This window comes from Hevea brasiliensis, chromosome 5 (assembly GCF_030052815.1).
Source record: "Hevea brasiliensis isolate MT/VB/25A 57/8 chromosome 5, ASM3005281v1, whole genome shotgun sequence".
Taxonomy (NCBI): domain Eukaryota; kingdom Viridiplantae; phylum Streptophyta; class Magnoliopsida; order Malpighiales; family Euphorbiaceae; genus Hevea; species Hevea brasiliensis.
Window position 1 is genome coordinate 32,355,625 of NC_079497.1, and position 72,089 is coordinate 32,427,713.

Below are 72,089 nucleotides of genomic sequence, written 5' to 3' on the forward strand. Positions count from 1 at the left end.
AATGTTAAGTTTGGTGAGTATTAAAAGTGATGCTTGATGTGTATGCAAGAAATGCAATAAGGCAGTTTGAGTTTTAGGCCTATAACTTTAAGTGTGTGGCTCCAATTGGTATGAGACCAATTGGAGGTGAAACTAGGCACAAAATGTGCCAACTTTCATGAAGAAAGCTTACCAAAATTCTGCTTGCAAGGTAGCTTGAAAAATGACCAAATCCGGATTAAGTGCAAATGAGGTCTGAAAATTTACCATTTGGGCAGCAGTTAGTATTTAGGCCATAACTCACTCAAAACAGGTCCAATTGACCTGAAATTTTAACCATGAATAGTTAAGACCCATACCTACAAGTCTTATGAGGACACCAAAGCCCAGAAATGACCATAAGCAAGTCAAACAGCTTGCACAATTTCGGGTCCAAAAACTGGCCGAACCTAAAATGACCTAAAGTGACCTAAAATGACCAATTTTGGTGCAATTTGACCAGCAATAGTAAAATGACCATAACTTGGTCTACATAACTCAGAATGACCTGAAATTTTGCCCCGCGTTCCATAAGACATAGATCTACAAGTTTGTAGTTTAGACCGAAACCCGAAAACTGAGGAAACTAGGTCGTCCGGCTAGGTCAAACTAGTATCCCGGAATCCAGCAAATTGCAAGAAAATGAAGTATACACGGAAATGAACTTGGTAAGATGTACCAACCCTAAAAGACTATCGAATGTGACATATTAGTAATGTTAAAACCTAAATTACCTAAAACGCATCGAGGGTCGATATATTAAGTTGATTAAGCAAATAATAGCATTCAGTGAATTATTTATCAAACATTATCGTTAGAGACAGTTTAATTAAGTACTGAAACACTTCAAATTGTGTTTCTCAGTTAGCAAAGACTCCGGGAAAGGGAAGGAAACACTGAGTCAAGACCAAGAGACAGTTATCAGAGGTTTGTGCACAACTAGTTTTTAACTGATTTTGTTTGAATATTTCATATGATTAAATGACATACTTTTCTTATGTATTATGTTTAATAAGCATTGGATTTAATTCAATGATTATTGAAATTGTTATAATATGTATGAATTTAGCTTTGTGAAATGGTATTTCCACAAGTATTAAGCATTGTTATGGATTGAATAAATTATGTTTTAGAAAATTGTGATAGAACATGTTTTGAATTGTGATGGTAATTTTCATGGAAAAATGCAAATTTATGATTTGAATTATGATGAGCATAAAAATTATTGGATATTGGAATTGAATTTGAATCGAATTATATTGTGATTTATGCTCACTAAAAGGATTGTGATATTGTTTTATATCTCACTATAGATGCTTGACTAGGTTATTACCCGTCTCTCTCATTTGTTGAGAAGACAATGGAGTTAGTTGTGTTTTGATTACCATGGTACGTGCAGAGGCTTAGATTTTCCTCTGATTTGAGGTTAGATCTAAGTTTTTTTATCGTTATGGCCCTTGCGGAAGATTCATTATTGTGATGGTACTGTGCACGATGATTCGACCTCCCCGACCATAGGGAGTTAGAATCTGATTCGACCTCCCCGACCATAGGGAGTTAGAATCACATCGAATATAGCCCTTTCGGATTAGTCTTGCATAGTTAGTGAGATAAAGATTGATTTTTGAGATACATAATGATTTTTGAAATACATAATGGCTTTTGAATGGTAAAGAATTGTGATTTCAATTATGGTTTATGTATAATTAATTTTGTTGGAATTACTTAAATGGTTAGTCATGATTTGATAAATTGAATTTTGTGATCAAAGTCATTTATACAAATGATTTACATTATTGTCAATGAATATTTTGAGTTTTGGAATTTGATGAGTATTCAGATTTCCAAATTATTTACTGTAAATTTTGTCAATGTATATTGTACTATGTTTTAAATTATAGTTGTGCACCACTGAGTTCACCACTCAGCGATAGCTTTGTATGCTGTCGCAGGTAAAAAGAGCATAGAGCAGTGAATAAGTTTCTTTGAAGACACTTTCAGATCAGCTCCAAGTATATTATAGGTACACCCATGTACATAGGTTTTGATGTATGCATGTAATAATATGTATGTAAATTATTTGAGCAGTTGTATAAAAACTCTTGTAAAACATTTTGGTATGTAATTAAATATAAATTATTGTAAATATAAATTTGAGATTTTATTTACTTGAATAGTTTTGTAATATAAATTTTGAGTCTTATAATCAATGAAATATTTCTTCATGATGAGATTGGTTTGAAAATGAATTGATTGTTTATTGAGAATTGAATTGTGAATTGAAATAAAGTTTATTGGATTTGTATTTGAGAAAACATATTGGGAGCATTTTCTTTTGCAGGATTGAAGAACTGTTTTCTCAAAATATAGCCGGCACTTTGCCGAAATTAAAAAAAAAAAAAATTTATAACACCAGATTTTAATCTATACTTAAATTTCCCAAAAATTGTTTTAAAATCCCTTGCAGTATATTTAATGGATTATCGGTAGGAGAAGTACGGTAATTCATTAGGTATACTACGGGATCATGTTACATCTTATAGAGGAGTAGGGTGTGACACTTAAAGTCAGGGAGTTACACGGGACTCCTTGTATTTCACACGGGCCGTGTAACATATCCAGTAAAGCAACTCGGGAGACAGAAAGTTACACAGGTCCCAGAGCTCATTTACACAGGCCGTGTACTATGACAGAATTTGAAATTTTCAGGCAAAAATTTACACGGCCCTACATGTTGGGACCATTGTAATAATACACGACCCGTGTATTATGTCGCAGATGCGACTCCTGGTGTGCAAAATGCGTGAAACGAAGAGTCCTAACGGCTCTTTAAATGCACCCCTCACATTAAAACCATTCATAAAGGCAAAACCCTTCATCTCCACCCCTTCTAGCCTATAAAAACCCTCAAATCTCATCTCCCTTCACCAAACCCTACTCTTCTCCTTCCCAAAAACTCATTAATGGCTCCTGTAAAGTGATCTGCGAGAAGAATCAACTCTTTCTCGAGGCAAAGAGGAGAATCCTCATCTTCTCTACCTCAGCCGCTACGCCAACGCCCAAGAACAAGGGTAGCCTCTCCCCAACCATTTCAACCAGCCCATCCTCTATAGCAACCCCAACCATAAGCCGCTCCACAACCTGAAATCTCTATTCCTTGGGGATTCTTTGATGATGCCCACAAGGCAATGTACACCCGGCTTCACACTCGGAAAATAAGCTCCACCAAGTACATGGATTTTCCGCTGCTGGAGCAAATCGGGCTGCAAAATGAAATCAATGGGCTACTCGATAGCATCGGGTGGATAAGGTTTGCCCAACTCCAATTTCCAGCATACCAGGACACCACACTGAAGTTTTTGGGCAGTTTCAAGGCCACCTTATGGCCTATCGAAGGAGGATAGGGGCAAGATTGAATTTCGCCTCCTCGGTGTCGACCGGGTGATGAACATAAATGAGTTCAATGCCATTTTTTACTTTGACAGTGCCGGCCACTAAGAGATCCCTAGGAAACGCATGCTCTACAACAGCATCAACTTCTGGAATTCTATTGCCCCAAACACGGAGCCATATAACTCTAGCAAGTCCAAATCCATGGGCATCACAAGTCCAGCCCTGCGCCACATGCATCGGTTTGCCGCCTACACCATAATGGGCCGTGGTGATAACCTTGGCATTGTAAACGCCAATGAGCTATTCTTCTTGTGGTGTATGGTCATCGGACAGTGCTGCAGCACCAGCTTCTTTTTGTGCAACCATCTCCGCCACCTCTGTCATCAGTCTACCAGGAACATAGTGCTTAGTGGCATTGTCACAACCATTGCCCTCCACTTCGGCTTCGTTTTAGGACATCACAGGCTGCGCTCTGTCACTGGAATGTTAAGAATAGATCAAACCATTTGCATATCCATGGGGATATGTAAGAAGGTGGGCAACACCTGCTACCTACTGGATGCCAAAGGGAATGCCATCCCTTGGAGAGACGAAGCATGAGAAGGACCTGGCGAGACTTCGCAGCCTCAAGAAGAAGGCCAAGAGCGGATGTTCTAAGAGTCCCCCGTTCGAGTGCCTCCATAGATACCACCACTAATAGATCCGGTCCTTGCATACCTACAGCGCATGGAGACCACCATATACAACAGAATACGAGCAATCGAGGATAGCCTCCAGGAAGCCCACAACAAATTGGACATGCTAATGGAGAAGCTAGATGATGTGGAGGAGGAGCCAACATCGCCATCATCACCATCAGAGACCTTTTAGAGCTAGGACTATAGGATAGGATCTTTATTGTAATATCTTACATGCCTTAGTCCTAAGTTGCAATCATAGGTCTCTTTTATATGCTTAATGTCCAAACTTTTCAATACCTAATAAAGAATATGCTTCCTTATAATCTTTGTACATTTTTTTTCTGATTTTGCATATTATTTTAACATTGAGGACAATGTCTGGTTTGAGTTTGGGGGGGGGGGGGGATACAAGTGCATTGCATATCATTACATTTGCATATCATTACATGCACAACATTACATTGTTTAAATTCAGCTACATTATTCTTGTGTATCAAAATTTTTGAAAATTATTTTTGAAAAATTTTGGACTTTAACACTATAACCAATTTCTAGTAAGCTAATAATTGGACTCCACGGGATAGAGGAATAAACGTATCTAGATAGGCAAAAAGGGATTCTAACATATTGTTTGTGAAGAAACTAATCTCTTCAATGGAACTAGAGTAGTTAAACCTCTTCTAACTATTAATTTATCACATTGAACTTGTAAAATTAGGTGAACAATTTTTGAAATACAAGCAAACCTAAAAAATGCCTCACTAGCTCTAGAACATATCTCTTAGACCTATCAAGGTGAAATCCTAGCATATGTTTGATGAAAAAATGATTAAGGCATTCTTTGTTATAGCCTCACTAAGCCTTAGCCACCCCTAATTAAAATGTATATCCCTTGTAGCCAACTTGAAGCCTATATTTATCCCTTAGAATTTATTGCTTACCCATGTTATTTACCTAGCCCCTAACCTAAACACTTACCATACCCTTTTGAGGAAGCAAAATGCACAAGTAAATAGCATATTAAGTGTAAAAAAAGAAAATGAAGAGATAATGTAGAATTTAAGAAAGAATGCAAGTGTGCAATTGAAATCAAAGAAAAATTTGCTTTTCCAACCTAGGAAAAGAATGAGTTTGGGGGAAAGGACAAAAGGGACATTAAAAAAAAAAAAAAAAAAAAGAGAAGAAGTCCTAAGATAAGTATCATGGAAGCATGCTTGGCACTATAAAAAACTAAAAGCCCCTCTTTTCCATACAAAATATGTAGAAACAAACTTAGAATACTTGGTATTTTATGCATACATGCTATCCTCATATTTGCATTCCCTAAAAACCTTTCATTGGCAACCAAGTCATTATCCTCTTAGCCCCTTTACAACCCTTTTTAAAGACCTTTTGATCTTTTGAAAAGTGCATGTTATATTAGTGGATATAGAAAATTAAGATATGCCTATGGAGTTGGAATTGAGTCTCTTCATCACAATTACTCATAATAGGGGTAAATTTGAGAGAGTTAGTGTTTCTCAAATCTATCCCGATAAAACAGGTTATTTGTAGCTTATTAATGGTCTTGTATAAAGAAATAATTAGTTAAAACACCATGAAATGAGGTGAAGTTCCAAACAGGCAGCTAATAGAACCCTTATACCTTGAAAGAGGGAAATTCGTATGAAGGTTGGAGGAGTTCAATTCTATGCTTATTAAATTATTGGTTATATTCCTAAGTATCCCCTGAAATGTGTTTTAAAACAGAGTTTTGCTTTGCTTGAGGACAAGAAAAAGTTTGAGTTTGAGGGTATTTGATACACTTGAATTGTATAGATGTTTTTAAGCACATTTGTATACTATCTCATAGCATTTAGGCAAGTATTTTCATGCATAGTAGTTGATTTCATTAGTTTTTGTAATTTCTATTATCAAGCACTTAATTTCATATTTTTTGCATCATTTCAGGTGTTTGGGTGAAGCCCCACAGTATAGGAGTGCAAAAGGAAGCTTGGAGAGGTCAAGAGACTGAGTATTGCTGCTGATGCAAAGTACACGAGTCGTATAAGCCAAGCCCCAGACCCGTGTAACCTTCTGCCAGAAGAAAGCCAGATAGCCAATGGAGAAATAAAAGTACATGGGTCATGTAATTAGACCCATGTAATCTGCAGGAACCCGTGTAAGTCTCTGCCGGGCACAAGCTTGAAGAACCTTATGGGAACAAAAGTACACGACCCATGTAACTAGGCCCGTGTAGTTAGCATAGACCCGTGTAACTCTCTGTGCCAATGCAAGACTCCGCAATTCCACTCCAGCAAGTTACACAACCCTGGGCCATGTAGTGACACACAGGCCGTGTACTATGCGGCAGCTAATTTTATAACTTGAATTCCCGCTCTTGTTTTCTAATTCAAATGAGACTCCTAAAGCCTTTTGAACTCAAAATGACCTAACCCTAGAGCAACCATTATAAATAGAAGAGAAAACATCAGAAAAGGGAGGCTCTCTTTTATCTTTTGACAGCACTTTTGAGGAGTTTTGAAGGAGAGAAATCCACACTCTGCACTCTCTCCAGCCGTCTCGAGGAGAGAAACATCAGTACCAAAAGGAGTTTTCCAGCTGAAGCTCCACAAGATCAAAGCTGCAAACTCTCTTCGGTTCCTTCATTTCATCTCCTTGGATAGATTTTTATTGCTTTATTTCTTCTACATAATTTTCTTTTTACTGTTTTTACCTTTTATCATGATGTTTGCTAAACTCACCATGGGAGAGTAATGCTTGTAATTATTATTATGGATGAACTCTAAATTTTATTTATTGGATTTGAGATTCGTTCCTTGATTTAATTTCTTGTGATCTTAATGCATGCTATGTGTTGGTACTCACTTAGCCATGATTGTAGATGTTAATTGAAGGACTGAAAGGTGAAAATTAATATTAGAAAATCAAGATCTTGAACCTAGGAATTCTGACCTAGACATAAGCTGATACCTTTGTGGAACTTCAAAATTCGTCAAAGATCTTAAAGGATTTTAATTAATTTGATCACTATGAAAGTTGGGTTTGAGTTGATTAGAATACACCCTAAGTACCTTGAGAGAGGATTTAGGATAACTTAGGACTGATTTCCATCAAGGAAAACGATCCTTAATTCAGTAAATAAACGAGATAATATCCCTAGTAAGATTCAAGTGTGAAATCTTAATTCCAGAATTATTTTAAATAAATCATTTCGTTTTAAGTTTACCATTCTCGTGTTTAAGGTTAACAAACTTCATTCCTTAAGTATTCGATAGCCTAGACAGTCAAAATTACTATGTAGATTAGTACTTACTAATCAAATTTCTCGTGGGAATGATACTCTACTCATCACTTTATTACTTATTAGCAATCCGTGCACTTGTGGGGTTGTAAAACCAGCGAAACAATAAGGTCCTCATTGAGGTTTTCCACATCTCACACACCCCAACATATCTGAACCCAAACTAGATCCACTTCCTATTCTAAGGCCAAATTTGATCCTACTCCAAAACTTGTTCTTTTTCTATTTTTTAGCAAACTTTCCCCCCTTTCTCTTTCTTAGTTCCAAATGAAGATGTGGTTTTAGTTAGGTAACTGAACCTTCCTACATCTATAGCTTTAAGAATGGTAGCCTACTCAGCCTTAGTACTTTTTAAGTCCACACTCCTTTCAATGATAGCTCATGCTTCTATCTTCCTTATAACATCTATTATAAAACGGAAACTATGGGTTTTTACAGCCAAAATTAGTGAAGAGTAGTAGGAGTGCAACTTTTGAGTGTACTGTTTAGCCTTCTTTTTATCTGTGTCATACTCCTACCCCACACACTGCGAAAAGTCCACAAACTTATCTGTGTACTCATCCACACTCATATTGGTTGTCTATCATAACTGCTCAAACTCTATCACTTTTAATTCTGTAGAACTTTCTAGAAAAGCTCAATTGGTAAACTTTACAACAAACAACTGCCAGGTCATACTATCTACCCTGCTAGTAATATAGGCCTTATACCACTGCTTGGCCTTCTTACATTTTAGTGTAAACCCAACCAACTGAATGGCCTTACTGTCTCTAGCCTCCAGTTCATCTGCTATATTCTTGACTTCCTTAACATACTCAAATGGAGCATTCCCTTTTTTGTACTTGGGTGCATCTAACTTCAGATAATCTATCATCTTAGCCTTGCATTTGTTACTTGACTAGTCCTTTGTGTCTAAACTGTTGGAGTTGCAGGTAGTGGTACTTGCCCTCCTGTAACTCCCTCTATGGGATTTTGAGTTCCCATAATGGTTGGAGGGTTATGAGGGGTATTATTGGGGAGGATATATAGGGTAAGAGTTAAATGGTAGGAAGAAAGATGGGTAAGGCATGTAAGAAGGGTATTGAGGGTAGCCCATAAACCCAGTGTTTCCTGTGTTTCCTTTCTGGGGATAGTCTTGACCTTAAGGAGGTGGAGACAAAAACTCTAACTCATCCCCCTCTTTTTCATTCCTGTCTTTTCCTTCTTTACCCATGCTAGAATAACCAAGGTCTTTATGCTGCTGTTGAAATCCATGAGAACCCCTTCTTGCATCCATAGACATTCTGGGTACACTGGACATCTCTCTACTAACCTTAAAAGACCTTTTATGCCCTCTTGAGGACTCTCCTCTACCACTTATGCTTGCCCTCCCTCTAAAAGTAGGAACTATAAGTAGTGCTCTAATACCCTCATTCTAGGGTGGTGCACCGGTCAGTCTTGCAGACCCTTTTGAACCTTGCATCTTCTAAAAGCAAATAAGAAGTGTTGAGCATACATAAAGTTCACGTGAGATCACATGAACACAGAACATATCATAAAACATAGCATAAAACATAAACATATCATATACATAAAGGGACAAAATGGACATGTATTTTCCTAACTGTACTGGCAGGCATATTTTCTTTCATTCCTTACTCTAATCTTTCTTAGCATCTAGGTCCACTCATCTAACGTAGAGCTTTGATATCAACTTTGTAACGACCCAACTAGAGGGCTATTACTAGTGCTAAGGAACGGGTGTGGAACCCATAGAAAGCCTAAGTCCGGTTAAAAACATTAATTTATTTATTCATATAAACCAAAACCCAAAAAACCCCATAAGCAACTACACTTTAGCATTCCATCGTAGCATAAAACATTTCTTTTAAAACCACTCAGAATTTTGAACACTATCATAACATTTATAGAATGCAAAAGTGTAATTCATCCATTTATACATAATTATAAAAGAGTGCTTAGAGATGAAGACAATCAAATAGACTATTCTATTCTTACATATTACATATTAACAATACATTGAAGCCAAACACAATATCTAATAATTAATAATTATATGTCCACTATAAAACCTCAAATCATAAACATAGAACTTGTTAGACCTAAACTTCTTGCCATCATTTCTCATATATATCTCTACTACTGCAACACTTCACCTAAGGTTAAAGGAAAGGGGTAAGCTTTAGGAAGCTTAATAAGTAAACTAACAGATTTTCATTTATCATATTATTCAATTAATACATACATAATGCAACAGTCACATTATTTTATAGAACACAAATAATTCACATAAGATAGACTTGTTACTAATGATTTCCCAAAACCAATTTGCCCAGCTCATAAAAATGCTCCTTAGGACTTCCTCTTATAATATAACATAACCAATATGCCCAGCTCATAAAGAAACTCCTCGAGACTTCCTCTACCATAAATAGCGAGCTACCAGCTGATTAGGCCTCACCTAGTCTTACCACATCATATCATGCATGATCATAATATATCCATATCATAGGGGAAATCAGTGGGTCATCCAACATCTATTGAGCATAAATAATTAATTATACAATAATGCAACATATTTGTGTTCTAGATATATTCAACCTGATAATATCATGAAATGATGCAAGTGAATGGCCATGAGTCTCATTATAATTAAATAAAAAGTTTAGCATTTGTTAGGTTTAGTGTTACTCATCTCTTATAGCCTATCAAACACCAAAACACAAACGATTGCTATTTCTTTAGTTGTAACCTTTCGAGTTTCTCACATTTGATCCTACAAAAGATGAACCCTAATGAGTTATTCATATTTCTAAAACTCTCTATACACATCATACAATTTATTCTAGGTCCACTTGGGGTTTAAAAGCAAGTTTTGAAGCCCTGAAACAAAAAGGAAAATAAGGTAGACAAAAGCAGCTTTGATTGCCAAAGTAAGGAATTTTGGCTGTCAAAGTTCTGAACCTTAAGTGCTCTCAAGAAGCAGTAGCCACTTCGGCTTCTAAAATAATGGTTTTCGATAGCTAAATCTGGAAATTTTCAAAATTCCTAATTCGACTCAACATTTTTATACCCTGTCGAATATTTTATATTTTCAAAATTTAATATTTATTTTTTTAATTAAGTTTTATTTGAAATATTGTATTTATTAAAATATAAAAATTGAAAAAAATATTTTAAATTAAATCAAAAATTATTAAAAAATTGATTAAAATTAGAGAAAAAATCAAAATCTTTATCAATCATTCAAAAATTTCAATATAATTTTATCAATTTTTTCAAAAAACTTTTCATCCATAATCAATTTTTTTTAAACATTCTTTATTCAATTTTTAAACACTGATATCATCATTTAATTAAACATATAAACATTCATTTCATTAAATTTTAACACATTCAAAAATATTAATCACATACAAAATAACAAAAATTCACATCATCAATTAAAAATGAAAATAAAAAATCAATAAAACCACATTAAATGGCACATAGTGCATACATATACTCAAAATATCTATCACCATCACCATGCACAAACAATGAAACAAACAGAAAATAAGTATTCCAAAACAAAAACTCACAATAAATCTCGAAGCAAATCCTACAAAGAAAATATAAAATAAAATAAATATATATTGAAAAATAATACAATATAAGAAATCAAAATTAAGCAATATTAATATATATTTGTATGCTGCAATTCGCATTTTTATCATTATAATATAATAACAATTACAGCAACTTTTGTTCAAGATAATTACAATAATATGTACATTGGTACACTAGATGGTAATAAGATAATAGGTACATGGTCATCGGTACCTAGGCACCTCAGGCACACCATAGTATTATACACATAAAATATGGCTAAAAAATATAAACTAACAAGAGGCACAATATCAATCAATGGCTACAAGCAATAAAAAGACAGAAATCACAATGTAAATGAACGTAGAAATGTATGCAAGTATCCAGGGCAGCATTTGCAAATAATATAATCGCTTGCCAATACCTCCAAATTCATCTTGTTAGGTATACTATTTCATTTTTGCATTCATGTTTTTAATTATGAATTTCATGTTTTGGTGACTTTAAAAAAAATTTTATTTTTGAAAAAAATTACTATTTTTGACTTTTTATGTACATTTAATTTGTGTTGGAATGTAGTAATTGGTGTTTTGTTTTGTTGTTTAATTTGTGCATTTATTATCAACAAGCACAATTTCACATTTTTTTTTTAAAACTTATTTTTTGTTTTCCATTTTCCATTGAATGTTTTTTTTTTTGGTGTTGAAGAATTTAATGATTTTTGTTTTTCTTTTTGTTGAATTTTTTTTTTTTTTTTTTTTCTTTTTGAATTTTTTATTTCCATTTGAATGTTTTTTTTGAAAAGCCAATTCCCTGTTTTTGAAGAAATTATCAGAATTCATTTGTCAGTATTTAATTTAAGTTGATTTAGTTTTGAAACAAGTTAATTTGGTTTGATGTAGGTTCAAAAAGTTTTTTGGTTGTTTGTTTATGGTAAGTTGAATAAAAATTTTTCAATTGTTGTTACAAAAAATTTCAAGGTAAATCATTCACCAAAGTTGTGAGTCATGTTGTTCATTCTTAGTTGTTGTCATGGTTTCTATCTAATTCTTTAGTCTTTGTGTGAGTCTTTTTTTATTACCCAAAGGCAAAGTTTTTTTAATCTTTTAGGCATGGTTTATTAATAGTGCAAATGCCATTTACCAAGTAAAATATATTTAAGGCCAACCAAGTGAAACCACTTGGAGCTTTTTTTTTAGTCCATATCTTTTAAATTTCTTTGTTTATGCAAAACACCTTTTAAACCTAAAAATGCAGTGCATTGTCCATTTGCATTTCTCTAAAATTTCATTTTTGCAAAATTAATTTTTCAAAGTTTGCAAGTTCCATTTCATTTAGTTTCTTAAAAAATTTTTAGGCTTGGCCCAATTTCAAAGTCATAAAGTTTACTTAGTCACATTATTTTCTTTTTCTTCTTTCAAAAACACCATTTAATTCAAAGTAATTTTTTCAAAACACTCTTACAAATTCCACAATTTATTCCAAATAAATTCCATAGTTTCATTCACATTGTTAAACAAAGTCAAATAGTTTAATTAAAACACTTTAATTTATTTAAAAACTAAAAAAAACCCAAAATTTAAATCAATAAGTTTTCACAAAATAAACTAAAATTCTCCTTTAATACTTAGAAACACACTTCACTTTACAATTCAATTCTCAACTTTTTTTCCTTTCAAAACTACAACTTCAGGACCCAAACTTTATTTTCTAGTTGGATTTTTTGGAGGATAAGTAAAGAGTTTTATAAACTTGTAAAAAAATTTAAAAAGGAAGGAGAAGGGGAGAAGAGAAGTTTTTAGGGAGGGAAAGAGGAGTTTTTAAGGAAAATTTTTTTTTTAAAGAGGATTGCTTGGAGCTTTATTTTTATTTTTTTAATTATTTGCATAATATTTTCATATTTGGCATTTTAATTTTTAGCTTTTTTTTTATTTCTTTTTTTTTTTTAATTAATTTGATTTTGTGTTTTAATTTTTTTTCTTTTTTAATTAATTATTTTCAATTATATTTATTTTTATTTTATTTTTTTTTTATATCAATTTTTGGTCAAAAAAAAATTTCAAATTTTAACAATAAAAAAAAATTTTCTTTAATTTCTAAGTATTTGCATTAAATTGTTTCAAAAAATTATTTTTTTTTCATAAAAATTTTTTCTTATGATAATTTTTTCTTTTATTTCAACCTATTTATTGACAAAAATTTTTTTTTGTAAATTTTTTTTAATTTTGAATTGAATCTTTTAACTGCCCTTTCTTTTCGTTTTTGATTTTTTTTTTAAAATTTTTTCCTTTAATTTTATTTAATTTTTTTTTTATCTTTTTTTTTTTATTTTTTTATTAATATTTAAATTTTTTTTTAAAATTTTTTTTTAAATTTAATTTTGGTTTTTTTAGTTTAATATTTTTTTGAATTTTCTTTTTTAGTCTTTAAGTTTATTTATCTTCGGAAATTTGAATGAATTCAACTCCAGTTAATTTAAATTCCCTCTAATTTTAATTTACCTCCATGTTGTTTTACATTCTCTTACCTAACCTCACTTTTTCTCTCCTTTTCTTTCCGTCTCTTCCCATTGTTCCCTTCTTCTTTCTTTCCTTCCTTGTTTGGCTCTACTCAATAACAGTGTTTCTTTTCTTTGTTTCTTTTCTTTCCTCCCTTGAACTAATGCTATTGAATCACTGCTCTCTCTACTCTTCTTTTATCTTCTCTGGAACTATCAATCTCTTCTGACGTCATCTTACCTGGAGACCCTGAACCTCCTCTAGCAAAAATCTCCCTCATTACCTTCTATCTCTCTCACAAGCCTCCACTCTCCTTAAACAATCTCTCTCCCCTCTGCTTCTTCTACCAACTAACATATCGACACATCTTGTTGGATCTCTCTCCCACAACTAACATGGAAACTTGTTATATCTAACACCTCACTCTGTTATCAAGATATAACTACTGCCCTCCCTTCTCACTCTTACTCTCTCACTATAAACCTATTCTCTTTCCTTGCCTAAACTCCCTATTTTCCTATTTTTCCTTATCTTTCCTTTTTTCCTCTTTTTTCTCACTTTCTTTCTTTTCTCTTTAACTTTGTTCTAACTTCCCTTCTTGAAGTTTTCATACCCTTCCTCTGTCGTTGATTCCCTTCTCCCTCTCTCTTACCTTCTTCTTCTCCTCTTTCTCTCTTCATCTTCTGACTCTCTTCTCTCTTAGGATTTCCTTCTTCTTCTTTTCATTCAGTTCCTTCCACAACCTCCTTCTTCTTTCTCTCTTCTCTCTCCTTCTCTTGTCTACTCTCTTCTCTTTTCTATTTCTCTTTGGATCACTTCATTCTCATAATTTGTCTCACCATGTCATGATCACTTTCTTTTTCCCAGACTTCACAGATACCGCAATTTCACTCCATAGTGCGTTGGATTTTTTTGAGAATTCCTCTTTTTTCTGCTCAATTTTAATTATTTTGCTTTGAACCTCAGCCAATCAACCAATTTTTCTTTCAATGTAATTCTCTTTCTTCTTGCTCTTCCCATCTTTCCTTTTTTCTTCTTAGCCTTGTGTGGTTTTGGTAGGCTTTGAGTGTTTGTGTGGTGGTGGTGGCATTCCATTGGCTCTGGCAAATGAAGCCATTTCTTTGAATTGGTGGAGCAATGGGCCAAGCTGTGCTGCTTCCAGTCTCTCATTGCATTGGTGCCCTCCTCTCTCATGGCTTCCACATCCTGCATGAATCTCACTTCCCTCCTCTTCCTCTTCCTCCAGAGGTCCTAGTCCATATGCGCTGACACATCGAAGGACACATTCATGCTAGTGTCATCTAACTTACAAATGGCTGCCGTGGTATGGACTCAATCTAGGCCCGAAGCGCCTAAACCGTGGCACCTATACACACTATGTGTGACACTCTACCGTCGACACAAGCAAAGCATGCCACTATGCTATCTCAATCTTCTTTTTTCTATTTTTGCAATTATTTTTTATAAATGTTTTTTTATATTAACTTGTGAAATAATTCATTTTTATGAAAATAATAATTTAAAAAAGGTTAGAAAATTTTAAAGAAAAAGAAAAGGTAAATCAAAAATGGAAAAAAAAAAAATGAAATTGAAAGACAAAATTAACTAAATATTCATATCTTCACATCAATTCATCCAGATTTTCAAATCTCAATTTTTTCATCCATTCTTTTTTCATCATTTCATATCATATATATCATATATATAATAATATACATTTTTATTTCTTTTTATTCACACAACACAATTTACATACATAACAATTTACAAACATTAAAATATGATCAAATAAAATCAAAAAAAAAAAACAAAAACAAAAACAAAAAAACAACAAGTACCCTATGAACATAGATAACTGAATGTGAGGACACAGCACACCATATATGCTATTGTGGCTGCCTTACTTCTCATCGGGTCATCTCTCTCTCCGGCGGATCTTCTAAGCGCTGGAATGGTTAAGTGGCATAATAACAATAATAATAATATGCAATAATATAATAAAAGAAATGAAAAATAAAAGAAATATATAGTGAATGTGTTTATATAGTATGATTATATAAATTATGAATTTATTAATTTCATTATTGTTCACTTTAATTTCATTTTCATTCATTTGATTGCATATAAACAGTAAGACTCATATTTAGGTACCGGCAGGGTATAGTGATAACACCATTACACACACCACATGCACATCCATATCTCATAAATATCTAAATAATGTAAATAAATATCAATCAATATCCAAAGTCTCAATACAAAAAAAAAAAATTAAAATGGCTAAAATCATAAAATAATCATATGCCATATGCCATCGCTCATCTAAAAGCCATGCATATTCCAAACAAAAAAATAATAAAAACCAATCTTATATCCACTCTAATCTTGAAACTTTTTCTTTACTTTTTTTCAATTTTTTTTATTCTTGTTTTCATTATTCATCAAAATTAAACAACAAAAAAAAAACTTTTTTATGAAAGAAAATACATTGATTGACTGACTTCACATTGTAAATTTTTTTTTTGTGTTTATAAAATTAATACCATTTGTAAGTAAAACCCAAAGTGTAAACCCACACAGTGTTAATTTTATTTAACAGAGTCAACTTCAAACTTTTCAATGAATTTTTTGATTTGATTTGATTGAATGTGAAAAGTTGACTTTTTGTTTTTTGAATTTTTTTTTTTTTTTTGAATTTTTTGTTGTTTTTTAATCATCTTGAGAATTATTTGAAACAAATTTTCAGTCCATTTCTTTCCAGATTCCCATTAATAAAATAAAATGACAACAACTTGATAAACCATTTTACTTACCATCTAAGGGGGGGGTTCTATTAATTCCTTCGGGGTTATTGTTTGGGTTTGGTTTGTCTCATCTTGTTACTTTTTTGTTTCTAATTGGTCAATTGTCAATTGACCATATCTGAGAAGAGTTATGGCCAAATGATCAATTTTGTCATTTCATCAACATTATTTCAATTAGGTATCGATTGGGTGCCATTTTTTTGTCCTTTTGCTTCTTTTGCTTTTTTTTTCTTCTTTTGGCAAAATCTTTTATAAGCATTATAAGCCCAATTAAATGTCCATTTGCTTTAAATTAATGCAACAAATAACAATCAATTAATGCACACCAATTAAAATGAATTTGAATTCTTCTTGTAGCAAGGCGACTGCTTGCTCACTGCAGCAACTTTTTTTTTAGTCCATTTTTTTTTTCTCATTAATTGTTAAAATCATCACTAAAAATTAATTAAAATTTACCATTACATAAAAATTAAATCATTCATTTTACAATTACTAGTTCTTTAAGTCATCTTTTCTAAAAACTAGTTTTTATTTTCTTTTTACTTAGTTATATTTAATTTTTATTATTTCATTTCAAAATTCTTTTTAATTCATTCAAAACACTTAATTCACTTTCAACTTTAGGGCCTTCTATTCCTTACAAGCAAACACACAACAATATCATTCTCATTTACACAACAACACTCACTCCAAAAGTTTCAAACCATGAAACCAAAAAAGTAAAAAAATAAATAATCAAGTTAAACTCATATAAAAATAACTAGTTCTTGTAGATTCTCCCACTAACTTCACTTCTTTTCTTCACTTTTCTTTTTGCTTCTTTTTTCCCTGCAAACACTTCCAAGTTTTTAGTGAAGGGACTTAGGACTTAGTGAAGGGAAAAGGGATTAAAAAAATAAAAATAATGATGAAAATGGAAGAATGGAGGGAGGAGGGGGGAGGAGGAGGGAAAAAAGAGAAGAAAGGGAGAAGTTTTGCTTTTTTTTTTTTTTTTTTTTTTCCTTTTTTGGTTCTTTTTTTTTTATTTATTAATTAAATTTGATGGATTTTTTGGATTTTGAATTAAATTATAATATATCACATATTGATGTTTTATTTTTTTTTTTTTTTTTTTTTTTTAATTTTTTTTTTTTCAATTTCATATCATTTTATTTATGTCATAATTATTATTTTAACTGGACAAAACAAAAAAAAAATCGTCTCCAAACATGACCAAAATCCTCTGCCGCTTGGCGCTCCGGTCAAAAAGTCATCTAATTTTAAAAATTTTGAAATTTTTTTTTTTTTCTTATTAATTCATTCCAATGCCATACCTCAACCTCTCAATCTCTCCGAATAATTATTTTTTTTTTTTTTTTTTTTTTTTTTGGTTCAGCAGGAAGAAAGCGAACTTCCTCTCCCTCCTCCATCGCTCGCACACTTTGGCTTTAACTTGGTTGTATTTATTTTTTTTTTTTTTTGATTTTCTTTTTTTTTTTTTATTATAATTTAATTATGGACTTTGACTTTAGTTTTTTTATTTTTTTTCGTTGTCGTAGTAGTTGACCGACCGATCACACAATAATAGTAGAATGTACGAAGTTACTACGGGGAGGGTGTTACACAACAATTATCCAAACTTGCCAAAACCCATAAAAACAATATTCTCTTGCTCCAAAACATCATTCAACCATACCAAACCATATCTAACTCATCAAATAACTAAAAAGCAATCAAAGATGCTACATGCATCCAAAACTCAAACAATCCGAAGATTGCTCAAAATTTTCATCCAACTTACAACAAAAAGAAAAATCAAATTTCAACTTATACAACTTTAATCCATCACATAAGAACCATTAATACTAACTCATGGACTCTCCCTATACATGCATGTACCAAATCAAAATTCATAAACGTCTAACTAATCATGCACTTATAACATTTCTTTAAAACAAGCTTCTCAAACTAAGACTAACAAATCAAGGAAAAAAAGAAAAAAAAAATTGAATGGAGAAGAGAATCCTACCTCTCAAGTTTGAATCTCCAACCAAGGTTACAAACTTAACCTTTCCCCCAATCACTCAATTACCTTTCATATAGGGATCTTGCCTCAATACTTCATGTTTGCTTGCATGCAAGAGAAGAAAAACAATCCAAAAGATCCTTTAAGTTAGAACCCCAATTTGAAAAGAAGGAAGAAAAAGACAAGAAAAACAAAGGTAAAAGAGTACTTATTTAGGTAAGAATTTGAAGTTTCTCTTCAAATTTTTTCCTATTAAGGGTTTTATACCCTTAGCTTGTTGAAGGACTTTTTGGCTACTGAAGTTCATATCACTCGAAAAGAAACCTTATACTTAACTTGCAATTTCAAACATTTAACACTCTTTAACATTACACTTAAAACACAGTCAGACACTTATTGCTATTTCCATCGTCCGTGAAACCCTAAGTTTCATTATAAATTCCTATCAACAACAAAAAATCCGACATCGAGAAAAGGTGGATGTTATAAGTTTGTTTAATAGAATAATTTGTAATAAAATCAAAAGAACCCATTTTTATAAATATAATTATATTTTGCTTCAGGACGGATTAATTATGTAATTGATCTTCTATTTGAGCAATATTAGATTCTTGAATATCAAACTGTTCTTCACTTAGACTAGAAAGAGAGGTAGAATATGAAAATCTCTTAAACTAAGATTTTTAAATACAAAATCCATAACAGTTTACTGAGTTTTGTAGATGGAGTTTGTTATGGGACCACCTGCGAGACCACTTACCTCTTAAGGGTTTTATGACTGACCAACACTCAAGACTAGACTGACCAACATAAAAAATACTCCCAAACATAGGTATTTATAGTGGAAACTAGGCTCTAATACCAATTTAGGAGATAAGGATCGAACGAAAAAAAAAAATTTCAAATTTAAAGGTTTTTGGTTCATAGAATCCTCAATTGAGGTAAGTGAAAAGCATATACCTTTAAAATTTTTTAAAATATACACCTTACAACATGTTCGTAAAATAGTATAATTAATGTAAATTAATATTTCAATTAAATTATATTATTTCAAAATTAATATTTTCATAAAAGATTTAAACAATATTCAAATATAAACCTTATATACACTAATATAATTATATATTCAATATAAGAAACAATAAATATATACAAATAAATTATTTATTGTTCTCATTTTATGAAGATCTATGGATTTATTATTACTATATATTCACGTTTTGATAATAGAATTAATTGATGTATTAAAAATGATAAAACACAAACGTAATGTGCATGTTAAAAAATTAATTAATTTGTAAATTCAAATAAAATCTCAAGCATAAATTGCGTATTAATCCAGTTAAAATCTATGATAAGATGAAACTAAAATGAAAGTGTTGTCCCATTTAAAAAAAAAATGCATTTAACCTAAAAAATAGAAGTACATAAAAAATTACAAGTGTTGAAGTGGATGACTTCATGTTGTGATTTTTTTTAATAAAATATGTGGCCAAGTGAATGAACATAACTATTAGGCAAAAAATATATTTAAGCCCGTGAACTTTATTTTATATTTACGTTAATCTTCTATACTTTGTATTCTGTATTTTAAACCCTCAAACTTTTAAATTTATTGATATTATAGCTTTTTTTTAACTAATTGGAGATAGAAATCTATCTTAGCAAACGGTATCCTTTTCTCTTAAACAAATAGACAAGTGTCAAAAGAAGTCAGAAAAGGAAAAACAAAATAAATTAGCATTTAATTTTTTTTAGCTTATATTTGTTTATCAAACCTAAAAAATTATTTCTTCATTCTACAAAATTAGACCTTTCCACCTCCTTCTCCTACAAAGCATAATCGTGCATTGCTTGCACATAGGCATGGCTCTATTGCCCTTGAATCCTTCATCACATCTGTGGAGTTCTTTATTATTGCCTGTTAATTTCAACATCATTTAGAGTGGCATAAGAATAATGTCCAAAATATATAAGGTGATAGAAAAAGCCAAAAAAATGGAAAGAAAAAAAGGTCACCATCTTAAAGTTTGAAAAAAAAGTAAATAGATGTGCAAAATTAACAAATAATTTTAACTTCATTTCACTTGAAAGAAACTTCAATATGCTACCTTTTATATACAATTTTAAAATGACTAATATAACATTTAACACTAGCTCATCTACAATCTTCTATAATTAATCTAGACCTCTGCTCTGATAGCATGAAAACAGAGGTAAACAAAAGTGCAAAATAAACTAAGAATTGTAATTTTATTCATGTGAAAGAAACTTTAGCATGCTTAAAAGCATATGATGTCACTGGCGGAGTGGGTTTAGAAATGACAATAGAAGCTAGAAGAGGATTAGAGGGACCACTAAAATGAATAAGGTCATTATTATTATACTTGTTAGCAAAGGTTTGCCACTCGTAGGTCTCGTTAATGAATGGGCTTCCAAGATAAGGCCGCATTCGAAGCATATGGTGTCACTGGCAGAGAGGTCAAAGATGACCTCTGTGGACGCTTACAGTTTGGATAGTAGGTGTTAACCATAGGAGATGATGAGTAGAGTTTTGATCTTAGTCATTTTTTTAAACACTATTATAGCATTGTCTTTTAGATATACATACCTTGAGATAAATAAAATATTTATTACTAATAACTATTATTTGAGCAAAATTTTATTAGGCCCCAAATATTTTATTATTTGTTTCTAATGACTTACTTTTTGAGATAAAAACTTATTAGTTTCTAAATGTTATATTATTTGTTTCTAATAATTAATTTTTTGAGGAAAAAAATTATTAGTCTCTAAATATATAATTGTTTGTTTCTAATAATTAATTTTTTGAGACAAAACTTATTAGCCTCTAAATTTTATATTATTTGTTTTCTAATAATAAATATTTTGAGATAAAACTTATTGGTCTCTAAATATTATATTATTTGTTTCTAATTCATTTATATTAACTCTATTTATTTAAGAAGTTTTAAAGTTTTTTTTTTAATTTGTCATTAAAAAAATTCCCTTTTTCCATATTAAAAAAATTTTAATGACTAATTAAACTATATATATTAAACAAATAAATACATGCATATATATACTTACATTGTATTATGTTTATATATATTAAAATAAAAAAAGTATATTTTTCTTTTACTCTATATAATTAAAGTTTTTAATCAACATATTGTTATTAATTATTGATCTAACAAGTGTTATTAATTTCTTAAGAAAAAAACTCAAAAAATTGATAAAAACACTTTTAGCATTAAACTACAAATATTTTGATGATTTGAATTTATTAATTATACATATATTAATGTGTGTGTGTGTATATATATATATATATAATTAAATGTGCTCTTAAAAATATATAAGTACTATAATAAATATAATAAAATTTGATTATATAGTATAATATACTATTAAATCTTTATTATAGTAAGGTATTTAGATAATGAATTGACAATTTAAATTCTAAATTTTAAGTTAAAAAAATAATAATTTGTAAAAAAAAAGAGATGTCTCACATATTTTTCCAAGGACTTGTGAGGTGATGATTTTTTTATAAAAGATAGTTCTCTTCTCTTGATATTTTAAGTAAAAAGGAGGTCCAAATACGGGTCCGCTAGTTATAATTTATTTTTAAAAAATTTAAATTATAAATTATATTTATTTATTTTAAATAATATTTATTATTTTTGATAATTTAAATAAATTTATATTTATATTAATAATTAATGATATAAAAAAATTAATATACAATGACAAGATAATTTATTTTTAGAAAATATTATTGAAGATAAATTTATTTGATTATAAAAATAAAATTAAAAATTTTAGTATAAATAATTAAAGTTAATTTAATTTATCTTTAAAAATAGATTTAAGGGCAAATAATATAATTTGTTAAAATAAAAAAGGAGGTAATTTTTTTTTCTATAAATTATTAATATAGAAAAATATATTTATCTCTCTAGTGTCAAATAAATATTTATTTTTATAGAAACAGTAGTAAATGAAATAAATGATTATTTATTTCTAAAAATATATATAGACAAAAAAATAATTTTTTAAGTCAAAATTTTTAATCTTAATATAATAATTTTAATATAGTGAAATGGTTAGAGTTTTAGAATTTTTTATTTTCTCTCTCTTATACGATATCTCTCTTAATCATATATTTTTTACTTTCAACTCGCTGCACAATGTGAATTAACCACACGCACAAATAGATAATTAATAAAAGTATGATGTCTGTTTAGCATTGAGTTTTAGAGACTAAAATATTTTTTTGAATAAAAGTATCATTTTAAATATTATTAAAAAATAATTTAAAAAATAATTTATTATTTTAATATTCTTATAATAAAAATTTATTAAATTTAATTTTAATTATTTTTTAATATTATCTGACTAGCATATTTAAAAAAATAATTTTTTTAATAACAGTATTTCAATAGTAATACCAATCCGCCCATGATATTAACAAATTTGAAAGTTTAAAGCTTAAAAAGTAGAACATAAAATATAAGAACATAATATAGATATGAAATAAAATTCAGAAGCTTAAATATGCATTTTGCCTAACTACTAAGAGTTTTAGATCCCAGCTGTTGATCACACCACTTACAAGATTAACATGAGCAGGTCCACACGAAACAAGAGCCCAGTACATTTTGGGTTAATAAAAGCGCAAATGGCGTAAGATGACAGTCCTTGGCGACGGCTCTGAAAGGAAGAAAACACACAAAGAAGAAGAAAGAGAAATTTTCGATCATTTACCTTGCCAAATTCTCTCTCTTCTTCTTCTGCCACTTAAAGAACAAGAGAAGAAAACTAGGTTAGGGTTTTTCTGGCTTGGCTTTGATCCCATGCTCTCTCCCCCACTGTAGCGGCGGGATTCCACCGTCAAATGTCTCTACTCCAATCCTCCACCGTTGATTGCCCCTCTCAACGCTCATCCACCACTGCCGCGCCCGTCGTCACCGGGCACGATCACCGCGTCTCGTCCAAGCGCAAATTGGACGATTACGCGCCGACTTTGGAAGACGATGACGACTTGTATTTCTCGGACCTAGTCTCCGTCAGGATGCGAAAAGACCAGTCCCTAGCCGTGGATTCTTCCTTCACCGGTAAGAATCAATCATTGTCGCCCTCTTCTTCAAGCCACTTCGATACTCGCGTTTCCGATGCGAAATCTGCTCATTGCTCATGCTCGTCCTCTCCTCCGGGGAGCACTCGGTCGGCTTACAGGCTTCAATTTTTTATAAGAATGATTTCCGATGGCAACCACATTGTTATACATGCCAATTCGGACGACACGGTGAAATCGCTTCACGAGCGGATTCAGGCAATCACGGGAATTCCGGTTATCGAGCAGAGGCTAATTTATAAGGGGAAACAACTGCAATGGGAGCAGTCACTGGCGGAGTGTTCAATTCAGAACGACGCTGGGCTTCATTTGGTGGGGCGGATGAGAAGTACCAAGCACCCCCAGACTTGTCAGCTTATCGATGACATTGTATCGTTTATTTCTCGGCTTTGTAAAACAGGATTGCCTTGCCATCTTAACGCGTCAAAACATATCAAAAGTTTGATAAATGAATTCTTTACTCTAACGCCCAAAGATGACAACGAGACAGCAATTGGGCATCTTCAGATTTTTATGTCATCCTCAACTCCTGCTGCTTTGGTAATGCTTTATGTTTCAACCATTAAAGGCAATAAGGAGTGTGCGGAGAGTTCAATTAAGTATTTTTTGAATTCATGTAGGAGTTCATTGCCAAAGCCTTTGCATACACAGTGTGCACCTATAGTATTAGAGTTTTGTAAGTTGCTTAGGAAGGTGGCTTATGATGACCCTTTGTATCTCTCTTGCCGAAGTACCCTTGGGTCATTGTTGGAGACTATTGGAATATCACGTGGTTTGTCCAAGTATGATGGTGGGGAGGATGTAAAGGGATTGATTGTGATACAGGACATTTTCCCGTTTGTTAATGAGTTAGCTAATAGGTTGTCCAGGGATTTGGTTTTAAGTATGGAGTCTACTACCAGCACTGGTCCAGGGTCAAGTGATGTTCGGGACTTTTCAGCCTTCTTGCTCCCTTTGCATACGACTATTACAGAACACGTGGGTTTTCAGGGGCCCATTTCTGTGCCTTTGAACAAGAGAGGTTTTAGTCATACATTGTATGTGGAGGAAATTGAGCAACTTCATGTTATATTTAGTGATTTGCTGGTAAAAATGGACAACTGTCTTACCAGAATGGAGAGTTGCTTGCCTTTGAAACCAAATGGAGAAGGTGAGTCTAATCGCACAGCATGGTCTCAATACCTTGCCATTTTGAAGGAACTGAATAACATTGCCAAACTCTATAAAAATGCTGAAGAACAATTTTGGGCGGTTTTGAGGCTTAGGAAAGCTTCTCTATGTGTTCTAATTGTTAAATATGCAAAGCGAAATGATGATCATCAATGGCTTCTTCAGCATAAAGATGTGACTGATTTTGAGTCCCGAAGGCATTTGGCCATGATGTTGTTCCCTGAGGTTAAAGAAGATTATGAGGAGTTGCATGAGATGCTCATTGATCGATCACACTTGTTGGCAGAGTCGTTTGAGTACATAGCTAGAGCAGACCCTGAGGCATTGCATGGTGGTCTATTTATGGAATTTAAAAATGAGGAAGCTACTGGTCCTGGTGTGTTGCGGGAGTGGTTTTTCTTGGTCGTCCAAGCATTATTTGATCAACAAAATGCCCTTTTCGTTGCATGTCCAAATGATCTGAGAAGATTTTATCCTAATCCTGGTATACTTCCTCTAGCTTTGTGATGCATGCATTCTTAAGCAGTTCTTTATTCTTTTTGATGGTTCAGTTTGTTTCTTACTGCATATATTATCTCAGATGATAATGCTTGTTTGAAAAGTTTGATAAGTTTGTTTGAATAGTATGTTGTGTTACCGGTGTTTAAAGTGTCAAATTTAGAAGAGGCATAGAATGGGGAACATTCATTTGCATTAATTCACTTTGTAAAAAGACAACATTCAGTGTGCATGCCGAACTGTTTAAATGAGTTTTGGAACCTACTAAGTGATATTTTCCAGTCATGCTGAACACTGATAGATACAAGAATCCCTTTGCAGAAAACGAAAATGAAGCCTAGAAACAATCTTATTCCATGTAATTTATTAAAAAAAAAAACTCCCATGTTATTGATTTCACCAAATTCTTTCTTGCAAACATAGAACAACACTTGATAGGAATCTTTTATAAGTTTCTAAAAGAATATGAGAGAATTGGGATAGTTGATAAATGTCACGACCCAACCTATGGGCTGGACCGGCACTAGGACCTGGGCTAGCCTAAAGCCCCCGAGGCCTGTAGTAAGCCTAACTATTCATTAACCCAACTCTAAGGCCCATTTGGGCCCAATTTCAAGAATTTAACCGGACAGAGTCCGACCATAAAATGGACCTTTTAACGGGGAGTTTTTGACTCACTCGACCTGTAAACATAATATATATCAAGTGGGAAGCTCAGCTCACCCTCCACATACTCATAACAACATAAAAATAAATGGGAGCTCAGCTCCCTCATCCAGTCCCTCAACATGCATAAAATAACAAGTTTACAGGTCCAAAATAACAATTTATATTACAGACCCAATTCAATAAATACTTCTAATACATGCGGAAATTCTAGAAGTTTATAGAATTACACAAACATGAATAGACGACCTGCGAGGGAGAAAAGCAGGTTGACCTCAAAAATATCCTCCTGTGGCCTGGAAAAATATTGAACAGGAGTGAGTGTTCGACTCAGAGAGTAAAATATCAATTTTAACCATAATCTCTATAACTATCTAAAACTAATGCACCCTGTAGAGTGAAATGCAACATCAGCAATAATTTCACATCACAACATCAAAAAGGTAATTTGGAGCACTCACACACTCATTAATATCAATCATAATGTATGGGAGCTGATCCCCTATACAGCTCTCTTAAATCCAACCTGTGCCAGCGAAGAACTTAAGCCGGACTTTTGCTTCATAAACCAAATCGGGGTCCCAGCGAAGAACTCAAGCCGTGTCTATCCGTCCTATCCATAGGCAACACCACATCACACGCACGCCAACGCACGCACACTGCTCCAAATTACCACAACAACATCCATGGTACTTTAACAGTTATGAATGCAACATAAAACGTGTCTAGAGTTTAACTACATAGATACATATATATAAGTGATGCATGGGCATGCTTGAACATATAATAATAGTGAAATTACAATTAAAATTAATATTTTACTCACAGACTTGACAGCGGTCACTGTGGCGGCTGGACGGAGGAAGAAGGCTGTCCCGGCTCACTTGACAATTTTATTACAGTCATTTAATAAATTTGACTCAATACAAACTTAAGAAAAGACCAAATACGTTCTAAGTCGTGCCGAAAATCCGGCAGAGTTTCTCCTATACCTAAGACCTACCCAATCTGCAAAAAGGCTCAAAACGCACTTCTATATTCACAATCCATATATCCACAACTCAATCACATTATACAGCCCTTCCTAGGCCCATCCAAACAGTCATTCATCATAATATGTAAAATTTCAATTTAGTCCTTATAATTCACTCTTTTTGCAAAAACTACCCAAATGAACTTTAAAAATTCTATAACTTTGCCCTGCGGTCCTTAGCAATATTACTAGGCTAATGCAAAAAGAATCATAATTTTCAGAGCTGCCACGAATATTTTACGGATTTTTAATCTCATTTAAGCACTAGAAAATTACGAAAAAGTAAGGTTCGGGTTTACCTATGCTATTCCGACTTCGGGGACGCTCGGGACGTCTGACAAATGTGGGGCAGCCAAAACCTCGATTCAATTCGGAGACTTTTCCGGTAATCGGTCTGTCTGGCCGGAAATTCACAGACTCGGACAACTGTTGAATTTCTGCGAATTGAAGATACCTACACGAAGCCCACAACACGAGGGTTAGTACATAAATTTTACGGAATTTTCTAAGCTCATTTAATGCTCGGAAAAACACTACGAAGTTTCGTGGGATCCACCGAAAAAGGGTATCGGAAAATTTTAAAATTTATATCGCCTCGAAGCTCTCGACGAGTGGAGCGCTCTAGTACTCTCGGTTTTCTCGTGGGGTTCACGGTTTGCGAGAAATCTAACCCAAAAGTCAAAATGGGCTAAAATTTTCTGGGCAAAAATTGGACAAACCACATGATGGATTTCGGTGTTCTTGGTGTCCATGGAAAGCTCTCGACGAGTAGATGGATTTAGACACAAGACCCGGTCCGATTGGTGGCCGGATAGGCCGGATTTCGGCCGGGAAGACGAAGTGGCGCGCTTGCGCGTTGCATCGCTTCGTGCTCCTTTTGCAGGCATTTCAGGCGGCAGCCGGCGAGGGGAGGTGGCTGGGGAGGCGGGCTGGCGGGCTGGGGTGGCTGGGGTGGCGGCGGCGCGGCAAGGGGAGGAGGGAGGAGAGAGAAAACGGGAGAGAAAGAGAGGGGTTGGGACGCGCGCGGGGAGGAAGAGAAAGGAAGAAGCCGGTCCGATTCGACCGGTCCGATCCGGTCCGGTTCGATTCGGCCGGTCCGATCCGGTCCGGTTCGATTCAGAATATAAAATTTTGAATTTTTACTCTGCCTTGGGACCGAAAACGAGATTCAAAAATTTCGAAAAAATTTCAGAAAACTCAGAAAAATGCGTAGACTCCAAATATATTTTTAGTTTTGCCACGTGGTCTTTAAATTAATTTTTAAAAATCATCAAAGTTTCTATTTTCGAAAAATCGAACCCTATTTCTAAAATCCGAAAAATTTCAAATAATTTCCTAAAATTTAAATAAAATAAAATATCAATATTTACCTAAAAATAATAAATTTAAAAATTATAAGTGTTACAATAAAGCCTCAAGCTCTGATTTGGGGTAACGGTGTTGGGAAATTTATAGGGGAATTAAAACTCAACTTAACTCAACTAAGTTTTTATCCAAAAAATTTGTTGGGGTCGGCTATATAGATTCTCTTTCTCCACTCTAAATGATTTTGGATTAAATCTTCGGAAATGTGTAATGCTTGTAGGTCATTTTGTACTTCTCTCCTCTAAGTCAGTTTAGGTCTACCCTTTCTTTTCTTTCTATTTTCTAACCCAATGTGCTCTACTTATCTGACTAAAGCCTCCGTATGTCTACGCTTCACATGATCAAACCACCTCAATCTCCCTTTTCTCAACTTACCCTTAATTGACACTACTGCATTTTCTCTAATACTCTCATAACGGACTTTATCTAGTCTAGTATGGCAATTCATCCAGTTTAACGTTCTTATCTCCGTAACTCTTATCTTAGACACATACGACTCCTTATAGGGGAATTAAATTGAATTAAATTAAGTTAAGAAGCAGTTTAGTACTCTCATTACTGTATCAGGATATATTTTTTTTCAATTTTCATTTCTAGTGGGATGGGCTTGGTTGTAATGTTTTTGGGATGGTCTATTTGTATTGTAGTTTCAATATTAATGAAATCCTAACTAGTCTCGTCGTCAAAAAGTTTTTTTTCTGTTTTTGGGATTCCCATTCTGCATTAGGAACTCAAACATAAGTTCCCAGTTATGTGATGCATAAATAGTTGTAATGCTTTATTTGTCAGCTATTCAATCAATAAAATTCACAACTGTTGTGGGTTATTAAGTATGATGATTTTTTTTATGGGAGTGAGCCATAATCCATAGCTTGAGGCTAGTCATCATTCTAATTTGCTTACTTAACTATAAAATTTCAGATTAAATCTGATCTGCTGTTGTTCTTTGAGGCTTAATTATGCAAATCTACCATATCCTTGTCCTAATCTATATTAGTTTGTCCTGGCCTAACTCTAATGTTAACCATCAAACTTTCCCTTGATATGTCAATGCTGTAACCTTGATGGTTATTTTCTATTCCAAAGGCACCAAGATAAGTAGTAGTATGGTAGATGACAGTTCCTAATACTATAAGAGTATAACATATAGGATATAATCTTGTTATTACTTTTGGCTCACATTGAAAGATGTCAAAAAATACTAGTGTTCGTGTTTATTTGTTAATATGAAGATTTTTTAGATAAGATTATTATTATAAGACCTTATGTAATTTTAATGTTTATTATTATATTTTCACTTTGGACAAATTTGACAAAAGATTTTGGACAATAGTATGAAGGTATTATTATATCCTTGAGTATAATTTTTAATAACGCAGCATGAAATTCAAATAGAACACACACTCACACAATACACTAAGGTATTTCAGAGGAAATCTCAACAGAATTTGATTAATCAAATCTTAAAACAGAAAATACATAAAATTAAGGGGTATTTGTTGAGTTTTGATATCCTAAACCTAATAGGAAAATAAATTTACTTTCTAGGAAGTTTGGATAAACATAAATACTTTAGAAAGTCCAGATAAAATAGGAATATTACTAAAGGAAAATGGGAAAAAAAAAATCCTAACTAGAATAGGAAAATACATTAAAACCCTAAATAGAATAGGAAAATAAAATGGAATAGGAAAACACTAAAATAAAATCCTAATTAGATTAGGAAATATTAAATTGAAAATCTAGTTCTGTATCATACTTCCCCACTTGAAAAAAACTCGTCCACAAGTTAGAACAGCTTGCAACAATCCAACAATGTTGTGTCAACAATTGACATACCATTCTCCCCCACTTAAACATAGTCTTTGAATTTTGAAGTGTTAAAGAATAAAAAACTTTATTGAACCAACATAAAACATCGTCTTCTTCATCAATGTCAACCATGTTGAATTACGTAATACTGAAGGGAACATCTTTACATTCTCCTTTGTATCCACAAAAGTACCTGGACAACAAAATCAATGGTAAGTAAGGAATTAGACAAATTTTCAATCTTTAATATTGGCTTCATGGATTGTCCTTCCCCAATTTCCATTGAAGTCTCCAAGATGTGATAAATTTTGTTTCCTAGTATACATTCCTCAAGTTCTTCATCTTCAATCATAGCAAAGGGAAATACGCTTAAAGCTTCTAGTATCGAGTCATCAACATTGTTCTTCTCAAGTTTAAGTTGAATTTCAAATTCAAGTTACTCCTCTTTCTTCCTCTACCCTTTCATTCGGCTACAAATGCAAATGAAACTTGAGTTATGGTTGAAGAAACCTTATCATCATACCCATATGTACTTGTTCTTCTATTATTTTCATTTTTCCTCCTTGAATTTTATAATAGACATATTGTCTTTGTGCAGCAATTGGTCGATAAATAGGGTCATTAGGAGCTACACCATCTCTTGGCCTTTTATTGTTAACCCGATTCTTGTTTGTATTAATTCCCAAAGCATCAAGACAATCTACAATTTCTTCAAAGTGTCTCTCTATATGCCCGAATCAGAGATTCATATGTTGCTTTAGACGTTGCTCCCATCGTCATAATGTTTCATATCCATGGTTAAGGGCTCCAGTTCTTCGATCACCATTGTGAGAACCACTATAATTTTCACCTCCATCAAGGTAAGCCATTTTAATCGGGTAGATTTCCCTACACTAATACGCAGGCTTGAAGTTCAAATGGAGCATGCTTACTCAATACACTAAAGTATTTGAGAGAAATCACAACAAGATTTTATTAATTAAATCTGAAAATACATAAAATTAAGGGTTATTTGAGTTTTGATCTCCTAAACCTAATAGGAAAATAAATCTACTTTGTAGGAAGTTTAGATAAACCTAAATACTTTAGAGAGTATGGTTTTAAATAATGGCCGTTAAAGGGATTTTAGCTTCCCATTACCATTGCTGTTACTTTACTACTATTATTTAAATGATTTTTAAAATTGTAACTGTAAAGCTGTTACAATCATTATATAAAAGTAACGACTGTTAAGATTGATAAGCAATGGTTGTAATGGCTGTTATTTTTCAAACTGAGAATCTTTGGCTTTTTTATTATTTTTTATTGTCTTACATCTTTCACGTGAAATGTGGTAGAGGGAGCCTTTTTTTGGGCAGAAAATTATCTTGACTCATTCATTTTACCACCTCATCATTTTCTTTATCGGCAAATTTTTTCTCTCAAATTTTCCTCAATTTTCTCCTAACTAGGCATTCATTTTGGTGGTGATAAAGTTAGTTATTTATTATCTACTTAGTCATTTTGGTTTTAAATTGATTAATACCAATAATGTATAAGTGATGGATTTCGTGTATGTATTTAATATATTTATGCTTATTAGTTTTAATCATATCTTTGAATATTTATTTATTTCATGAAATTTGTAAATATTTCAAAAAAAAGAAGTGTAGCGATGGCTGCTACCGTTGCATTATTAGTTTGTTACCAATGATCGTGAACCATGTTAGGAAGTCTATAACCAAAAAAAATCCTAAATAGAATAGGAAAATACATTAAAATCCTAAACAGAATAGGAAACTGAAATGGAACAGGAAAACACTAAAATAAATCCTAATTAGAATAGGAAATATTAAAACTGAAAAATCCAGCTCTGCATCATTTAGTTGGTTCAAAAAAAAAATCTTTTAACTGGATAGTAGTAATTATTATTGATATTAAGGACATTTTCATCTTAATGCTCATGATAAATGGGTAGATTTGTTCATATAATTTCTCTCTTATTCCAATTATTTGGAAGTGTGAGATTCCTATTTTCTAACTTGGAAATCACATTCCCCCTAGATGGGGCAATGTGGGATCCATTGGATTGTGAGATTCGTGGATTATTAGGAATCTAAGATCCTTGTGTGAAACAAATTTAAGAATCTTTCATAGCTTATAATATATTTTGCAAACAAAGTTCCACCTAGATATAACCTGTCAACATCTTGAATGCAATTGTCCAAAGAAAAAGAGTAAAAAAATTACCTGCTATAAAATAAACTATAAACTATATTTGTCTATTGTCTAAACCTGCTATTTTGCTGAGAAGATGAGATTAATTGTCTTCTCCTCATTACAATTCTTGAAGAAATGGAAGATTGTAGAACGAATAATTCTGATTAGAAAGAAAAAAAGATAAAATTATATGTTATGAAGAGTAGAAAAATGATAAAAAAAAAAAAAAAGAAACGAAACTGAGTGGAGCATCCTCAAACCTTATGTCTTCCCAAAACTGCTTTAGAAAGCCATTGGCAAACTTTGTTTTAAATTTTAATCATTGGAATGGAAGAAAGATATTGTTGGGAGATAAGATTAGACATTACTCTTTATTTATTATTTTATTCTAGGCCATGCTGCTCTTAATCACCTAATGCTAGGGGGAATCAATTTCCAAGGGCAGAGGAAGTAGTGATTGTGTATAGATTGAAGTGGCATTGATTAGGGTCAAAAAGGAAGGGAAATTAGTGGCTGTTTAGGGCTGTGAACATTGCCTGAGGTAATTTATCAGCAGAGGGAAGTAAGAAAAAAGAGGAAAAAGAAGAGAGATATTATAATAATAAGAGGAGATTAGATAGGGACACAAAGATATATAATTCTCTTCCTATTAGCATTAGGAATTCTAAACTAGGAAGATTCTAATCCTATACTAAATAGGAATTGAACATTCCCTGAACGTTAAAGCTTCTGTATCATCTCTTCCCTTTTGGAAAACCAACTTCATTAAGTTTGGAGTAGGAGCTAGTAATTCATCTACTGATGAATGGAGACATGTGATAATGTCCCTACAATTTTCTTCAACTTAGTAATCAATAATACTTTATTGGTATTCTTGAATTTCTTTTAACTTGATGAAAGAGAATGTGTGGTTTGATAGGCATCATGCTACACCTTCCTATCAAATAACCAAGGATGACCCAAAAGAATGCAGCAAGCCTAAAGAGGAAGAATATCACATTGCAACTCGTGAACTAGCCCACCAATCTAGTAAGTTATCAAACATCTCTTTTGAATCTTCAAATATGTGTTATTCACCCTAGCCTCTTTGTAAGGCTCCACATTCAAACCTAGCTTCTGTATGGCATCTTCAAAAAAAATATTAGCATGCCTACTATAGTTTATTATCATTATACACAATTGCCTATTGCATCTAATTTTAGAGACCCTAGACTCTATTTATAGAGTTTTGCGTCCCTAGTCACGCTAGGATTAGCAACCTTAATTCTAATTAGGAAAACTAAACAAAACAAACTTCCTAAATAATTATTATATTACTTGCTAAATAATAATAATAGGAATGAAATTCCAAAATAATTGAAATACTACTAATATTTCCCAAAAAATAGAAATCTAAACTTTCTAATTTTACAATTAAAAATTCAATCAAAATTGAATTATCCTCGACTGCATCACTTGGCAAAACATAATTTGTAGTAATCATGCATTCACCAGAATCTCATCATCATCAACATCTTCTTGTGCTTCCAAAATTTGGCTGTCTTCAATAATGACATCTTGGTTTGAAAAAATTGGATGACTTGACAGTTGACACTATATTCAACCTCCTAGACAAGACTTTGGTGACAATCTTATAACAGCACCAAATAATATGTCTAAAGTCTTTGAACTTAATTCAAACTATATTTTGCTTGTTGAAACAATATAGTGAGTTGCAACCATAGTTATTAAAGGCTCAAGGTGCACAAAGGCACCATGGGCAGGTGCATGCCTGATTGAGGTGAGGCACACAAAAAAAAATCATAAAAGTCCAATAAATGTTAATATTCTATCAAATTTCAAATAACATAACATAAAGCTAGAAATAATAATAACTAATAAGCATTCAAGTGCTAATATATTAAAACTCGAATAGTCTTTTAATGTTTCAAAACTAAAGTCAAGCAATCATAAAATAACTACTCTTCAATCTTCATCAAGGGTAGCATCATAATTTTTTTCTTCTTCTTCTACACTTTCATCTTCTTGATATTTATCTTCGAAATCAATATCTTCATCATCTTTCTCTTCTTTAAGAACTAAAAGAGTATTATTTAGTTCTCAAGTTAGTGGATGATGTTTTTTCGTTTTCTTTTGGCATAAATCTTGAAATAGGTGTAGATGTAACATTTTTCTTTTTTTTTTTTTTGAAAAAGATAATAAAAGAGTGGTAGTATTGAAAATAGAAATATGAGAGGTTTGTGATCCTAAGTGTGGTACTTTAGTAAGGTTTTGGCAACTGGTTATCATCAAAAATACTAATTTCAAAAACTTCTTAGTGCGTCAATATCGGATTATAGTAGATTGACAAATTTTGAGTTGAGTAGTAGTGTTTTTTGTCCATGGAACTGCTTGCTGAAGGTGGAAATAAAGAAGGCGCGCTTTTCTAGAGTCTTGCGATTGGAACAAGGCACACGTCTAGGTGCATAGGCGCTAGCTTTGGAGCTGGTGAGCATTGGGCCTAAGGTGGGCTTGAGGTGCTCCTTCAATAACTGGGATTGCAACTGTTATCCAAATATGTAGTTTCCCTTTAGACTTAGTGAAAAGCATGTATTTTTGGAACTAGTTTTAAGAAATTGAGCTTCACCGCTGCCATTGCTTTTGTCACAGGGACATTACATGCAGAAACATTTTTGTACTATAGATTGTTTGAGAATGTTTTACGTGGTGATGTGTCACTTTGCCTGCATTAGCACTGTCATTTTTCAGAATCCTTTTCCTCTCTCTTCTAGAAGAACAAATTCTGATTGAAAATGTAAATTGCTTTTACCCTTTTACTTGATGTTCATGATGAACATAAGACAGATGAATTCTCTCTCTGCAAACAAAGTGTATATGGTTTACAATTTTTACTTTATGCTGCAGCATCTAAGGTGGATCCCATGCACCTTGATTATTTTACGTTTTCTGGTCGAGTTATTGGGCTAGCTTTGATGCATAAAGTGCAAGTTGGCATCATCTTTGATCGTGTGTTTTTCTTGCAATTGGCTGGAAGGCATATTTCTTTGGAGGACATACATAATGCAGATCCATACTTATATAATAGCTGTAAGCAGATTCTTGAAATGGATGCTGATTTTATCGATTCGGATGCTTTAGGATTAACATTTGTTAGAGAAGTTGAAGAGTTGGGATCAAGGAGAGTTGTGGAACTTTGCCCGGATGGGAAAAGCATTTCTGTAACTAGCAAGAATAGAGAGGAATATGTCAATCTCCTCATTAGGCATCGCTTTGTGATATCAACCTCTGACCAGGTGTCCCGTTTTGCACGAGGTTTTGCTGATATCCTTTGTAACTCAGGACTCCAAACATTCTTTTTCCAAAGTTTAGAGCTTGAAGATCTTGATTGGATGCTATATGGAAGTGAAAATGCTGTCTGTGTAGAAGATTGGAAAGCACATACCGAGTACAATGGCTACAAAGAAACCGATCCTCTGATATCCTGGTTTTGGGAGGTGTGTTTCCAGCATTATATTCTTATTTCTTTTAAATTATACTTTGGATTTTTCCATATTTATGTATTTTATTATATGATTTATGTTAGGGGGGCTGGGATAATAATACTATATTGAGGAATAATCATGAGAACAGGTGTTGAAATTATGTACATGCACACCCATTGTGAGGTTTCAGCATTATAGTGCAGCACCGTCATATTGAAATTAAAACTATATGAACCTATGGATATGAATATTTGTCACAGAACAGTTTTAAAAAAATTAAGTTCGAAGGTTTCATTGGTTTAATAGAGAAATTGTGGGAAGAATATTGATTGATAAAGGAAAGTGTTAGCAGCTTCTTTCTTTTTAGCTAAGATTAACAAACTCAATTTTTATTCATGTAGGATTTGTTCAACCTAGGAGAAGCATGCAATTGGGTTGGGGTATCTGGATCAAATGAAAATATATGGGTGTACAATGTGCTGGATTCAGAGAGGCAATGGAAACATATGGATTTATTTTTCTTCTTCATGCATTAGAGTTTAGTGCTCGTCTTAGGCTAACATGAAAGGTTAAAAAAGGCATGAAGTATGTGTTGGATCAGGGTTTGCAAAGGAGGATTAGAGATCAAATAAAATGGGGAAAAGACAAGAATTTGGCTATTTGATAGGAAAGGCAATTAGGGATCAAAATATGATGGGAAAATATAAAATTTGATAGGAAAGTAAATTAAGGTTTGATTATATGTGATGTAGAATGTCTTGGAGAATAATTGAATTTTAGAGTTTATGGTTAGGGTTCTTAGAACTCAAGAAATAAGGCTTAAAATAAATTGGTGTATCTTCTTCTTCTTCTTCTTCTTCTTCTCTCTCTCTCTCTCTCTCTCTCTCTCTCTCTCTCTCTCTCTTTTTCAGATAAAGAAAGAAAAAGAAAAGGCAAACAAAATAATCTACTAGTTCACACTTGTAAGATCTAGGACTCATTCCTATCAAGAAAACTTCACTTTCTGTGGTTAGAATTGCTTCACACAAATTAGAAAACACAGTTGGGATTTAACTAATAAGCTGAATAGAAAGCATTACAAGTGTAGGTGTTTATAGACTAAAAACTAATGCTAACCTTCAATTATTCTTCAAAAAAGCCTTCAATTATTTGGACTCCTAAGATAAAATATGGAGACAAACAAGTTTCCCTCTTTTATTTGACTACTAGACTAATTAAGATTCCAGCAAACCTAAAAACATAAGTACAAAGACATTAAGAGTTCAGACTAATAAAATTGTAATTCAGCCATGTCAGCAAACTGTAAAATTATTGAAAATACCTGGGCTTGCTAAAACATTTATAGTTCCTCTATGAGGGTTTTAAACAACATAAATATCAGCCATATATTAGAATTTTAGTGTTCTGATGTGAAATTTCAAACCATGATGCTGGAAAAATGAAATCACACTGATACGGAATCATTTTAGTCCTATTGGCTGTAATGGTTGTTTCTCACCATAACACAAGGGTCAGGGCTGAAACGGGTGCAGTGGTTGGGTAAGGGAGAAAAAGAAAGGATGTGAAGAACATGGGGGCAGGATTGGGAAAGAAAGAAAAGGTGGGCGGGGACTAAATTTGATAACAATTTGGTTAACAAAACTCTTGAGCATTTTTTTGAATTGAACTATAAATACTGGTCAACTGATTTTATATAATTTTATCAATTATGTTTGTTTAACTTTTCGATTTTCGTCTTTTAGTGAGTCAAATTCAATGATAATATCTAATATGGACTGAACTTTCACTAATAAAAATTAAAACCTTTAATGATGTCTATCTCTTTTTAGTAAAAATTCATTTTTTAATATCTGCCTTTATCATTATCAAGTATGTACAAACATATATACTGTTATTATATTATTATTTAAATTAACTGTATAGCATAGTAGAAGCAATAGAAAAGTATTTAACAAAATTTTTATTTATCACTTTCATTTGAGTAACCATTTGTTTGTAAATTAAAAACCATAATTGAATCCCTTGGTTCCATTAATATATTTTTCAAATTTTTTTATTGGTTTTTTTTAGATTTTTTTCTGTATTAGTGAGGGTGTACCTAGATAGAGGAGAGGGTTGCCCACCTTAAAGAGGAGGAAAGGTGGGTGGTACTATTGTTTGGAGATAGAACACTATATTCTCTCTCCGCTTTATTAATTGGTTTGAGACATGGAGGGAAGAACCAACACACCTGGGGATTTGCTGCATTATCGATAACTTTGAGAACAAGCTCTCTCCTCTTTGTTGCCCTTAAAAACTGTTTTTTCAGCAACCTGATTCTGTGATCATCATAGGATTCAGTGAAACTCTCTCTCTCTCTCTCTCTCTCTCTCTCTCTAACTTTATGTCTAAATAGGGTTCTTATTGTCTTAGAGCCCTTGTGCATAGCGGTCTTCCATTTAATTTTGTATTTGGATTGGCAATTTACACTTTGTTTATATTATTCAAATAAAATAATTTTAATACAGGCTATATCAACGGTTACTTTTTTTAATATCTTATTTAGACCATCACCCTATTTGTTTCCTTTTTATCATTTTTTTCTGTATAAGTTAGTACTACATCTAAAATATAGTTTTTTTTTTTTTTGTATAAAATTTTTATAAAAAGGCTGTTTCTTTGACTTGTTTTATCTTCAGCCTTTTTTCCCCCACTATGAATTGTTAGATATGCAAGATTATTATGATATGTATTATGTTAATTTTGAGTCATTTTGCTGATTTTGTAATACAATTCACTATAAATGCAGCCAATTGATTTTATTTAATCTGATTTTGTTACATTGTGTCTGACTCCATTTTTTAAAGGGTTAATTACACACACACCAAAAAAAATAAAGAGAAAATTTTTATAACATACATTTTGGTTTCTTACCGTCTCAAAATTGCAACTTCAGTACTGCAGGTTTGTAATGATTCAAACATTTATTCATACTGTTATCATTGAAATTTACAAGATTTTTAGGGGGATTAAACTGTTCTATTATATAATAATGCACAAACTAAAGAGTGTCTAAATTTTAAAATTCGGGAATCTAAGACATGAATCTACTTGCAATTTGAACTTTGAAGTGTAAGATCTTATTCATAGTTTTGAGTTTCTTAAAATTTGAAGCAATAGGACTTTGAGTTACACACGAAGAATTGTTTTTTTGCCTTTCTTGAACTGCATGCACAAAGAATTCTCAGGCATCATATCTTATGGTTGAATTTCATCTTTCAATTTTATTAATGATTTTTCTAAAATAGAACTGAGAAAAAGTGTGTGTATAAGGATCAAGGTTTTAAACATCTTTTATAATGTCAGCATTCCTCAAGTGCATGGATCATACCAAATAGTATAGAAAGTTCTCATAAGGACCATGTTGATTACCAGATTATAGCAATTTCAATTATTTAAACGATCGGCTAAAGGTTGATAACTGAATTTAAATCTAATTTGAATTTATGCTAAAGGTTGATAACTGAATTTAAATCTAATTTGGTGACTAAAACTAATTAATCAGACGCAATAAATAAGCAAACAATAGATAAAAGACTCTAGAGTTAGGGGTTCACAAACATCAATCAACTTTGATATGTAACTCAATTCATTTAATTATTGGTGTGTTTGACTTTGAAGGAGAGTAATCTTAGGTAATCTAATGTCCTCTCTCAAGAAATGTTTTAACCAAGTTAACACCTATTCTCATGGTATTAAATTAATTAAAATTCCTCAAAGGTTTCTAGCCTATCGCTAGGTTTAGAATCCTAGGTTCAAAATCTTGTTCTTCCTATATCAAATTTCACCTTTCATTTTTTCACTAATATATAACATCATGTAAAGTAGGTACCAAATACCAAGCAAGCATTAGACACAAAAGATTGAATCAAAGTAAAATCCCCAATTTATTGAAATAAATCAAATAACAATCATAGTTTGAATTGAGTTGTTACATCCCTAACCCTAAAAAGAGAAATCTAGCCTAGCATGGTTTCAGTTAACTCAAGAAATGAAGAAACAAAACAACCCATTGAATAAAACCCAACAAAGAAAATAAAGTAATGGAGAAGAAAGTATCCTTAGGCTGCTTTGGGTCTTCAGTCCTCTTTGCTTGATCTCCCTCTTATATCTCGGAGGCTAGGGTTATTGTCTTGAGTGATCTCTCTATTTCTGGTGTAAAGCCTCTTCCATCTGCCCTTTAGGAGTCCTACACTGGTTAGGGGAAGGAAGCCCTACACAATCCTTTTAATTCACGATTTCACGCCGCTGACATGCCCTGTCCATGTCTTATACCCATTTACAAGCCCTGGGCGTGTAGCTTTCTGCTGCTTTTTCTTTTTTCTTTTTTTTTTTTTTTTTGGTTCCAGCCTCCATCTTCTCCTCTATAATACACGCCTTGGGGATGTGTTTCCTCTGCTTACACACCCTGGGCATGTACTTCTTAGCCTAATTTGTACTCAACTTGCTTCAATCTTCCGTTTATGCTCCTTTTGCATGTTCGACCAATAGGACTCCAAATTCCAAGAGGATTAAACTTATTCTTCACCTGTTCATTACCAAAATAAGAGCAAAATGAGAGAGACATTAACTATGACAAAGAAAACTAAATAAAATTATGATAAAGCTAATAAAAACTTCCATGACATCTGTAAAACTCTTGCAAAATGACCCTAACATGTGATGTAATTATCAGCATATCACATAATGTATTGAAGCAGGCTATACATACTGTAAAATTGGCCTACTGATATGATATTTACCGTTACATCCCTCTCAATTTGAATTTCACAGAGAAATGGTACCATATTAGGCATATCATCCGTTACATGTTATGTTACTGAAATGGCATAGCAGAGGATGAGAAGGAGAAGAAAGAATAGGAGGAGAGAAAAGGAAGAGAGAAAAGAAGGGGGAGAGTGTTTTTTCCGTTGGGGGGGGGGGGGGGGTGTGGGGGCGGGCGGGCGGGCGGCGGTTTCCAAAAACGTAGAAGGGAGGAACATTCTGGTGTCTATGGCTGGCCGCTGCTAGAGATTTTTTTGGATTCTTTAAAGTTTGATATATTTTTCATTATTAACCTTTTTTTTTGTTCTTCTTCTTTTTCCTTTTAACCCAAGTGTCTTTTGTGCATTCTTTTATGTAGGGTTAAGCATTATTCTGTTTGAACCAAATAAACCAACCAAACCAATGAAATTTGGTAATTCGGTTCAGTTTTTATAGTAAATTGGTTTGGTTCAGTTTTACTTTTCGAAATATTCAGTTTATTTGGTTTGATTCGGTTTTTTTTTATTATTATTATTTTGAAAAAAAGAACTGAACCAATTTGCAAAAATGTGTCATTTTTATCAGCATATATAAGCTTTCTTTGTTCCGAAATATCCTCAGACTTTTGTTTTGGCAGCCACCACTAGCATGCACCCCTTTTCATTTTACTCTCCTTCAAATTCAATGCTCTCCAACACCACCCACAGCCCCAGGCCAACAACAATAGACCCACTCACCCATTGCCGTGTCCTCCACTCCTTCGAAACCTCTAGGTCCCAATGACTCTTTACGGTAGATCATCTCAAAGGGGATAAATGCCTCGTGTCCAATTGGTACATCTCTAAGTGTCCGAATTAAGCAGCCTGTGCCTGTTGTTTCATGTGGGTTTCTCACTTGAACAACAAGTTTCATTCTTTTATTAAATTTTCTTTTCTTCTCTTTTTGGTATTTCTTGAATGGCTTTTGCGATCAGTGAGCCCTGAATGGTAAACTGCAATTTTGATTATGGATTAGGTGTAGTTATTTCTTTTGCATCTGTAAGGTGTTTTTTTTATTTTGTGCATGCTTGAATTTTTCGGTGTCTGATGGAAATTTTTGGACATTCAGAATCAGCGCGTTGATGTTGAATTTGGTTTGTTCCAAATCAAACTGAACTGAATTAGTGCAGTTCGGTTTCCTTAGTAGTTTGGTTTGGTTCGTTATGTGACACTAAGGATTTTGATTAATTTGGTTTAGGCGATTCAATTCGGTTTGGTTTCAACCGAATGCTCGCCCCTACTTCTATGCATTTATTTGTTTTAATGGTTTTTTTTAATTGTTTGAAAAAAAAAATCTTGATCAATTTTGTCTGATTTCCAGACAGTTGGAGGCACACTTGAGACATAAGATGTTCTAGGTCAAAAGGCATGTGCAAACCATCTAGTAGGGTGAGGTGAGGAGACGAATGAGTAGTGTAAATTGCCTAGGTGTGTTAGTCTCGTGAAGTTTATTGGCTTCCTTGCTATTCATAGCAACCAATGCTATACTCTATTTTTCGATTTGCAAGAATCTGATTTTCTCTCTCTCTCTCTCTCTCTCTTTTTTTTTTTTTTTTTTTTTTTTTTTTTTTATTACATATGTGGGGGAGGGGGGATTCGAATCTGGGTCTCCCAGGTTTAACGCATACGTAGCTACCACTAGATTATGCCCACCACTGCTGCAAGAATCTGATGTTGATTCATTTGAAACACCATTATAGTTGCTGGATTCCTAGTAGATGATTGCTTCTTGAATTTCCAGCTGCTAATACTTGTATCGCCAACATTTGCATGCCTCAAACTTCACAGGAAAACTGTTTTTCTGATCACACAAGTTCTGCAGTTTCTCTCTCTTCCCCTCCCTTAGCAGTTTTGTTTTCTCCTTTTCATCTATTTCTTGGTTCTCAAAGTCGGAAGCTCAACTGTGAGAGACTGCACAGAACTAATTCTCTTTTCCAGTTAAATTATAAAAATAGTAAGAATAACATATTGCTCTTTCAAAAATTCCAACTATATGTATATATATTTTTCTCCCCAAGTCTTTTCAAGCAGTTCACAGAACAACGTTGTCTTTCTGTCTTTTTTTGCCGTTGGATTCTAGAACCATGATAGGCTCTAGTACCAAATGGAATCTCTGTTAAGGGTTTGTTTGCATTGGAAAGACAGTTCCCTGTGTTTACAGCAGGTTAACATTGTTGTAAAGATGCTTAATAGCTGTCAGTTTTTGGTCCTTTATATGAACCAGTTGTCAGCTTTTGGTTGCATTTGGAAACATACTTGGCTATGTTGGTTGCAGATGGAATCGTCTTCTACCAATATGAGATTGCCTATAAGGTTAACAGATCTGTGTGTTTATTTGCTTCGTGGATTAAACCTTGTCATGAAATGTAATATGTGAAGCATACTAGATGCATGTACTGTGCCTGTTTTTGTCAGCCCACACTAAGGATATAGCCCTTTACTCACCTGATGACAAATCAGTTGATAATTGACATAGAAGGGCTAAATGCCAGATATTCCTGTTTCCATTCTCATAACCTTGAATTTCATCTGGTTAAGAGTCATTGGCTGCATTGGCTGTTCCGCCTCCATTCTGTGAATATAAAAGTATTATTGGCTACGATAATTTTATTTTTAATTATTTAATTTAATGCCTGACTAATTTGCAGATTGTTGCGGAAATGTCAGCAGAGCAGAGAAAGGTTCTTTTGTTCTTTTGGACATCGGTGAAGTATCTACCAGTCGAAGGTTTCCGCGGTTTGGCTTCAAAACTTTATATTTACAAGTCCTCAGAACCACACAATCGCCTTCCTTCATCTCACACATGCTTTTATCGGCTTTGTTTCCCACCATATTCCTCTATGGATGTCATGCAAGATCGACTAAATGTCATCACCCGAGAACATGTCGGCTGCAGCTTTGGTACTTGGTGAAATATTGGAGTTAGATCTGCCTCTGGCATAAAAAGGGTTTTAAATTGCACATAGAAAGATTTGTACTCAGCTTGTACAGATAGGATCATGTCATCAGTTTTCATTAGACTATGTAAGAAGGTGCTTTAGTTATTTATGTATCCTTTAAAAGGTTGTGACGTCATTGCTCTTTTTTGGCTAAACTGTTTATATTGGCATAGCTTAAATGATGGAGAGCAGAAGGAATAAACATCAACTTCCTTCCCTAGGAATAGCAGCTGCTTTTTCATGACCTGTAAGTACAGAGACTATGCAATGACGTCCAAATCAATAGAAAGATTAGTATCTCTCTCTGCTGCTGGATCTCTCCCTCTCCCTCTCCCTCTGCACTGGCAATTTTTTCTTTTTTAAACGCATAGTATGGAAGTTCCAGTGATTTTCTCATTGTTTACTTCATCATTCTTAAAATCTGCAGAGCTGCCGAACGTTGCCTTTTTCATGGCAATTTTTTTCTTGCTAAGGATCTTATCAGCAAAATGATCAAATTGAAAACCAAATCTTGCTGTCCCAGCTTTTTCATTCGTAGATGCTCGCGGGTGATTTGTGGTCATTTTAATAAAAGCTCGGCTTGATTCAAAACGAGTCAATCTTGAGATTAAATTATTTCAAACTCAACAGTATTTGACTTTGTGAGTTAGCTTATTAAATAAGCTACTTGACTCATTAAATAGACTCATAAGCAGACTTGTGAATAGATTTATTTATAAAAATATTTATAATAATAATTTTATTTTATAATATTATAAATATATTTATTTTATTTGTGATTGTTTTAAAAATAATATATTATTCTAAATTATAATATAATCAATATATTTAATTTGCACGTGAAAGATAAATTAGAATATTAAATATATGCTATTATTATAAAATAATATATTATTAAATATTATTATATTAGAAAAAACTATGACATAATTAAAATAAAAAGTAAATTTATAAAATATAATTTTGTAATAAAAATTTAATTTTTTATGAAAATAAAGTTAAATTTTATATGAAAAATAAATTTAGAATATTAGATAATAAATATATAAAATTTATTTTAAACAATTTTATGCATATTAAAATACTAAATAAATCAAAACTTAACTACGTAATTTTAATAGATATGACTTAATATTTTTAACTCATTTCTCTCTCTCACTTCCTTTTTTCCTCTTTCAAGATTAAACTTTAAATTTAATATTAATCTATCTAACTACTATTATTATTACTCTCTCTATAATCTCCCCTCTTTCCTTTCTTTCTTTCTTTTTTAATTAATATTAACTAATCTATCCATCTATTATTATTATACTATATTATTTCTCTCTCCACTTTATCCAACCATTACTATTATTCCTTCTGTAACACCCCAAATTTTAAATGTATTATTTGAGTAATATTAATATTTTTCTTTTATTTAAATTTTAGGAAATTATTTGAAATTTTTTGGATTTTCTAAATCGGGTTTGATTTCTCGAAAATATAAAACTTTAATGATTTTTAAAAATTAATTTAAAGACCACGTGGCAAAATTAAAAATATATTTAGAGTCTAAGAATTTTTCTAAGTTTTCTAGAATTTTTTCGAAATTTTTGGGCCTCGTTTTCAGTCCCAATGCCGAGTAAAAATTCAAAATTTTATATCTTAAATCGAATCGGCCGAATCAAACCGGTCGAATCGGACCAGTCTTTTTCTTTTTCTTCCTTCTTCTCCCTCGCACGCCCGACCAATCCTCCTTCCCTTCCTGTTTTCTCTCTCCTCCCTCACCCCCAGGCCGCCCCGCAGCCTCCCCAGCTTCCCCACCTCACCGGCACACCGCCCCACCACCTCCCCACGGTCGGCCGACACTTCAGGCGGTCAGAAAATGCGCGCGAAGACCACCCGATGCGCGCGCGCTATTTCAGCTTTCCAGCCAAAATCCGGTCGATCCGGCCACCAATTGGGCCGGGTCTTGTGTCAAACACCATCTACACCTCGAGAGCTTTCCATAGACACAAAGAACACAAAATCCATAGAGCGGTTTGTTCAATTTTTGTCCGGAAAGTTTTAACCCATTTCAAATTTTGGGCTAGATTTCTCGCAAACCGTGAACCCCACGAGAAAACCGAGAGTACCAGAGTGCTCCACTCGTCGAGAGCTTCGCGACAATATAAATTTTAAAATTTTCTGACACCGTTTTTTGGTGGGTCCCACGGAACTTCGCAGTATTTTTCTGAGCATTAAATGAGCTTATAAAATTCTGTAAAAATTTTATACTAACCCCCGTGTTGTGGGCTTCATGAAGGTACTTTCAATTTATGGAAATTCGACAGTTGTCCGGGTCTGTGAATTTCCGGCCAGACAGATCAGCTACCGAAAAAGTCTTGGAATTAGATCGGGATTTTGACTACCTCACCTTTGTCAGATACCCCGAGCGCGTTCCCGAAATCGGAATCGGCATAGGTAAACCCAAACCTTGCTTTTTCATAATTTTTTAGTGATTAAATGGGATTAAAAATCCATAAAATATTCGTGGTAGCTTAGAAAATTATGATTCTTTTTGCATTAGTCTAGTAATATTGCTAAGGACCGCGGGGCAAAGTTTTAGAATTTTTAGAGCTTATTTGGGTAGTTTTTGCAAAAAAGATCAATTATAAGGACTACATTGTAAATTTATATATTGTGATTGATGACTGTTTGGATGGGCCCAGGAGGGGCTGTGTGATGTGATTGAGTTGTGAGTGTATGATTTGTGGATATAGAAGTGTGTTTTAAACCCATTTGCAGGTTGGGTAGGTCCTAGGTATAGGGGAGATTTTGCCGGATTTTCGGCACGACTTAGGATGTCTTTGATCTTTTTCTTAATTTCTATTAAATCAAATTTATTAAATGATTATAATAAAATTGTCAGGTGAACCGAGACAGCCTTCTTCCTCCGCCCAGCCACCACAATAACTGCTGTCAAGTCTGTGAGTAAAATATTAATTTCGATATTATTATATGTTCAAGCATGCCCATGCATCACTTATATGTATATATTTATGTAGTTAAACTCTAGGCACGTTTTATGTTGCATTCACAACTGTTAAAGTGCCATGGATGTTATTGTGGTAATTTGGAGCAGTGTGCGTGAGTTGGCGTGCGTGTGGTATGGTGTTGGCTATGGACAGGACGGGTAGACACGGCTTGAGATCTTCGCTGGGACCCAGTTCTTCGGGGTAGACACCGCTTGAGTTCTTCACTGGGACCCCAATTTGGTTTATTAAGTGGAAGTCCGAGCTGAGTTCTTCGCTGGCACAGGTTGGAATAAGAGAGCTGTATAGGGGATCAGCTCCCATATATGTATTGTTTGACATTTTTGGGGTGTGTGAGTGCTCCAAATTACCTTTTTGCTATTATGATGTGAAAATATTGACGATGTTGCATTTTACTCTATAGGGTGTATTAGCTTTAGATAGCTATAGAGATTATGGTTAAAATTGATATTTTACTCTCTGAGTCGAACGCTCACTCCTGTTCAATATTTTTTTCCAAGCTACAAGAGGATTATTGTTGTGGTTAACTTGCTTTTCTCCCTCGCAGGTCATCTATTCATGTTTGTGTAATTCTGTTAACTTCTAGAATTTCTGCATGTGTTAGAAATATTTATTTTATTTGGGTCTATAATATAAATTGTTATGTTGGACCTGTAAAATAATTATATACATGTTTTTTGGATTGGATGAGGGAGCTGAGCTCCCATTTATTTTTATGTTGTTATAAGTATGTGGAGGGTGAGCTGAGCTCCCCAATTGATTATATATTGTGTTTACAGGTCGGGTGAGTCAAAAACTCCCCGTTAAAAGGTCCATTTTATGGCCGGACTCTGTCCGGTTGAATTCTTGAAATTGGGCCCAAATGGGCCTTAGAGTTGGGTTGAGGAATAGTTAGGCTTACTACGGGCCTCAGGGGCTTTAGGCTGGCCCAGGTCCTAGTGCCGGTCCGGCCCATAGGTTGGGTCATGACAAATGTGGTATCAGAGCTTAGGCTCCAGATTCATAGGGAATAATTGTCTAAAGTGTTGGGAAGAGTCTACTAGGAGTCACATGCAGAAAATAGGGTCTACATTCGTGTTGCATTGTCATCTTTACTTTTAGTTTCTGCTTCATATAATTATGTATAAATATGAGTCTATAGAGTTGTGTAACATGCTGTTTTAAATTTTGTGGGTTAATGCTACTGAATTTCAGGAAAATGCGTAGAAGCAGGAGAGCTGCCACTGCACCAGAACTAGATGTGCCTGACGAGGTGTCGGCACAGGATGAGGTGCCTACCCCGAGGAGGCGGGGTAGGAGGCCTAGAGCTGCTCAAGTAAAAAAGCAGCTGCCACCAGTTCAGGATCAGTCTTTTATGGCACAGGGTCCCACGGACCCAATGGCAGCTACTCTAGTTGGTTTGCAGAGAACCATCGATATGATGGCACAGTATATGGTCCACCCTCCCCAGCAGTAGCAGTCCACCGCACCAAGAGGGGAACCTTACAAATAGATAATCAATTTCAAGAAGTTGGTGCCTAGTACTTATAATGTGTCAGATGATGCCTATCGATTTTTGGATTCCTGCAGACAGGCAGGAACAGAATTGCAGTTGACTAACAGAAGACTTATTAAGTGTGTGCAGCATGTCATGGGGCCTATGCCTAGACAATGGATGAATGACTACATATTACCTCGGATGGAGGGTTTATCGTGGACTCAATTTGTGGAACTATTCATCAACCGGTTTGTACCAGAAAGTTTCAGAGATCAAAAGCAATTGGCCTTTGAGGCCTTACGGTAGAATGGCAGGTCTGTAGATGAATATGCTACAGAATTTCTAGAACTGAGCAGGAATGCCCCTACAACAATAGCTACAGAAACTATGAAGGTGAAGAGGTTCCTAAAGGGGCTTGACAGGAGGTATGCAAACCTGGCCATGATGTCTGATCAGTCTTTTGATGTGGTAGTTGATCGAGCCAGACAGATTGAGATTAGCTATGCTATGGATGACAGTGGAAGGGCAAAGAAAAATAGAGCAGAGGGTTCTTCAGGTGTTCCCCACATGGGTACTACGGATAGTGGTGGCCAAACCAATTACAGAGGAAGAAGCAGGAATAAGAGGAGTGGTTTTAGATAAAAATCTTGAGGATTCAGACCAGGGTACGGATCCAGCAGTGGTCACAGTTCGGGATACAGTAGTTCTGGGTCTCGTTCAGGATCCTCCTTGGCACCTTGCGCACAGTGTGGAAGGGGACATTCAGGACCTTGTCTAATGGGTTCAGGAATATGTTTCAAGTGTGGCCAACTAGGTCACTTTGCTAGGGAATGCCCCATGTTCAGCGAGCCACAGATAGGGTCACAGGGTTCTGTTACAAATGTTCCTCGTCAGTTGTATCCTGGTGCTTCCAGCATGGCAGGCAGTCAGTTCAGTGGCCAACAGGGCCGAGGACAAGGGGGACGTGGATTTGGAGGCAGATCAGGAGGTAGAAGTCAGTATCAGGGTTCTGCCACCCAGGGTAGGGGTCAAGCTCAGGTTTTCACCCTGACCCACCAGGATGCTCAGGCTTCCAATGCAGTTGTAGTAGGTATTCTTCTGGTCTGTTCCTATGAGGCTCGTGTTTTAATAGATCCGGGTGCTACGCACTCATTTGTCTCTCCAGTGTTTACCATGAGATTGGGTAGGAACCCTACAATATTAGAATGCCCTTTGTCTATAGCTACCCCGCTTAGTGACAACATAGATGTAGATATGATTTTTTTGGGTAGCCCAATAGTAGTAGATGGAAAGATCCTCCCAGCATACTTGGTTCCTCTACCAGTAATGTATTTTGATGTAATCTTGGGAATGGATTGGTTGACAACCCATTATGCCATATTGGACTGCAGGAACAAAAAGGTATATTTCCACATACCTGGTGTGGAAGAGTTTAGCTTTGATGGTGACAGGAGCGTGGCTCCATATAATTTGATGTCAGCAATTAGTGCTAGAAAAATGTTGAGGTGTGGATGTCAAGGGTATTTGGCATTAGTGAGAGATACATCTGTAGAAGGTGTCAACATAGAAAATGTTCCTATTGTCAGAGAATTCACGGATGTTGTTGAGGTGTGGATGTCAAGGGTATTTGGCATTAGTGAGAGATACATCTGTAGAAGGTGTCAACATGGAAAATGTTCCTGTTGTCAGAGAATTCACGGATGTCTTCCCTGAGGAGCTTCCAGGGTTGCCACCAGGAAGGGAAATAGAGTTTTGCATTGATGTTGTGCCGGGTACAAACCCCATATCAATGCCGCCTTACAGGATGGCACCAGCAGAATTGAAAGAGTTAAAGGAGTAACTACATGAGCTTTTGGACAAGGGTTTTATACGTCCGAGCACTTCACCCTGGGGTGCTCCCGTTCTATTCATAAGAAAGAAGGATGGGTCCTTGAGGTTGTGTATTGACTATAGATAGCTGAACAAGGTGACTGTGAAGAACAAGTATCCACTTCCTCAGATCGATGATCTGTTTGATCAGCTCCAAGGGGCTAGATTCTTTTCCAAGATAGACCTACGATTAGGCTACCATCAGTTGAGAATCAGGAATGAGGATGTGTCCAAAACAACATTTAGGACAAGATATGGTCATTATGAGTTCTTGGTGATGTCTTTTGAACTCACTAATGCACCAGCAGCTTTTATGGACTTAATGAACAGGGTGTTTAGGCCATTCCTGGACCGTTTTGTCATCGTATTCATAGATGACATTTTGGTATACTCTCGGACCGAGGAAGAACATGTGTGGCATTTAAGGATTGTGTTGCAGACTTTGAGGGAGCACCAGCTATTTGCCAAATTTTCAAAATGTGAATTTTGGCTAGAAAGCATCTCATTCTTAGGACACGTAGTTTCTAGTGAAAGCATTCAAGTGGATCCCAAGACTGTAACTGATTGGCTTAGGCCTACAACAGTCACTGAGGTGCGAAGTTTTCTGGGTTTAGCTGGCTACTATAGGTGTTTTGTGCAAGATTTTTCCAGGATAGTGGCTCCCTTAACTAAGTTAACTCAGAAGAATGTTCCATTCATTTGGACAGATGATTGTGAGAAGATTTTCCAGACGCTTAAGAAATGTCTAACCACCGCCCCTGTGTTGACACTACCGATGAGTGGTGAAGGATATACCGTGTACTGTGACGCCTCCAGAGTTGGCTTAGGGTGTGTTTTGATGCAGAATGGAAAAGTGGTGGCTTATGCTTCAAGACAGCTAAAGAGGCATGAGCAGAACTACCCCACCCATGATTTGGAAATGGCGGCTGTAGTCTTTGCACTAAAAATCTGGAGACACTATCTGTATGGTAAAGTGTGCGAGATATACACCGACCACAAGAGTTTGAAGTACATCTTCCAACAGAAGGATTTAAACTTGAGACAGAGAAGATGGATGGAGCTTCTGAAGAACTATGATTGCACCATCCAGTACCACCCTGGGAAGGCTAATGTAGTAGCAGATGCTTTGAGTAGAAAATCTTCTGGCAGTTTGGTGCACATATCAGCGAAGAAGAGACCATTGATTCAGGAAGTACATGAGTTGATGGATCAAGGTCTAATCCTAGATCTCTCAGATGATGGGGTATTGTTGGTTCATTTTTCAGTGAGACCAGACCTGCGAGATAGGGTTAGAGTTTCCCAGCACAGAGACTAATAATTGATGAAGATCATAGAAAGAGTACAGCAGGGTAAAGGTGGTGAGTTTGGATTTGCCAATAATGGCGCTCTAGTGCAAGGTTCTAGGATATGTGTGCCCAATGTGGGCAATCTCAGAAATGAAATAATGCAAGAGGCACGCTATACATTGTACAATGTCCACCCAAGCTCCACCAAGATGTACAATGATGTGAAAGATAGCTATTGGTGGAATGGCATGAAGAGAGACATAGCAGACTTTGTGTCCAAGTGCTTGACTTGTCAGAAGATGAAGTTTGAACACCAGAGGCTGTCAGGGAAGCTGCAAGAGCTCCCTATCTCAGAATAAAAGTGGGAAATGATTACTATAGATTTTGTGACTGGGTTGCCTCGTACCATGCGAGGATATGATTCGATATGGATAATTGTAGACCGCCTAACTAAATCAGCTCATTTCTTACCCGTGAAGATCACATATTCCGTTGCACAGTACGCTCGACTCTATATTCGAGAAATAGTCAAATTGCATGGAGTTCTAGCTTCCATAATATCTGACAGAGGGCCCTAGTTCACTTCTCGATTTTGGAGAAAGTTGCAGGAGGCACTTGGCACACAGTTGAACTTTAGTACTGCTTTCCACCCTCAGACGGACGGACAGTCTGAAAGGACAATCCAACCACTGGAAGACATGCTTCACATGAGTGTTTTGGATTTTGGAGGTCAATGGGATGATCAGCTACCTTTGGTGGAGTTTGCCTACAACAACAGTTATCATTCCAGCATAGGGATGGCACCCTATGAGGCACTATATGGAAGAAAGTGTAGGTCTCCTTTGTGTTGGACGGAAATGGGAGAAGCGAAGGTGCCTAATGTAGACCTAGTGCAGTACACTTCAGACATAGTTCCTTTAATCAGGGAACAATTGAAAACAGCTTTCAATAGGTAAAAAAGTTATGCAGACCCCAGACGGAGGGATGTAGAGTTTGCAGTAGGCGACTATGTATTCCTGAAAGTTTCTCCGATGAAGGGAGTTATGAGATTTAGAAAGAAGGGCAAGTTGGCACCTCGATATATTAGACCTTTTGAGGTTATTGATAGAGTTGGAGAAATTGCCTACCGGTTGGGGGTTACCACCCAACCTTTCCCACGTTCATCCTGTATTCCACATCTCTATGCTAAGGAAATACATTCCTGATCCTTCTCATGTGTTATAGCCGGATGTAGTAGAGTTGAAAGAAAACTTGACGTTTGAGGAGTAACCTGTAGCCATAGTAGACTATCAAGTGAGGCAGTTAAGATCAAAACAGATCCCTATGGTTATGGTTTTGTGGAGGAGCCAGTCAGTGGAAGAGTGCACTTGGGAGTCAGAGTGGGACATGTGTAGCAAGTACCCTTATCTATTCAATGTGTAATTCTGTACTTTATTCTGCCTTGTGTAAAAAAATTCGAGGACGAATTTTCTGTAAGGGGGGAAGAATGTAACACCCCAAATTTTAAATGTGTTATTTTGTGAGTAATATTAATATTTTTTATTTTATTTAAATTTTAGGAAATTATTTGAAATTTTTCATATTTTTGAAATCGGGTTTGATTTCCTAAAAATATAAAACTTTGATGATTTGTAAAAATTAATTTAAAGACCATGTGGCAAAACTAAAAATATATTTGGAGTCTACAAATTTTTCTGAGTTTTTTAGAATTTTTTTGGAATTTTTGGGTCTCATTTTCAGTCCCAAGGCAGAGTAAAAATTTAAAATTTTGTATCTTGAATCAAACCTACCGAATCGAACCGGACTGGATCGGATCAATCAAATCAGACCGGCTCTTTTCTTTTTCTTCCTTCTTCTCCCTCGCGTGCTTAACCAATCCTCCTTCCCTTCTCGTTTTCTCTCTCCTCCCTCACCCCCAGGCCGTACCGCCACCTCCCCAGCTTCCCCACCTAGCCGATGCACCTCCCCACCACCTCCACACTGCCGCCCGACGCTACAGGCGGCCGAAAAAAGCGCGCGAAGACCACTCGATGCCCATGCACCGTTTTGGCTTCCCAGCCAAAATTCGGCCAATCCGGCCACCAATTGGGCCTGGTCTTGTGTCAAACACCATCTACATCTCGAGAGCTTTCCATAGACACCAAGAACACAAAAATCCATCGAGCGGTTTGTCCAATTTTTTTCCGGAAAGTTTTAGCCCATTTCGACTTTTGGGTTAGATTTCTCGCAAACCGTGAACCTCACGAGAAAACCGAGAGTGCTAGAGCGCTCCACTCTTCGAGAGCTTCGCGGCAATATAAATTTCAAAATTTTTTGACACCATTTTTTAGTGGGTCCCACGAAACTTTGCAGTGTTTTTCCGAGCATTAAATAAGCTTAGAAAATTCTGTAAATGTAACACCCCTATTTGTATAGCCTGGTATATTTCACTGTTCCGGTGACCGGAGTCTGTCCGGACAATTAAGGGGATTAAAACCACACTTAAGACAACTAGATAATCCATAAATACAAATAATTAGTAATTATCAATTAGTTAAGTATAAATAAGAAAAATAGAATATAAGAAGTTAAACGAGCCGAGAGTCACAGCGATGGGTGACCTTCTCGGGAAGGACTGTGAAGTCGATTTAAACTCAAATTTCGAACCGTAAAATGTGACGCTACGGTCCTTAGGACTATTACGAACACAGTGGAAAAGAGAAAATCACGGAAAAATGTTGTTAAGCCAGTCAAATAATTAGGTTAGGAAGCCAGAAGAAATATTAAATTATTTACAAACCGGGTTGAACTGACTAGGGGCAATTTGGTCAATTGACCCCGAAAGCTGACTCCTGACCTAATTGTCAAATAAAATCAGAGAAAAGAAAATTTTGGGACCAAAACTGAAAATTTACAAGTCCAATTGGGAATGAAAATAGACACAAAATGACACAATTTTCATTTAGGAATCATACCCAAAAAGTGACCAAAACCTAGTGAACAAATTGACCAAATCCGAATTTTCTCAGTCTGACCTGTACAAAAATGACCAAATGAATAGTGTTTGTTCATTTGGCCATAACTTGGGCTAGGCAGGTCTAAATGACCTGAAATTTTACCAGTGGACAGTTGAGATATAGACCTAAAACTTTCATGAAGAACACAAACCCAAATTATGGCATTAACCAAGTCATTTGGCCACCCCAAGTTGGTAACCTAAAACTGCCAGAACCAAAATTTGCCCAGAAATCTGGGTTAAGTCCAATCCGGCAGCTATGGTTCAAATGGCTATAACTTAAGCTACAAAACTCTAATTGGAGTGATCCAAAAAGGAGAATAAAGTTAAGACAATGAGAAACATTTTCTATGAATGAAGTTTTGCCAAATTCTAACAGCAAAATGACCAATGGAACAGTGCAACCTAAGACACCAAAACTGAAAATTTACAAATTTGCCTAAAAGACTTAGAATTTGAGTAAATAACCAAAACCAACAAATTTAGTGACCAAAATGTGGTATGTGGGTGAAGTTGAAATTCCCATACCTATTAAGCCTTAGAAAGTCAACAAATTGACTTGAATAGTATAGTGAATAGTAACCCCGAAACACAAAATTTAAAGAACATTAAGTTTAGCACATTAGAGCTAGGTAAAAGTGAATTTAAATTTATTTTTGGATTTATGCTAAGTTATGATACTGAAACACTGTGAAACTGTGTATTTCAGTGGAAAAGAACACCGGGAAAAAACCCAAGGAATCGAGTCAAGGCCAAGAGGCGACTCACTTAAGGTTTGTGCACAACGTATAATTTCTGTAAATTATTTTCTGCATATTATTTTGAATAATCTGAAATAGTGAATTGTGACATTATTTATGATGCTTTAATTTAAATTGTTGAAAGTTATTGTGTATCTTTGAAATGATAATGTTTAGCAAATTGTTAAGATAAGTTTTGAAACCACAGTGTCATGACCATATATTTGAACACCTCACTAGCATGACTAGTGGGGGTAATCAGTTTCGAATCTTGATTCCTTCTCTAGCTGAAGTGTTGAGGTGTGTGCCAGTAGAAGAAGAAATTGAATGGATATCCATATATTTGAGTTAGCTAGCCTTGTGATGTGACTTCTCCTTAGCCTCTAGCTATTGAGATTATATTTGTTTCGAATGGCATGATATAACTGTGGGTTTTATGAAATTAGTTTTGATACTTCAAAATGAAATTGTTTGGATTAAAATCTCATAATTTATATTTCGTGTTTAACTCTCATGCTCAGTCCAATTTTTGAATAAATGTGATTTAAATTCTACATAAAGATTATTTTAGTATGTTATGCACCACTGAGTCCTAGTACTCAGCGATGGCTATTATTGCTGTCGCAGATTTAGAGACTAGAGGAGCAGCAGACTGAGCTGCTGATGAGTGAGGACCTACTTGCTTGAAGTTATCAGGTATAATTTATACCCTGACTATAAACATTTATTTTAATGTATGTATTGCATGTAATTGTATGGACATGTAGAATCGGTCTTGAGCAACTTGTACAAAGTTTGTAATAAAATTTAGTTTGAATTTCTTTTAATGTAAATTTTTAGTATGATGTATATATAGATTGTTTATCTTTTATGAAATATGAATGAATGAAATTGATTGACAGTATCTTGATGATTACTGAATTTTTTGAAATGGAGAAATGAGGATTGTTGAATTTTGAAACTTGAGAAATTGGTTGAGATTGATTGTGAATTTGAAGAAGTGGTTGAAATAAATAATTGGAAGTGCTTTTTACAGGAATTTGAAGAACTGTTTTCTCAAAACACAGACGGCACTCTGCCGAAATTTTTATAAAATTTGTGAAAAAATAAAATGGGCCAAAAATTTTAACTAGTTTCCAACTTTAATTAAATGTTTTAATATCTATTTAGAAATGCTCACCACTTATAAAAAGTAAGAAAATTGTTTTAAAATCCCTTGTAGGATACTTAATGAGTTATCGGTAGGTGAAGTGCAGTAGTTAATTAGGTATTCTACGGGATCATGTTATGCCTTACAGAGGAGTAAGGTGTGACAGTAAAAATTTTATACTAACCCCCATGTTATGGGCTTCGTGTAGGTACTTTCAATTCATGAAAATTCGACAGTTGTCTGGGTCTGTGAATTTCTGGCCAGACAGAATGGCTACCGAAAAAGTCTTAGAATTGGATCGGCATTTTAGCTACCCCACCTTTGTCAGATGCCCCGAGCGCGTTTCCGAGATTGGAATCGGCATAGGTAAACCCAAACCTTGCTTTTTTGTAATTTTCTAGTGCTTAAATGGGATTAAAAATTCATAAAATATTCGTGGTAGCTCAGAAAATTATGATTATTTTTGCATTAGTCTAGTAATATTGCTAAGGACTGCGGAGCAAAGTTTTAGAATTTTAGAGCTTATTTGGGTAGTTTTTGCAAAAATGATAAATTATAAGGATTAAACTGTAAATTTACATATTGTGATTGATGACTGTTTGGATGGGCCCAGGAGGGGCTGTGTGATGTGATTGAGTTGTGAGTGTATGATTTGTAGATATAGAAGTGTGTTTTAAACCCAGTTGCAGGTTGGGTAGGTCCTAGGTATAGAGGAGATTCTACCGAATTTTTGGTACGACTTAGGACGTCTTTGGTCTTTTTCTTAGTTTGTATTGAGTCAAATTTATTAAATGATTGTAATAAAATTGTCAGGTGAGCTGGGACAGCCTTCTTCCTCCGCTCAGCCGCCATAGTGACTGCTGTCAAGTCTGTGAGTAAAATATTAATTTTAATTGTAATTTTGATATTATTATATGTTCAAGCATGCCCATGCATCACTCATATGTATATATCTATATAGTTAAACTCTAGGCACGTTTTATGTTGCATTCACAACTGTTAAAGTGCCATGGATGTTGTTGTGGTAATTTGGAGCAGTGTGCGTGAGTTGGTGTGCTGTGGTATGGTATTGGCTATGGATAGGACAGGTAGACATGGCTTGAGATCTTCGCTGAGACCCAGTCCTTCGGGGTAGACATGGCTTGAGTTCTTCGCTGGGACCCCGATTTGGTTTATTAAGTGGAAGTCTGAGCTGAGTTTTTCGCTGGCACAAGTTGGAATAAGAGAGCTGTATAGGGGATCAACTCCCATATATGTATTGTTTGATATTATCGGGTGTGTGAGTGCTCCAAATTACCTTTTTGCTGTTATGATGTTAAAATATTAAAGATGTTGCATTTCACTCTACAGGGTGCATTAGCTTTAGAGATTATGGTTAAAATTGATATTTTACTCTCTGAGTCGAACGCTCACTCATGTTCAATATTTTTTTTCAGGCTACAGGAATATTATTATTGTGGTTAACCTACTTTTCTCCCTCGCAAGTCGTCTATTCATGTTTGTGTAATTCTGTTAACTTCTAAGATTTCTGCATGTGTTAGAAATATTTATTTGATTTGGATCTGTAATATAAATTGTCATGTTGGACCTGTAAACTAATTATATATATGTTTGTTGGACTGGATAAGGGAGCTGAGCTCCCATTTATTTTTATGTTGTTATGAGTATGTGGAGGGTGAGCTGAGCTCCCCAATTGATTATATATTGTGTTTACAGGTCGGGTGAGTCAAAAACTTCCCGTTGAAAGGTCCATTTTATGGCCGGACTCTGTCCGGTTGAATTCTTGAAATTGGGTCCAAATGGGCCTTAGAGTTGGGTTGACGAATAGTTAGGCTTACTACGGGTCTCGGGGGCTTTAGGCTAGCCCAGGTTCTAGTGCCGATCCGGCCCATAGGTTGGGTCGTGACACCTTCACCCTCTCCCTCATATATATATATATATATATATATATATATATATATATATATATTCTCCTTAATAACCAATTAAATTATATTGAAATAAATTATATAAAGTGTTAAGTTTGTATAGACTATAAATATTAAAAATGATATTATAAAAATTAAACATGTAATATGCACACATAAACACACACATGTATACTTCTTTTGTATTTGTGTAATATAATTAAAGTTTGAATCAAATAAAAAAATTTAATCATAAAGTGACATAGTATAAATGTATTAGCAATTATATATATAATAAAGGTTTTAATTAGCATTTGAGTTTAAAATAATAATAATAATAATAATAATAATAATAATAATAATAATAATAATTGTTATTATCATTATTTAATATATTTATATTATATAAATTAATTTAAAAAAAATGAAACCTCAATAAAAATAAAGAATTTGTAGCATGTACTTAAACAAAGAAACTAAAAAAAATATAAAAGAGAAAGAAACTAAAAAAAATACAAAAAGAGATTAAAAAAAAAAGAAAACATAAAAAAGGGAAATTTAAAAGAAAAAAAATACAAAATCTAAAAGAAAATTAGAAGGAAAAAAAATACAAAATCTAAAAGAAAATTAGAAGGAAAAAAAAAAAAAACCAATTAACTATGGTGGGAATCCAAACCCAAGCAAATGAATGGTTACATGCCTCAAATACTGAACCGGGCCTCATTATAGTCAAGAGTTTAAGGATTGTTTGTTATTGCTACGGGAGATATCGTTAAGAAAATCACTTTTCAAATATTTTAGTTAGGAAATATTAAAAAATAATTTTAAATTATATTTGATATATTTTAATTATAAAAATATTAAAATAAAAAAATTATTTTTTAAAATTATTTTTTTCAATATCTATTTTTTTTTCTTTAAAATGATGTTTTTTGCCTCTTTAATTTCAATGTCAAACAAGTACTAACAGGCTTAAGTAATGTAGATTAAGTTCGTTTAAGAAAACAGTTTTGACTCTCCAATTTCAATGCTCAATTGGCACTAATACGCTTAAATATATAGTGTAGGTTTATTTAAGTACATGTTATAAATTCTTTGTTCCAAATCTGAAGTTTTGATGAAGTGGAAGGGGTTGGCTTCATTATAAAAGGAGAACCCATCCTTGAGTCCTTTTGAGGTTTAAACTTAAAAATAGTCTTAATGAGTTTTTAATTAAAGTAAAATTTTATTTTAGTCTCTATAGTGACCCTTTTAGTATTTGAAATTTTTTAAAATGAGCTTGTTTATAATTAAAGATGAGTTGGGCTCAAACATAGTTTGTTTATGATTTAAACAGGCTAAAGCTTAGCTTTTTTATGATTTAAACGAGCTTAAAGTGAACTTAGCTCAAATCGAGCTTAAGTTTAATATATTTTAAATGAGCTGAGTTCGAACTATGATATTAAAGCTTGAATCGAACTCCACTTTGAAGAAGATCTTAATGAATTTTACCATTTGGTATCATACAATTTGAAATGTAGAATTTAGGTAGTATTTATAAATCTAAAATTTTAGTATTTAGTTTAAGTGAAAATTCATTTGAAATTCTTAATAATCCATCAAAATTGATAGAATTTGCAAATGAATTTCAAACTTAAAATCATGTATATTTCAAGTGACAAAATTATCATTTTATTATATATCATTTTATTTTATTTATTTATTCCAAATATAATATTCATTTCATTTAAATAAAATTTCATATTTAATATAAAATATACCAAACAAAGAAATTCATTTGTAAATAAATTCTATCATGTCATTTGCAAATAAAATGAATTTTACCATAAAATTAAATCAAACAGGATATTACTTAGATATAATTCATGTTTGATATAATTTTATAATTGAAATTCATTTGTTCTTACTTTCTTAACTTCTATAAAACTAAAAATTATGAAAAAAAAATTACTAGTTACTTGTACTTTAATAGAATTAATTAATTAGTCACTCTATTTTAAAAAATATATTATTTAGTAGTTCAATTTTTTTTAATTTTTGTCATTATTTTAAAGCAACCTTTTTATTAGTCAAGTTAGTAAAAGTAAAGAGAATAGTTATACTATTAAATTAATAAAATTTTGGGGACTAATGAGTTATATTATTTAAATTACAGGAATGAAATAGTTGAGTTGGGAGCAAATTTATTTTAAATAATGGCAGAGATTAAATAGCTCACAAGCTAAAAAAATAAGGGATTAAATAGCTTATATTTCAAAATAGAAGAATTAAATAGTTAATTTCATTAAAATGTAGAGATTTATAAATCAATTAACAAACACATAAATCAATTAACAATATGTTAAAAAATACAAAATAAATTCATATCTCTATAACATAGGAGATTACAGAACAATATAAATAATGTTATTGTTAAGTGCATAATAAATTTAGATATTAAAAAGTACTAAAAGTTAGTATAAAAATATAAAATATGTTATATAGTTATCCATGGTAACTAATAATTTTTATGATGATATGTATTGCACAACTTTTTTTTTTTTGTTAAATAAGAGAAATATATTAGTTAAGGAAGAAATGACATGCAAAGCTTTGTAATGGCTAACTGCTTCTTTTATTGTGAAAGATATTTTTTTTTATTCATTTATTTTACAGAATAGAAGGTGATTAAGTATGAGAAATTAATAAGAATGTAAAATAAGTAAAAGGCTGAGGATTAAGAAAAAAAATATTTTGATATGCGTATTTTAAACAAAAAATATCGTTAAGTTAATTTAGTAGTATTTATTTTAAATTATATTAAATTTGATAGGAATTGATTTTAATTATAACTAATTTAAGTTCTTGAAATTGAATTCTATTTTTTTTTAAAAATAAAACATATAGAACATAAAAATTCAATCAACCGTAGCCTTAGATTCAGATTCTTATTTCCAATTGCTAACCAAACCTAACGTGGCTCGAAGTTTTGTATGATTTCTTTTATGTTATCTGGTTGGACATAGTAATCTATGGGGCCCAATAAGCAATGCCCTTTTCCGTGGACCTACATGCACTCAAGTGGGTCCTATGTATTTCAATTTGCAGACTCAATTAGCATCACAGGGCCATTCTCTTTAATGTCTTGATCTCGCCTCACCTTGATTCCAGCAATTCCCAAAGCTTTGTTTCTATCTTTCAGCCAAGAATCAGCAGGTCTTGTTCCTTTTTTTCTTTTTTTTTAACAATAAAAGTGTTCATTTATGTTATGTTTTCTATTACTATTGCAGGATTCCATAAAGAAATTATCCAACCAGAGTTGCATTGATTTGATAGTCGGTTGTCACATTGGTTTGGCAGTAGTAATGCCCAAATAGGTGCATCTCACATAGCTGAGAAGCAAAAGTGGCTACAGCCATTAGTCACATTAAAAAAGTAGGTTGATTCAATTCAATGCTATTCTCCGTCAGAGTCATTGTGAAAAAGAAAAAGAGTAGTTGATGGTTAAACAATATAAACCTTCTAAATATGAATGATAGAGCAAAAGGAATATAAATTCTGCAAAGAAGTAAGGCTGAAGAGTATTAATATTTAGAAATTTCAATTTTTCAAAGTTACACTTTGACTCTTCAGAAGAATTATCATCTCTTTCAGAGAAAAACAATCTCTTTATTTGCATTCTCAAGAATAGGGTTTTAACCCATATTTATTACTCCCTTTATTTCAAAAAAATAATCCATCTTGTTTTTTGCATATGGATTAAGAGTTTCGGTTATTATGATTTAATTAATTTTTTTTACATTTTTTTTCTTATAAGCCCCTAATTAGAGTTATTTATTAGAGTAATATTACTTGAATTGAATTAAATACATGATAAATATAAAAAATTATTATTATTGGCTAGAACATCAATTTGGTCTTTTTTGATAGGTCGTGATTTACAAAATTAAAATATAAAGAGATTAAAATAACATTATAAATTAAAATAATAAAAAATTAATAATAAATTTTATTAGTTTTTTATATTACAATCAAAATTGATAATAAATAAATTATTTATTACACTTTACTCTCTAAAAAAATAAAAATATTAATTATTACAAAGTGTAATTATATTAGGGTTTAATTATAAGCTTAAAAAAATATTTATATTTTTAAAACAGAAAAAGAGACTATAATTCTAAGAAAAAAAATATAGACTTTTTTTTAGAACGGAGAGAATATATTATTAAATAAACATCAATGACGATAAGTGCATTGATTAATGTGCATTAAAATTATATAATATTAAGTATCATTGGGATATGTAGTCATTTTAAATGAAGCCTTTAACTTAATAGTTTAATTTGGTATTAATATATAACAAAAAGAGAATTTATAATTTATATTATTTTAATAAAATAATAAACCGAAATTATAAACCTAATACACACTTATTTGAAAGCACAAACACTAATTGGCAAGAGACATCATTATTATCAAAACAACAAATCACATCATCACATCACACCATAAATATCACTAACCATCTACATACCATAATCCATGTAGACTTCACAGTAACTCATCTCTGGCAAGTGCCCTGATCGACATAGATGGATCCCAGTTTTTGCTCAAAGACTGACTCTAGGTTCTATTCTCCAAAACCATCCAAATCGATCCTTAATAATCATAATCATAAATTAATAAAGAAAATATAATAAATAACAGGAACTCGATCCCCCCCTTTCTTTGATATGCATAATAGACCTATTTATTCCTCTGTTTTTTCCACCGGAACTTCTGTGGTGGCTGTCTCTGCTGCTTCAGTAATTGGCTTCTCTTCTTCAGCTGGCTTCTCTCCCTCTGCAGGAGCTGCAGGTGCCTCTGTTTCAGTCTCTTTGGTCTCATGTTTGGGCTCCTCCTCTGCAACAGGCTCAGGCTCAGCTGGCTTTTCCTCTGGAGTGGTTTGATCTGCTTCTGGTGCAGGCTCCTCGGTCTTCTCAATCTTTTCTACTTCTTCAGCCTTCTCGGTTTCAGGAGCTGGAGCTTCCGGTTCTGCGGGAGCAGCTGTAGGTTCCTCTTTTTCAGGTGTAGCATCGGCGGTTTCTTGCTCAGAGGCAGGTGGTGCTGCAGGTTCTTCGGTCTTCGTCTCCTCAGCCTTGGTCACCTCAGGTGTCTCATTCTTTGGCAATGCTGTTGCAGCTGATTCAACCTGCAAGAACCCACATCGAATCATTTTCCCGGTAAATAATCAAATACTAGTAACTAGATTAGATTAATCTTTTCGTGAATCATCAACTTTCAATCCATTTGTCCAAGATAAGAACACGATCCAAATACCTAAACTTATAATACCATGCAGAGACATATTGAAAAAAGATTCAGTAAAATCAATAGTGGGTTTTTGAAAAGATCATGAAACTATGTTAGTTGCCATCAGTTCTATATCAGCAACAAATGACAGAAAGAACTGTGTGATTCATCTACAACAGGATTGTGATGAGATCTCTAGTTAGAGACTCGATCTGGGTGAAATGAATAAATAAAAAGCTGTTTAAAATAAATAAAATCATTTTCTGTATCACACATGGATAGATCCTTCCATCCAGAAGAAGAAATTGACCATCAGCATAACTAAAAGAAGAGGAGAACCATTTTACTACAAACAGTGAGTAAGATCAATGCTAAGGAAAGACTGATTTAATAACATATATACATAAGAGAATTGGTAGTTGAGCTGAGATATATACCTCAACACTGGCCATTTGGAAAGCAAAAATGAAGGATGTGTGTAAGCTTGAAAGAATATATAGAGATGGTTTTAAGGAGAGGAAGAATGCTAGGGAGTGAAGTGAAGAGATGATCGATATGAGAGCTATTTATAGAGATGTGAAATGCATAGCTTAGTTCATAAGAATGAGAGGAGTGAAACTGTGGAGAATCTTTGCAGTTGTCATTCTGACACAGGACATATATAAGTGTATGTGTCTAGTTGTACTTGTACATCTGTAATCTTGCTAATTTCCTTTTTCTTAAAAAAAAAAATTAGTAATTAAACTAACAAGCCAGTGCGGTACAAGTCCTACTGCACTTCCTAGAGTCAAATTCAGATTTAATATTTGAAAAATATAATTAATGATTCATGAAATGATTATTTTTTTATAAATCGTAAAATGTACACAAAGATAACATTTTTGAGAATAAGAAAATTTAATGTGTCTAATCAATAATATTTATTACAAGCTTGAAAATTTCTACTTCGATTATCAATATTTGTCCTCAGGCAGAGTCGAAGAGTCATGATTGTATTACGGGTGTGTTTAAAAGGTATACAAATAAAAAAATTTCAATTGAATTAAATTGTTTTTTTTTTTTTTTATCAATTTTTAGGTTTGAAAGGTTCAAAATTATTAGAATTTAGTTCTTTTAATTAAAAATTTTATTTTCAAAGAAATAAAATTCTTTTAATACTCAGAGTATTGCTACTTTTATATATACATATGTATAAGGGTAAAATATGAAATAAATAAATATTAAATTCATTCCACTATCTTTCAAATAACAGAATTTAAATAATTCTATTATTTTAAAATTATTTCAAACATACTTTTTTTTGTAAGTTAATTTAAACTAAATTCTTTTGACAGAATTAAATTGAATTGAATATCACAAAAATCGGTGAATATGAAGCAGAGAAGACATCAATTTAAGCACTTGAGCATTTCTTGCCAAAAGATGTATTTAAATATTATTTATTAATTTAGAGATGGCGATATATTTTAATTTGTATGATGGAGTAGGGTTGACTGTTCGGTTTAAATCGAATTAAGCTTAATTGAATTGTTAAAATCGAATTAATTAAATTATTATATTTTAAAAATTAAATTAAATCGAAATGTAAAAAAATTAAACCGAATCGTCCTAATTTGATTCAGTTCGGTTTGAATCGATCAGTTTTTGAGCTTTGATTTTTTTTTATTTAGACTTAATTTTTAAGTTATTTAATCTGATTTTAACCTTAATTTGAACCTAATAACTATTAATCAATTAAATTAAATAATTTATAAATATAAAAATACATATAATACATAAATTACATATAAAAATAAAGCAATTTAAAAACCAATAAAGCAATTTGATTCAGTTCAATTTAACTATTTTTTTTAAAACCAAATCGAAATAATTGAAATTCTTAAAACCTAAAATCAAATTGAACCAAATTACCATAAAAATTGAATTAAATTACTAAATTAGAACGGTTTGGTTTGATTTATTCGGTTTAAATCGAATAGTGCTCACCTCTATGATGAAGTGAAGATATTATAAATTTAGGCTACGTTTGTTTTACGAAAATATTTTTTTGAAAAATATTTTCTGTATTTTCTAGCATTTGGGCACTCAGGAAAATTAGTTAATGAAAAATAATTTTTTTAATTAAAAAAAAATTAAATTATTTTTAAGGAAAATGACTTTCTTTTTTAAAAAGAAGGAAGTCATTTTTTATTTTTTAAATTTTGATAATTTTATTAAAATGTGAAAACATATATATATATATTAAGACTTCGCCTATTTTATGAAAAATAATTTATATATGAAAAATATTTATCATGAAAAATATTTTTATAACGTTAAATTAATGATACATATATACGTATAAGTGTACTCACATTTTAATAAGATCATCAAAGTTTAGAAAATAAAAAATGACTTTCTTTTTTAAAAAATAGAAATCATTTTTCTTAAAAATAACTTAATTTTTACTTTGATTAGATAAATATTTTCTGTTAAATAATTTTTTTAAGTATCCCAAACACTAAAAAATGAGAAATATTTTTTTTAAAAAAATTTTATAAAACAAATAGAACCCAAATATATATATATATACTATTAATTAACATTGTAATTAAATAATAAAAAATATTTTCATAAAAAATATTATTTTTAAAAAATATTTTTATAAAAAATATTTTCTATATATATATATTTTAGAATAAACGAAGTCTTAATTACTAAATGATGTAATAAGACGTATTAATTTAATTTGATTAGCTATTAAGTAATGTATTATTTTTTATAAAAACATTAAAAGGGAAAAAAACCTGAAACACAACGAATGATGATGCAATTTGGTGGAAGGCAATTCACACATCAGCATCATATTTCTCGTTGAGTGGGTTTCTAATTTTCTATTACCTAACTGTTGACCCACTATGATGCATACATGTTCTAGGATTTCTATTTGATTTACTGTTTTACTTTTTCATTTTTTTGGTACTTTTTTATTTTATTTTTATTAAGTTTCAAGTAAAATAACATTGTGTTTTAATTAGCTTTTCCCTACGAATAAACCTTAAAAAAAAAAAAGGATTCACGACAATACTTCAGAGCAGAGCTCAGATTAATAATTACATGATCACATGCAAAGTATTTTTTTGGGCACAAAAATTCCATTTTCCACTTGTCATTGGAGAGCCTCTAGAGTCAATTTACTACTGTATTTAATGGAAAATTCTTATTTAAATTGATATACTATAAATTTAAAAAGTAAATAAATAAATTTATATATTTAATAAGTAAGTTTTAATATATATTTTATATTTTAAATTTAAATTAAATTAGATTTAAATAAAAAAATTTATATTCATTATTAATAATAAAAAATTATTATTTAATTTATCTATTTTGAAAAAATTAAATATTTAATATTTTTATTTTAAAAAATATATTAGTTTGTCTCTATATTTTTATTCCATCTCCTTTAATCCCTTCATTCCATCTACTTTAATCCCTTCATTGAATTTAGATAAAATTTTTTTATTAGTCAAAATATTTAAAAGATTAAAAAAAATACTATTATAAAAATTAAATAGTTTAAAATTTAAAAATAAAAATTTATATAACTACTTTTTTAAATTATAAAAATTGAACAAAATTTAAATTAATAGCCAAAAAATGAATAGAAGCATTAAAAAATAAACGAAAAAAATATAAAAATTAATTAATTTTATTAAAACAAAGATATTAAATAAATTTTATTTTCTATATAATTAATTTTAATTAAAATTTAAATTTAAGATTTTATAATTTTAAAAATATTTTAATATTACTTGATTAAAATTCTTTACTCCTCTCTTTATAAATAATAGACATATTTAGAGTTTTTACGATGATTATAGAAATGATTATATAATTTTATTTTTATAAAAAATATTAATAATTTATTTAATTATTTTTTTTTAAAAATTTGAAGAAATAAATATCAATAAAAAAATAGCTGAGTTAATTAAGAAGAGTGATAGTATTAATTCTAAAAAATTATATAAATATTTATTATATTTTATAAAGATAAAAAATAAAATTAAAAAAAATTAATTCTCTTTAATTTTTTTAATATGATAAATAATTTTAAATAAAATAAAAAAATAAATATAATTATTATTTTTGAATAGAGGACGCGATTTTATTATTAATACTTTAGTTTAATATCACTAAAATTATTTTTAAATTCATGAAATTTTAAAATTAAAATGTAATCGGCATTAACTTGATGAAAAAAAAAAAGAGGCATTTACCTTTTCTGTTATGTGGTCAAATTAATATGATTTGGTATTTTTTAGGGTTTCTGAAAACTTTTCACTTTTGAGATTGAATTTGATGGTGTACGCGTGGCACCAAACAAAAGCCAACGAGGATTATAGGACGGTGGCAGAAGTGGGACCTACCAGCATCAACTATGATCATTACCATTGCCATATGGCCCGCACATTTTGAATTTTTGCTGCTTTTTTAATATATTTTTTTCCTTGATTTGGCCTATTTATGTGTGCATGCAACCGCCCAATTCTAAAAGACGAAGATGATCCCCTCTTTGGTGGGTCCCTACAATACCTGCTTTCCAGGTAGGTATCTCGTGATCTGGGACCCACTTTGTAGATTTGCGCCCACGCACCCAAAAATCGTGTCTTCACATAAGGCCGCACCCCCGTTCTTTAGATTCTCTCAATGCGCCAAAATACCATTTTTTTTAGAGTTTTTAAGGTTGTATTTACATTTTTTTTTACCTAATTTCTTCACATATTTTTCTTAATGTAAAAGAAAAATTTATAATTAATAAAGGTATAATGCATCCAAGTATTTACTAATTTCTAAATATAAAGAATATTATATTACTTCCCTTGTGAGTTCTCTATTTTCATTTCCTTTATGCTATGTTTGAACGAGGGTGAGAGAATGATAAATAAAGGTAAAGAGTGATAAATAATTATTATACTTCTGTTTGAGAAGAGGTGAGTTAGTGAAGGGTAAGGATAAGTAAAGTAAGCTTATCCTCCATTACCTCTCAAATCTCAATTTTCTTACACTTCAAATTGGGGTGTAAGCATGAAGAGATGAGAGCTGAAAATTACTTTATTTTTTATTTTTCTATTGTGTCCTTAATTTTTTTTATTAAAAATCTAATTATACCTATTAAAAATAAATTTAGTTTACCAATACAAATAATTTTCTTCTCTCTTAAGTGGCCGCATCTGATCTTTTGCCTCTATCTCATGGATTTCAAATTCTTGTAGAAATAAAGTTAGTTTTACCTTTCTATTTAATTTCAGTTGTTAAATCATTTATTCTTTCAATAATTTACTATAATTATTATGCTTCAATTATCATTTTTTTTTCTAAATAATCAATTCTAAATAATAAATTTTTATCTAATAGGAAAGGGTATTTTTATACTTCTAATAATTATTTACCCTTTTTCATCTCTTTCTAAATATAAATAATATATATTATCTCTCTTTACCTTTCTATTAATTTACCAATTTCCAAATATGAGATTTTTTTATTGTAACCCTCCTTATCCTTCCCCCTCCTTACCCTTTAATTAATTACCCTCCCCTCACCCCATCCAAATAGAGCCTTAAGAGGAGATTATTGCAGTTAATAATAATAATAATAATAATAATAATAATAATAATAATAATAATAATAATAATAAAGATAAAAAACTTATTTTAATATTTAAAATTTAGATCGATAGTCCATATTTTTAAAATATTTTGGAGTTTAAATAAATCTTTTAAATTTAAAAAAATTAAATAAATTTTTTAAATTTTAAAAATTGATTAAATGTGCTCTTAATAGATAAATAAATCATTCAAATTTTAAAAATACATCAAATAAATCCTTAAGACAAATTAATTTTTAAATTTTAAAAATATGTCAAATAAGTGTTGCTTCCAATTATTATTATTATTATTATTATTATTATTATTATTATTATTATTATTATTATACCTCATCTCTCTACTATTAATTTCCTATAGCAATATCTGAGCTTATGCCATTTACTCACCTCCCAACTTAAAAGACATTCTCTTTTTTATATTTCATCTCTCTATTCTCGTCAAATCACGAATGCATCAATTTTACTTATATATCCTTATTACCCATCACTAATAACAACCAATCTCCACGAATTAAAGATAGTGAATTTTGAAACCTGTGATGCCCCTCACCGGTCTATAGTGTAGCAGAGCGAGGAGTGCCACATTCGATGCCGAAGCACCCTATCTTGTCTTATCATGCTCATTGTAAACTTTTAATATCATTTAAAAATAGGTATTCCATATGTGAATTTTGTTTTTATATAACAATTTATTTCTGGGGATACCTGGGCAGAGCCTCCTCTGTTTAATTGGCATCTGGCGGGTTCCACTAGTTACCTGTTAACAATAATTTCATATCTCTAGATGTCATATCATGTCATTTCTGCTCATACAATTTCAAGTTCATTCATTCATCTAGAAATTCATATGCAGAAATTCATAATTTTATTCACAATCCAAAATATGTAATTATAATTTTTATTTACATCACAAACTAGTAATTACATCATGATTATACACAATGAACCAAAATACTAGTCTATATATGAGCCCTACCAAAATACAAAAGACTGGTGAGGTGACTCTGGACTGTATGCAGATCTGGTCAACTGCGGTCAAAATACTATTGTGGCAGCTGCTGCTGTAGCGGCTGCTAATCTCTAGTACCTACGCGATGAAAAATTCAACGCGCTAAGCAAATTGCTTAGTGGTGCATAATCTTAAAGCAGAATAACTAAATGATTTAAAATGGCAATAATATGTGAAATTTCATAATTCTAGGTTAATTGCATATTTTATAGCACTTTGGAATCAATATATTTATCAGGATCTTATCTATGCATATATTTCATTTTCAGTTTCCTTAAACTCATATCAGTGAATTTGTCATCAATTCTAAGTCATTTATAAATTTCCTACACTTTGGGAACAGTTAAGTTTAACAGTATCTTTTCTGTTCATTACTTATACAGTCTAAGTGATTTATGACTTTTCTATACTTTAGAAATAAATTAATTATCAGTATCTTTTTTGTTTATTTCTTATATAGTCTAAGTCATTTATGACTTTTCTGTACTTTGAAAATAAATTAATTATCAGTATTTTTTCTGTTCATTAATTTCATTCTCTGGCTTTTTAAACTCATATTAGAGTCTTTGGAATCATATCAGTGTATGTTGTGTCATATCGGTGTATTTTATGTCATATCGGTGTATTTCATGTCATATTTGCATATTTGTATCCAAGTAATCTATAACAAACTATAATGCTGGATACACAGGAGTATACAGGTTAGACAGTCATATGTCTACCCTGTATACATTTGTCAGGCACGAGGCCAGTTGTCAATCACGAGGCCTGCTATCAGGCACAAGGCCTGCTGTCAGGCTTACAAAGCCAGAAATAAGGTTAGGCACAATGGCCAATGGGTAGGCATATAGCCTGTAGAACAATCATATCAGACATATATTGTCAGTTCATGATTTGCTCTGTAAGCAGTACTGTTATCTGTGGTCCCTAATTAATATCCAATCAATCCAACTATATAAATATAAGCCTAGGTTTACTATGGGCAATTTAGTACTATTAAGCACTTATAGTTTTATTTTTTTCATGCTATATACTATTAAGGGTTCATAACATTTTGTTATTTCACTTCATATACTATCTATGCTCTATACTATTTTGATGTCATTATAATCGTCCTAAGTACATATTTATATTTCTTATGTATTTATCACTCTCATTATTTTATGTCATGTACTATACATAGTCATAGTATTGTTATTTCATATATGATGGAAACATAGGTTCCAAGTGTATTTTCCTATGACTTGTGTATTTAACAAACCATTTAGGTAAATTTACATTTTATATATCAATTGATTTCATGTCACCTTATAGTGGGAAGGTAGGTCCCACATACATATTTCATGTAATTTAGCATGTAGTGACTTATTAGGGATAAGTCCTCACTAAAAACAATTTAATTTAAGAACCTTTCTTTAGGTTCAGTTTCACTGTTTTGACTTTACATATCAAATTGAGCAATTACACATTATTACTTATCTCTTTGAAATGTACATATCACTTTATAGTGGGAAAATAGGTCCCACATACCCCTTTCATATGGTTTAGTGTTTAATGGTTTATTAGGGTTAAATTCCTACCATAGGATAATTTATCTCATGGACCTTTCTTTGGTTTTAATTTTTGTGTCTTACTTTTACCTATCCATATGATCAGTTTGTAGCCACTGTTTGGCCATACTTCCTTCATGGAAGTTGTTCCTCAATGTCTTATCTTTATTTTCCTTTTTGAATCATGTCAATTTGATTTTTAGAACTCAAGTTATGATTAGATAACCATAACTGACTCATTTATAGATTTTGATTCCATAACTGGGCAGCTTTTGGACTTAGAGTTTACCTAATTAATGGAACATGTTGCAGTTACTTTTAGACATGGTGATCTTCATAGAAATTGTTATCCTATGTCTTAGATCATTGAGAAATTTGAATAACAAATTTTCAAGTTTTGTGCAATTATTTAGAGTCAATTAACTGACCTGGACTCATAATAACCTGTGCCAATAGGTGTTCAGTTTAGGTCAGTAATTGCAGGTCTCTTTTTGAGATTCTTAAATTCATAATTTAAGGAAGTTCCTAAAATAAATTTGTAACCTTGTCTCTCAGGTTTTTGGAAAGGTATGGCTCATCTCAATTGGATTTTTCTAGTGGGAGTTATGACTAAAAGACTATTCTAGGGTCAAGTGAAGTTTGGTCAGATTGCAGGTTTTGATGCAGTGAATTATTCTAACTATTTGACCTAGTTCTCTTGATTTTTGGGTTTTGGTCAAAATACCAAATTTATAGGTTTGTGTCTTGTGGAAATTTT

General features: G+C 32.6%; 2 protein-coding genes across 2 annotated transcripts; one reads left to right on the forward strand and one right to left on the reverse strand.

The window, feature by feature from the left end:
* The first annotated feature begins 22,926 nt into the window (after positions 1-22,926).
* LOC110654916 (E3 ubiquitin-protein ligase UPL5) lies at positions 22,927-43,722 on the forward strand. The gene is made up of 3 exons (XM_021811046.2): positions 22,927-25,084; positions 35,078-35,667; positions 43,124-43,722. Exons 1-3 carry the CDS (start codon positions 23,191-23,193, stop codon positions 43,385-43,387), a joined length of 2,748 nt encoding a protein of 915 aa, XP_021666738.2. The 5' UTR covers positions 22,927-23,190; the 3' UTR covers positions 43,388-43,722.
* An 18,454-nt stretch (positions 43,723-62,176) lies between these two features.
* Positions 62,177-63,832, reverse strand: LOC110635644 (major latex allergen Hev b 5). Its single transcript, NM_001405317.1, is given in 2 exon segments — positions 62,177-63,025; positions 63,564-63,832. Coding segments are annotated over 2 exon segments (456 nt in total). The 5' UTR covers positions 63,579-63,832; the 3' UTR covers positions 62,177-62,584.
* Between the last annotated feature and the right edge of the window lie 8,257 nt (positions 63,833-72,089).

Coding starts and splice junctions, on each gene's coding strand:
- LOC110654916 (XM_021811046.2), top strand. CDS start 23,191: ATGTCTCTACTCCAATCCTCCACCGTTGATTGCCCCTCTCAACGCTCA. Junction 25,085..35,077: donor AAGATTTTATCCTAATCCTG/GTATACTTCCTC, acceptor TTTATGCTGCAG/CATCTAAGGTGGATCCCATG. Junction 35,668..43,123: donor TGATATCCTGGTTTTGGGAG/GTGTGTTTCCAG, acceptor ACTAATTTGCAG/ATTGTTGCGGAAATGTCAGC.